Source organism: Semicossyphus pulcher, unplaced genomic scaffold (genome assembly GCF_022749685.1).
Source record: "Semicossyphus pulcher isolate SPU_LCO1_2020_fin unplaced genomic scaffold, fSemPul1.0.p SCAF_2, whole genome shotgun sequence".
NCBI classification, from domain to species: Eukaryota; Metazoa; Chordata; class Actinopteri; order Labriformes; family Labridae; genus Semicossyphus; species Semicossyphus pulcher.
The window spans coordinates 14,463,638-14,535,726 of record NW_027211693.1 but is presented as its reverse complement, the minus strand read 5'-3'; the positions used below and the strand labels follow the sequence as shown (position 1 = coordinate 14,535,726).

The following is a 72,089-nucleotide window of genomic DNA, read 5'->3' as shown; positions in this document are numbered from 1 at the left end:
TCAGAGCATTCATCATTGATAATAAAATCATGATTAATTTAAAAAGTTGTTACAAGGGTAAAGACTATCAACAGAAAACGAAAGCACTGTAGCTTCTAAAGGGTTCCTAACTGTGAAGGAAAACTACAACCAAGAGGCAGATTTCTCTGACGCTTCTGTTAGCTCATTAAAAGTTAATGCATCGCTACAGTGCTCTGCATTCGATGCATTTCCATCATGTACTCTCAACAGCATGATAAAAGAAGCCACGGGGTACAGTACTGTTGTCTCTCACTGTTTCTACCCTGCAAGTGTCACAGGCAGAGGAGAGGAAAATAGGACAGCCATTGAATGCTTCTTCAAACCCACTCTAACAGAAATGAGTCACACAGACGCTGATCAAAACTGCAGTCTCCAAAACTTCTTCACCGAGCTGAAATTAAATAAAAAATTATCTAAATACTTCCTACTCCACCGCCAATTAAGTATGTTATGCCTGAGTAGGTTAAAAGGAGAACAAAGACAGTATAGAGCCCCTTGTTTATGGCAGCTTCGTGTTCCTGCCTCATAAAGCTGCACACAGCTGCACATTCAAGTCAACACACTGAGTTGTATTTCGTGGTTATAACTCTTAGATAAGGCGGCTTGTGTGTCATAAAAGACGCTGCGATTAAAGCCCACTGCATCATAGCTGTAACATGACTCAAAGCACACACCACCTCCGATCTGCTCAGTGTACAAATCATTACAATTGATCTGTGGAGAATGGAGGGTGTGATGTGTGTGTGCGGAAGAAATATGATTGTGGGTATCTTGTATACAAGGAAACAAACATGCTGTTTATTCTCGGTTTCATGAATGTGTCGGTCTTCAATTTGAAAGCCAAAATCGATGTTTTTTCTGAAACATATTTGGGGTACATTTATATATCTAATGAAAAAATATGAGTGATAGATAGAAAGTCAGAACACTCACAATTCACTTCTCAACCAATCAGGATTGAAAGATTTCGCTTTTTTTGCTTGAACATTGTTGAACTACAGGATGTGTCTGACCACATGTCCTGCAATTAAACTGCAAAGTTAGATGTAAAAATACATGGTTTGTTCATTCCCTTAAGAGTGACCGTAGATGCTTTTTCTGATCATTCTACATCATCTGTCTTTTCCTTCCTCACCGTAACAAACCTTAGAGGGATATGTAATTGAGCAATGACTCTATATATTGATGGACGACCATGTACTCCATATACTCTCACTGTACAAAATTGAAGCCAAAATATCCTGTGACAGGCGCTGGCATCTTGCGCTGGTGACACCGATTTGAGCCAGAGCTGTGCAGCAGAGATCAGCACGGTAAGGATCCCGCACGTCGGCGCGTTTAACAGCAGAACAGCTTCTTGTGTTGGTCTGAAGCAGCCGTTCACAGATATGGAAACTTCAATGACTGTAGTGTTAGTGTTAGTTACGTTTCCTCTCGACGTTCCTCCTCCACTCTGCTAATCCGGAACAGATCGGCTGCAGGAGCCGTATTTGTCAACAGTGCTGTCAATGATCCTTTTTACAGCATTAAATAACTCATTAAAACTTGTCAGAAAAATGAACACTTGGACATAAATCAGCATGATAAGAGCTAACTATAATGACAGAAACCATGTTTGAGAAACATGTATTTGACATGTATTTTGATTTTATAGTTTGACTCATGTCCCATCTGTTAACATGGAGGAGGCGGGCTTTATGACCCATACTGCAGCCAGTCAGCAGGGGGCGCTCGAAATGTTTTGGCTTCACTTTTAGGGAGCTGTCATGTCGTCCATCTTTTTATACAGTCTGTGGGTTAGAGACATAAACCAGGTTTTGGTTTGGGTTAATTAACTCTGGAATAAGGTAAGGGGGATATCGTGACTGGGGTTAAAATGACTACTCTGTTTAGGTTGGGGGACTTTCTTCATCAACAGAACAATTGGAGTCATGCTTTGTAGAAAGAAAATAAACATGTACTTGATTGTTAGTTTGAAATGAGAGATGAACAGCTGTAAAGTCTGATGATTTGTTGACCAAACCAACAATCCTGACCTTCTCCCTTTGCAGACTTTAGTCACTTGATACCGAGTTTTACCTGACTTCCTCATTTGATCCTGTCATACTGATTAGAGCCACTAGAGGGCTTTGAACGTTATCAGAGGTCATTTTGGGGCACTAACTCAAACGCTGTTGTTCTTCTTGGAAGGACAGTCTCCTCTTTAAGAACTGCATAACACTCATATTTTAGGTTCTTTAGTATATTGTTAGTGCTCTTAAAAGACCTGTCAATCAAATCCAAAATGTTTTCCTGTAAGGATGTGGTTTGGTGCTGTACGTGGATGCACTTCACATGCAGATGTAAAGGGTTATATGGGGTCTAGATTCAAACCTGCCACATGTAGCTGGATAAATCCGGCTGTTATCAGCAGCAGAGACAGTCTCCTCCTGCAGCTGGAAATAAGGCAGTGAGAATGTAAAAAGGTGCAGGGGTAGCCTTTTCTTGTTTGAGAGACTGAACAGAGCAGCGAGCAGCAGCTGCTTGGGTTTGAAGCTCTTATCTGGAATTGAGCAAAGTGTTCGGCTCACAATTGTATGCAAGACCAAAGCAGCACTTGGAGGGGAATGCAACACAAAGCACTTGCAGGGTTGTTGGAGGAAACCACTCCACCAAACAGCAGGCTATGTACAAACACAGCAAACATAAAACAAATCAGCACTCGCTTAATGTATGCCATAGCATGCAGGATGGACGACACGGGAATGCAAAACACGGGAAGATGATCCAAACTCTCTTTGATCAGGCCTCCATGACATTAACGGGTGGCCTTTCACTCAGTGACCTACCCAACCCGTGTCTCTATACTCACGTCAGTCATAAAGTTTGACCTTTGCTTCCATTTTAGTCCGTTGGGCTATTTATGCTAGTGTTAAATATTACAGGCACCCAGTTAAGCATTGGTTAGGCTCTTTAGAGCTGTGTGCAGTTGCTGTGCAGTATCAGGAGGTGTCGTGTTCTCATGACAGGGGTCATAGACCTGCAGATGAAATAGAAGGAGCATGGAAACTAAACAAACTTTTATACTGTTGGATTGTCTTATGCTTAAAAACTTGGCAGAATTCCTATGAGATGGATTAATAAGTGAAACCATAGGTAGGTATGTTGGGCCAAATGGAACCAGGAGGCTGCCGATGACAATGAGCTTTGTTTTCACCTCAAATAAGTGAACTGGTGACTTATTCCAAAGAGTTATTAGCACAGAAGTTTGGGAAATATGGTCATTTGCTTTCTTGTATAAGAGAGGTGTACTCTCATGTCTGTAAACTAAAAATGGCACTGGAGGAGCCAGGAGATGGTTAGCTTTGTTTGGATAGAGCCAGTCCTGCTGTCTCGCTCTACTCCAGGCTTTCTGCTAAAGGCAGTAACACTCATTTTACACTTTGGTTTAAATTTAGATTTGAAAAAGGAATGTGTTAATTGGTGAGCCTTGCTGCTTTGCCACCTGTCTTTACGACATTCATCATTTGTCTTAATAGTCACATCCGACACACGGTAGGAAAGCAAATTGTGTGTATTAAATGAAGTGTATTTTCTAAATTCAACTTATTCTTTAATATGCAGGTATATGCTATCTATTTACAGATTCATAATCTGCAGGAAAGGGATTTTGGTATGAAAATGAATCTAGTTTCTAGTTTTCCAGCTGTGGCTCAGTGGTAGAGTCGGTCGTCTTCCAATCGGAGGGTTAGAGGTTCGATCCCCAGCTCCCTCAGTCCACATGTCGAAGTGTCCTTGGACAAGACACTGAACCCCTAATTGCTCCCGGTGGCATAGCCATCAGTGTGTGAATGTGATGACTGATTAATAGTTGGGCATTTTATGTAGCAGCCTCTTCCATCAGTGTGTGAATGTGTGTTTGAAAGTGTGAATGTGACATGTAGTGTAAAAGCAGCTTCGAGTGGTCACAAGACAAGAAAAGAGCTATACAAGTACAGTCCATTTACCATTTGTAGTGCCCTTTGTTGTCAGAGTACTATTGACATTATCATGTATCAGCAGGCTTTGGTTGCATGCAGGAAAAAAAGTCTGTGTGGAAAGCAACAGGGGCGGAACGCAATCTGCTGTAATGCCATCAAAGCTCCCATCGGCGGTCATCAGACATCATATCTAGTTGCTAGTCGACTAGTTGCTAGTCGAACTGTAACAATGTAGTAGGGGCAAGGTCAAGTATGGCACATCCAGGACCTGCCACAACCTGCCAGGGGGAACTGCCAGTAGCTACTACAACCTGCCGGAGCTGTAGTGGCACTTTTGGTGGCTGCCAGGACATGCCAGGGGAACTGCCAGTAGCTACTACAACCTGCCGGAGCTGTAGTGGCACTTTTGGTGGCTGCCAGGACATGCCAGGGGAACTGCCAGTAGCTACCGCGACCTGCCTTGACCTGCCAGAGCTGTAGTGGCAGTTTTGGTGGCTGGAGGACCTGCCAGGGGAACTGCCAGTCGCTACCGCCACCTGCCACCTGCCACCTGCCACTACGTGCCGCAGTATTTATGGTGGCTACCAGGACCTCCCAGGAAGTCTTGGCTGGAAGTCCTGTATTGCTAACCATTGGCTACACCGGAAGCCCTTAAAAGTTGGCTGTCGCTCCCAGAGGCTATATCATTGTCAGACAATAGCCGTTATATTGACCTCATAATGTGAAAAGGTTGGGTCTCGACATGTACGTTTTGTTGTTTTACTCAAGAGATTACACACAAACATGTCTACATTTAATGTGCTAAAGATCAACATAAAAATACTTAGAAATGTGTTATATTTGTTTGTGTCTGGTGCTGTTTTTCTTGCCCACCAACAAATCATAGTAATTGAATCCCCCAAAACTAAACCAAACCTAAACCCTCAATTTCATACAGGGGGAGGTTCCTTTTATTCACCTTTTTTCCAATCAAGAATTCAAGAAGTGAACTACGTGTTATGGAATCTTAAAAGACTCTTTGGCCACCACACTTGTGTCAAACGTACTCTGTCATTGTAGTCTTCCAATAATTTGGCTGACTGACTCTCTGTATTGCGTTGTCATTTCCTTCTTTGCTACCATGTCCGTCTGTCAAAGCCTATCAGCTTTCTGTTGTAACGGCTGTCTACTTTGGCTGGCTGTATAAATTGAATGGGTGCTGTAAGTATGCAGACTGAAGGTCATATCTGTCTGGATTCTTCCTTACACATCCTCAAAGACCTGAGGTTATCTCTGTGCTTCATACATGTAAACGAACATGCACTTTTCCTTTAAATAAAGTTTGTCTAAAGTCAAGTTGTGGAGCTGGAAACATGATTGTGCAAACAGCAAAGGCCAAGCGGATTAGGCTGAAATGGGTTTAGTCCCATATTTATGTATGAGGAGGTTAGATATGGCCGAGCACGTTCTCCATTGAAAGGTGGCTCCTTCTTGAATAGGTTTATCCTTGTACCTTTTAGAATTCCTTATCAGAAAGTGTCTTTCATACACATTTTGTCAGCTGATAATTTTCAACAGCCGCCTAACACCACCATGCTTGACTTTTATTCATAAAGGTAAATCCAAAAAACATTTTGAGGTTTGAGCACTGACAAAATGTGACAGCAGAACACCAAATATATGAAACAAAATTAAGGCCTCAATAAACAAATCAAACAAAAAGGAGAGCAACAGAGAAAAATGGCAACAAGATAAAAACAGAATTAAATTTATTTGAAAATCAATTGAAATGTAGTTCTTCGACTTTGCATCTGCATAATGTGGTTATATTCAGTATGCATGCATTTGTATTTTTGACAGGTGTTGTTTCTGCACTCTTCACTTTGTTGTTCATTGTGTTTTATTGTACCACACTTAATATGCTTTTCTGGATGGCTTTTCTGGGCGGCTGTGGCTCAGAGGTAGAGTCAGTCGTCTTTCAATGGGAAGGTTGATCCCCAGCTCCCTCAGTTGACATGTCGAAGTTTCCTTGGACAAGACACTGAAGCCCAAATTGCTCCTGGTGGCATGACCTTTAATTTATTGTGACCATGATGACAAAGGTCACCTGACTGTGAGGATGAAGTCCACCTGACAACTGCCACTTGACTTAGTTCTTTCCTACATGTCCAAAACTTGTAACTTGCAATGCCATCCCATGAAAGTGTTGAACAATGAAATATGCTGGGGTTTCGTAGAGATTTTTTTGGGTCTTTTATGGTTTTATTTGGAGAGAGGACAGTGGATAGTGTCGAAAACAGGGTAGGAGAAAATGAGGACGCTATGCGGCAAAAGGCCGAGGTTGGGAGTTGATCCCGATGCCACAGCATCGAGGTCTGAGCCTCTGTACATGGGTCGGGAGAATTAAATTGGTGCCCGAAATATGTACGCATACGTATTTCCATTTTTGGGGTTATTGTCAATCAACCAATTCTGCCATTAAGGTATGAGGAGGTGTAAAACTCTCTGTACGATGCAAATGTGAGTCTCTCTCAAGGCTGCATCAAGACTTCCATATTGTTTGCGAAAAGTGTAGATCCATTGAGGACAGTTGTTACCAAACTCCAATCAAATCCAGACAGCTGAGATACAACCAGAGAAGATGGCACCTTAACCCCGTCTCCATGTACGTTTCTCTGAACATATAAAGAATAATCACTTCTTTAGGCCATACACAGCATGGACCGCTGCACAAAGCTGTTTGTATTCTCCCACACCAACAGCCATGCAGGATGTTATTTACTCTGTAGCTGAGGATAAGGAAGAGGTTCGGCCACAAACAGGAGACGCCAGCCACAGGTCGATCCCTCGGGGGAGGGCTAGAGATTGGGATTTCGTGGCAGGCTGAGCAGCCATCTCTGGGACTAAGGGAGTGAAAAAAAACCTCTGAGGTACAACTAAGGCAGCTAAAAACCACTTTCACAGCAAATGTAAGAATGCTGGACATGATGCCAACATAGTGGATTGCTGATAGTCAGAGAATAACACAGACATGTTGGAAATCTTCCCTCTATGGGTATGTTTCCAGTGTAAATCATAGTCTAAGTAATCCTTTCTCCACAGTCTACAACTAAAGAAACAAGCAGATCATGTCATCTGAATCAGCACCACCTTTAGGTTCCTGTGTTAAAGGTCGAGCTTGCCATGTGTCCATGAATAAAATGCAAGCATGGCTCTTGGTTATATTAAGGGGGTGTTGGTCAAAAAACCCTTTGCGTGCAGTTGCACGGGTGAAGCGAAATAAGAGCAGAGTGATAACCACAGCTGGAATCTGACCTTTCATTTGCAGGCAACCCATTAATATAGAAAGCTGAGATCAGGGCAGGGTGAGAGGTTACACAGGCACCGACGTGATAAAAGAGTTGACATTTTCAGCACTCACTTCCGATATTTAGGTTGTTTATGAGCAGCTTGTTCTCATTTGCTGGGTTGTTTAGTTTCATGTTTCAAGTTAAAAAAATCTTGGAAGTAAATATAAGTTGGATTAGTGTATACAGCACTTTATTAAAATACAGTGAATGGCTGATTTGCTGTCTAGACATCAGGATAAGGATGGATTAATTATTTCTTGTGAAGCCTGATACACTATTTGGACTTGAACATTTGAATGTAAATGTAGCCTGTGTTTATGTGGCCCATTATCAGTTGTTATCACTACCATCAGAGCGCTTCAGACAGGCCAACTACCAGTAGGCCAGAAGGTGGAGAATCATGGTTTATTATCAACATGTCTGCAGCAACAGCCGTAGCAAAACGCGGAAAGTTACCAGACCTTATTTGTCCTGGTAACAAGAATAGACTCACGTAACGTTGTGAAAGTCACAGTTTAGTTAGGTCTAGATACAAAAACTACCTTTTTAGGTTTAGAAAATAAAAGTTAAAATTAAATTTATTCTCAGGTGGGAGACGAACTCCAGTCTGCTAGGTGACATTCTTGAGTGTGCGACTCATCCATTCAACTCAACCACCCCCTCACCTTTTGAATGGCGCTTTTTGCGCTGGCAGCACCCACAGCCTCAATTTTAGAGCGCTTCTCCCCAGCGTTTACTGTCGCTAGGCTATGAAAGTTGTCTGACGGCACTTGCGCTTCCCTTGGTTCCCTTGGAAACAAAGGAAAGAACTCGTGTCCTGGCCTTAGCAGTGGCAGCAGATCTGGAAATTGTACCCTCGAAAAAATGAAAGGATAAGCCTCTCCTCTGCCATTGTTGTTGACAGAGTATCGTAAGTCAGGCCCCTTCTTGGTTTTGATTGGTCGGAGAGGGGGAAGTGACATTGACGAGCGCAGCGGTGTTCCAAAATTTTAACTTTTAACTTAACTTAATTTTTAACGTAATTTTTAAATGAGTGCGCTGTGAGTACAGCGACAATAAACAGCTGACTCCGAGAGCGTTTTTGATGCTGAACTGCATTGGTTTAGAAAATAAGCGCTCTCAGCGCAAAAAAAACGCCACGAGTGGACAAAGGCCCTGATTCTCCGCCACCTGACTTCCCTCCTATGCTTCGCTACCTTAATAATTACTGCATTTAAAGCTTCTATGAGGATGCTTCAGCTGGTTATGTAACAGACTAATACCAATGACTCTATATGACCAACAAAAGCAAGAAGGACCATCAGGAAGAAGATTGACGGTTTCTATAAAGTTATTTTTAATGTCTGTCACTGCTGCTACTGCGTCGGTGTCTGACAAGTGAGTTACAGCAAAGTTTCACAGTGAGCGACACTTTTGACAGTTCAAGAAAGCAAAGATTTTTTGCCAGAAAACACTATTTAGGCATGTAGAGGACAAGATAAGCAAAGAGATAAGAGGGACGACTTTGTCCACAGGGGTCTTCAATTGGCACAAAATAAAAGTTAGTCAAAGTAGCTATTAAATAACTCCACTGACTCATTGGCCAGACCTCAACTAGCTTTGGCAAGCATTACTTTCTTTTATTGCTATCAGGTAGGTGATAGTTGTCTGTAGCAGTTAACTCTGTGGCCTCAAATGCGGGAAGCCTTCTCACGTTAGAGCCAGTAAAAACAGTTTATCTGCCAACAACAAGGATCCTCTGGTTTTTATTTTCTCTGATTCTCCACCTTCACTTCCACATCTTCTCACCCCATCTCCACTTTCCTCACTCCTTGCCACACTACCTAGTTGGCTTCTCAGGTTTCTGCTGCTGGCAGGAAATAAATAAAAATGCATGCCGGTAGTGAAGAAGCAGAAGGTTACATCAGTGTCAGAGTACACTTTTGGCATTTCAGCAATGAGAAACTAAGGGAGACAGCTGTTTCAATAAATATAACATTTCAAATGCCTTGACTTCTACTACAGCGATGAAAGTCGGCCTGCCAGCTAGAGGAGACAAACACGAAGCAGCATTTTGAATGGTATTAATAACAACTGCTCTCAATGAATTATAAGATTGAAAAGCCAGAGAGGCTTATGGTTTCAGCCCTGCATAAAAACAGAGAAACGCAATGCATCTTTAATACCCATGCTTCAGTGAAGGAGGAAGAAGGATATTGAGTAATTGCATGAGAGTAAAGGTTAATCTGCTGTGTTTGCCCACATAAAGAGAGCAGAGAAGAGTGACACCTCTGCCTGCTTAGGAAACACTCGATCTGCTGGTGGGAACCTACTCAGGAAGACGAATGATTGCAGACAGAAGCAGTTTGATGTTCAGACCCTGTGAGTGATGGGTCAGGTTGTACCACTGCCCTGTGATCTCTAATATACTGAGACTTTAATGGGTACTGAAAGTGCGGCTGCACTGATCTATAACCTGAGACTCTGCACGTCTGAAAGACACCCAGTAGGTGTCTGACTGATGCAGAGATCTATTCTCTGATGGGAGAGAAAGAAACCAGAGTCCAAATGCTTTGAGAAACTAGCAGAATCCTTAAATATCTTACTGTCAAAGTTCAGTAATTCGGTGTAAAGAATATTAGGGTGGTGAATTAGTGTTTGACCATTCACTTTTCGGAACTAACATGATGTCGATATTTTTTCCAACTTACATCAAGTGGGCTACTTTTAGATGCCCAATTTTACATGATTTTTTACATATAACATATAGGTAGGATTTGACTACTAGCGTGAGTATAAAAAAGACACTATATTCTGCCTGTTTACATGACTTCAATTACTCATACACAACTCAACTAACACAGTACTTAAGTAATCTTCACCATAAAGAACAAAAAAAATAGTCAGATAATGAAAAATAAACCGCCTTGAAACTACACTTATAGACAACACAACATTAGCCTCTAAAAGGTTGACATGGTTAGCATGTTACCATTGTCTAGTTCAACAAGCAGCGACGCGCAAAGAGCTACGATAGCATTTCTATAAAAGAATTACTTTCTATCTCACTAATTTAAGCTCTAATTTAGATTACAAAGTCCTAAGAAAAACATCTGGCTCTTTCGCTGCTCATGCTGCACTAGCTATGTTCAAGTCAAGCCAAGTCACAGGTTATGTCAAGTCAAGTCAAGTAGAGTCCTTAGTTAAGACAAGTAAAGTCCAAAGTCAAGTCACTTTTTTCCACCCAACATACAGCACTCTTACCTGTAGTATCTTTTCTTTATAAAGAGAAAAGACAAGGTATTAGTTGCCCGTCTAATAATGATATTATTGGCCAATTTATATAACCTGTTCAAAAAGTATGACAATGAATTGTATCTGTATTATCTTGGCACAGACGCAGCCATGATGATAGTCTGGTCTGGGACTGTATTAAGTAGTAACGAGTACGACTGATGAGGCTTCTCTTTGGGGGCTTTGATGTTGGGTGTTGCCATAGCGAGGAGTTTGACAGCCAGTCCTCCAAACATGACAGTCACATACGGGGGAGCTTTTTGAGTCATGATTCCCAGTTTGCGCTGCGTACGTACTTGATAGTTACAAACTTGACAACATTGAATTTTATCATTTTATATTTAACAGCTAACATTCAAACTTATGAACATACTCAAGTAATCTGAGTCATCATGCCTCAAGTCAAGTCTCAAGTCATTAACTTGCGAGTCCAAGTCGAGTCTCAAGTCATTTATTTTTTGTCAAGTCAAGTCGCAAGTCATCAAAACAGTGACTCGAGTCTCAAGTCCACATCTCTGGTAGCATGGACGCCAAATGACTCATGAGCTAGCAAGTAACGTATTGTGCAAAATACATAGTGCAAAAGTGACATATTGTAATATTAGGGAAAAAAAGCACTCTCTACGACTAAAAGTAAAATATATTCAGAAAGATTGTGAATAATTTACTACAGGAGGGAGAGCTCATATGGACGCTTCTTGTAGAAACAGTAAATAAGACTTCATTTGAAGGCACCAATAGAGGCACAAGTCACTGATTAAATGTATTTAGCTTCGACTTTTGGGGGTTCTTGTCTCTTCATTTTAACATGTTACACTTAAACTTCACTATATTGCACTTTACACATAGCACTTAGTGTTAGCCTACTCCAGACCTCCTCCTCCGATACTAACTCCTCCTTACTAAAAAGACATTTTTATTAGTGTTTCAGTTCGGCTTGGTCCATCACGCGAATCTATTCAACACTGCAATTAAACTCATCACTACAAGCATCATCCTGTCCATGCTATTTAAACCTAATTACGCATGAGGCATCAAAACAAACGCTACTGTTCCTTTAAATTTTTTCACGCCTTTTTAATTTTTTGGAGCGAGGGAGGAAAATACACGATTAAAAAAAAAACAGCAGGCGAAATCACGCTGTCACAGGAAAAAAAAACAGTCACTGAAACGCGATCCGTCACTCCCCTTCAAAACAAGCTCCAACCAACACTTTGAGTGACTGAGCGACCAGTGGAGTCCATGTGCCTGAAGCCGAGCGCCTGCTGTGTGGATGTGTGCAGCCCTCTGGACTTGGTGGGAGGGGGAGAAGTTTCCCCAAAGACAAGCTTGGATCACTGAGAGAGAGAGACGATGATGCCTTCCTCCTCCAGCCGAGTCTCACAAGCTGCTCACTGGATTTGCTGATTTCCCGAAATTATTTTTTTGCAAGTTATTCAGCGGGACTGAGGAGAGATTTTGAGTTAGAGGATGCTCCCACAGGTCATTTGGATTTTGTATGTCTTGTCTTTCTGCTTTTTCCAAGGAGGCTTTATCAGGTGAGGCGCACTTATATTAATTATTCTTTCTGTGTTGGTGCGACTTATTTTCTCTATAGAGCTTGACATTAACTTTTCGACCATTAGAAATGAATCATCTGTCATTTCATGTACTTTTTTACTTGATTTTTACGCAGCTCTCTTGATAATTAGCAATTGTTTTTATTTGTTATTGTCGAGGCGAAGAAAATGTTTTTTAACCTTCAAATAACTATCAATTTATCTGCTTTTGGTGCCATTTAATAAGACATAATTAAATCAGAAAATGCTCGTTACAAAGCGGCACATGCGAGCGCAACACGAGCGGACGTTGGAATGATTTTACCAAGAATAATCCAGCCTTTTACGCGCAGGGCAAGCTGAGATCTCGCGTCAAAAACTCTGAAATTCACAGTTTGATATCATGGTTGCAGTCTGTAAACTGGAAGCAGATGCAAATGTAGCAACAACTCGTAATGCAAACAACATACAATGGGGGGGAAAGTAATCAGATATCAGATCTTGTTGTCATTGTGCGCAGAGAAAACCTCTCCTGGTCGCAAACTACCTGTGGAATTCCTGCTTCTCTTGCAGCGCTGATAAAAGATGTAAAGCAGGCGTACTAGACATTTAGCTTGGGTGATATTTTCAGAAAAAGTGTTTGGCACATGTGCGAAGTGGATTCATTATTGTCAGATAAAGGGAGCAAGCTCCAGTCAGAGTGTGTTAGGTGTGTCTGGGGACAGAAAAAACACAAACACCTCCCTCTTCCCCTTTTTCTTTCTCTTACTCAGAGCTCCTTGTCTCCCTTCCTTCCTTCCTTCCTTCCTCCGCGCTCCCTCCTTCTTGGTGGCAAAACTTTTATTTGCAGTGAACACTTTCCTTATTTCATGCCCTGCCACCCTCAGGTGTGAGCGGAAGGGAATTAGGATCTGCATAATCCAGGAGCGGAACAGAACCGTGACTCCGTGAACCCAGGGGCGAGAAGAGCAGCTCTTAGCCTGGAGAGCAGTCAACTGACAGCACCTCCTCCAAGAAATTACATGCTCTTCTACCAGCCTATCTGCTTCTTGTAGGGAGGGAGTGCAAGGGAAGAGGAGGGGATCGAGAAGGGCAGGTATAAGAGACAGAATCTGGTAAAAGAGTGGGGGAGAGATGGAGGATGAAAATGGAAGTGGAGCAAACTGGGATGGAGAAAAATGCAAACAAGAAACTGAGAGGGTGATTCATTTAACTTGAGGCAGAAGGGAGATTAGTAAAGTGGAGGACAGGGCTGGGAGATGGAGAGAAATGGCTCGGATAGAAAAGAGGAGAGGAGATGGAAAGAGACAGAGAGAGAGGGGTGAGAGAAGGGGAGTGTTGTTAGAGATTTAAAAGGAGATTGTCATGTAGAATAGTGCACAAGCTGGATTGGTGAGATAGGTTTCAAATTCGACGCTCGACCACGAGAGGAAATGAGAAAGAGGAAGGAAAGGTGTAAATAGCAAAGTTAATATCACAGGCTGGGAGGGTGATGGCTGTGGGTTTGGGTGTGTGTGAAAGAAAGAGAGAACGTGTGTCACTTCAGGTGTGTTCAACTTGAATATAAGCTGGACAAGAAACAAAGAATCTGGTTTCTTTACCTTTTGTGACACCCAGCTTGGTTTCATGTGAAGTTTCTTGGCATTTTGTTAACGGACCTTTTAAGTAAAAAATATAAAACTAAAACTTTGGGCCATTTGCCCTTCAAAGTGGTCTTTTATAGCCACGGGGTTTGTTTTATGTCTTTCCTGACAGTGTGAGCAGCTTAATCGGTCGAAGTAGCTGTAATATTTTTTATTTCTTTTACATTTTCCCAGTTTACAGTTGCCTGCAGTAGCTTTTCTGTTGGGCTATATGCTCCTTTTCCTTTCCTTTTTTTCTTGGTTTACATTGTATTCCTTGTTGTTGTCAAGGGTAGGTGGCTACAAATTCTTATCATGGGGGAAATCCCTATTACCCATTACAATAAACACATAGGTGGTGTGTTTAAAAGGCAGGTAGACAAAATCCATGCATTACAAGGCTGCTTCAAGTCATTCTTTAGCTGAGTCTCAATTCAGGGGCTGCATCCTTTGAAGGACGCGGGCTACGTAGGATGAGTCATTAGTAGCCTGTGTAGACCTCTAAGGCCAAACTGGAATTAGATGGTCCGGTCTACGGAGGATTTCCAGTTTGTGTCACCAGCTGTTCCCACCTTTAACCTAGTGTCATCAAACTTCACTCCTGTTGCCTAGCAACAAGTAGTTAGCTGGTTATCGAGCTAATATACCTAACATCACATAACTTAACCTATTATATTTGTTAAGTTAATCTATTTCAAGGCCCCATTCATTATTTTAAACGTGTATTGCTAGCTATTCGACTGCATTAACACCAAAAACTTATACATTTTAAAGTCTATTTCTCAGCCGCTTGAGAGTCCGCCATCTCGTTTGAATTGTCGCGCAATGAATCTCAGGATACGTTGGGCCACAAAGACTCAATTCAGGGGCCGCATCCTTCAAAGGCTAAGGCCTACGGAGGATGCGTCATTCAAAGCCTGTGTCGACCGCAAAGGCCGAACTTAAACAAGACGATCAGGTCAACAGAGGATTTCCTGTTTGCACCACCAAGTGTTCCAGTCCTTGCATTACTCCTGCTGCCTAGCAACAGGTAGCTAGCTGGCTAATTAGCCAACATAACTAACGTCATGTAACTTAACCTATTATTTAAAGTTAATTTGTTTCAGGGTTCCTTTTGTCTCGCTTAGTTTTACGATTGAGTTGAAACCAAGTGTTTTCCTCGGCTGCGTAAGAGTCTGCCATCTTGTTTGAATTGGCGTGCAATGAATCTTTGGATATGTCGGGCCACAAAGGATGCACCCGATGGATCCGTTGTGGCCCAGGAAAAGGAGGAAGTGTTTGACGGCCGCATCTGTTGGAGCCTTTGAAATGGGACAGCCTTCAACGCGCCACTGTGACGCTATCGGCCTTGAAATACGTCCTTCATAGATGCAGCCCCTGATCTGGGACACAGCTTTTATGTCTGCGAGTAGTAGTCCATATTAGGTTAGTGTTTGCCTGCTGTTGACCAGTCTAACTTTCCATTTGCCACAGTTCCAGTTTGCTTCCTTAGCTGCTTAACTATGGGACTGTTTGTTGCCAATAAAGCTTTATACCGCTGTCACACCTGTGCTTTTCTGCTCTGAAAAGTGAAGAAAAAGCCGCATTAGAAACAACACACACACATGCATAGAAAGCTTTGTAGAGTGGCCTTGCCTGATCCAAATTAGCCATGCAAGAAGTTTGAGTAAAAGTCCCTCTGAAACTTACAGAAAAAAAAAACATTTGATGGCAGCTTCCAGTCAGTATGTTTTAGTTTGTAAGGTAATTCTACTGACAATATATAGTAAAGCAGTAGCTCAGTTATGGGATTAGAAAGACACACGACATTTCTGTAGTTAACTCTGATTTTCAAGCCCTCCCATCTGCTGTGGAGTGTCATTAACAGCAGAATTCCTGTTGTGCTGCATGTGTTCACAGCGGGGTCCCAAACAGCAGTTAGTCTGATTTTGTTTGTGATACACTGCTGCCTTAAGAACTGTACAGTAACTGTTGTGCACCGTATAAGGAGATGTTGCATCCGGCTCAAAATGACCTCATCATCATGTTTACATCACGACAGTGGACACACAAACTGTGCTAATGTACCCACGCCCTCTGCTCATCTGATGTGTGTGTGTGTGTTCGTCGGCAAATTGAGAGTGAAGCGTAGGGAATTGCATTGAAGAGAAGGGCAGAGAATCGCACCAAGGATCTCTGTTGCCCTTGCCTCTGGTCAGTGAGAGATCATGAGTCAGCTGTGGAAATATCAGAGAATAAGTCTTATCACTCGGTAGAGCTGGGTCCTGAAAGGCCTGGTTTTTGGGGGTCCACTAGATTGAGAGTTTGCGTATGTTCGTGAGAGATAGATTTGGAAGACGGCAAGTGCTTTCACTCTTAAAGTAAAGCCATTATCAACTTGAATTTGTTCATTAAAGTTATATCTTCTAGCAAGGAAAGTTATTTCCTACTTCACTGTAAAGAAACCTCACTTTATTGCAGAGAAATGTTCTGTTTCTCTTTTTGGTTTGGTTTCACTATGGGGAACTGTTTTAATGCACTGTCACTACACTGTTAAAGAATGTATTGAGGTTAGCATTACGGGTCCATTTGTTGTTTGGTGGCAGGTTTCTTGTATCCCCAATGGATGCCCAATTAAGATGATGTATATGCCACTGGGATACCATTGTAACTGCGTTTTTTGTAATACGAGACTCCGCTAAATAAATGATCCATTTTTAAACGGCAAATTTCAGAATTAAAGAACAAGCATTTCCAAACTCCAGTTTTTCACCAATCTCCAAAAATCTGTGTTCAAGGCTGAGAGCTCATTATTTTCAGTTTCAGATCCCTTCCTCTTGCAGCAGGACTCAACTTTTAATACGAACTTTGAAAGAAAGTTGGTAAGATTTTGAATAATAAGCCTTACTAGGGGTCCATATCGCCCAAAGCAGCTGCCTATAGCTGATATCAAGCATCACATCAGTGGTATCTCATAGCATAGCACTCAGGTTGCCTCCAGGTTAAGGGTTAAGCTTTTTCCAGCTACACCACTGTTAAGGAATTGCAAGTCAGAAGTTGTGATGTGCAGAGAGGGGTGAAAAGTTTGGTATTGGGTCTGGTCAGTGTGAAGGACAGTTGTCCTAAGAGACGTCATTTGGTATGAAACGTTATCCCCCAGTTTACTTTTTAGCTGAAGCAACTTCTCACTTTGAGCACTGAAGAGGAAATGGTTGTAGGGTTAGAGGGATATATGTAGCAGCAAAACTTTATTGGCTCAAGCTTAAAATAAAGCATGAAAGTGGAGGCTTACACGCTACATACACAGAGGTCTATATTCTGAAGCTCAAATCATCTTAATATGACACAATAAGGAGATCTTTCAAAGGGTGTTAAGTTCTGAGCTCTTTTACTGTGTGTTGAAATCACCCACCTAAAGGTTACAGCCTTCTGGACTTTCCTATTTGCTCAAATAATGGGCCAAGACAGTTTTCTTGACATTGAGTGGTAAAAATCATCTACTGTGGAGATATACAACTGCATTTCAAACATCAATCTAGCCATTAACATTATTTTACAAAGATAGTTTATATCAAGGGACGAGAGGACGGTGGGAAAATGGACCGTGCCTGTTAGCTGTGTCATACTATCCATATTTTTAATCCTCCTCAGAGTATAAACTGCTCTTTAATGAGAAGATTTGTTTGCAGTGAGTTGAAAGAGGGGAGTTGAAGCTACACATTCATCTTTATGTATGAACTGTCCATTTAGAGACAGAGCTAACTAAGAGTCTGCAAGCTAACTAGCTCAGGGAGCCTTTCCCCTTGAATTCGGATCGGAATGGTTGACAATTTTGAGAGCAAAGGGGTAAAGTGAAGGGCACAGTGGCCTACAGGGAAAATGAAAAAACCTTAGGCAGCAGCGGCATTGGCATCATTGTAGCCGGGTAGCATTTTGGCAGTTAGCGTCCCAGCTACAGCAAACTTCCACCTTGCCCTGAGAGTTGTCTAATGTTGAATTCATGTAGTGTAGAAGTAATTGGACACTGGTTTCCCAACGTGGTAAATTCTAACTCAAAAGGGACAGCAAAATTCACTACACGACTTGCAAAGTCGAGGTCATATTGCGCACGAAAGTTGGACAAGACACTTGGAAATATTAATGGGTAACATCCAGCAAAGTTCCTCTGATCAGTTTGAACCTTTGCTCTATGTTGTTACGCTAATACTTGAAACAGCTTTCAACAGGTAGTTAAAACACAACTATCTTTTATGTAGCATCCCTGTTGTTTCCACGTAACAACTGTTAGCTCATGAACACACTGAAGTCAGAAGAGTAACTCTAATTGTTTCCATTGTGCTTCATGCTACAGGCAATGTAAAGTGATTACGGGCTTTGTAAGGAGAAAGGTTAGAGGCAATATTTTAAAGACAAATACTTTGTAAAAGCCAGTATGTGCTTCAAATGTCCGACTCAAATGACTTGACGGGGTGTTTTCTGTCGCGAGCTTCTCTTAAAACTCTTGTTAAAACAGCAGAAAAACGCTGTTTTTGCTGGAAACACTTTGGAAAGAAAATAAATACAATTTAGCCAGTCCAAACTTCAAAAGCTCAGTTGTTGGGCGAGGACACAATCTTTCTGTGATAGCTTTTAATTAAATTCTGATGGTAGCCCCCGTCCCGGCTGGAATAGAAGTATCTGCAACAGCAAAGTAATATCTGCAGGCTAGTAAACAGTGGAGGGAAAGAGGAAAGCAAATATTGTGTGCTTTAATTTAAACGTTTCACATCCCACAAGGAGTTGAAAATGTGGTTTGTCCCTTATAAAGAAAATGAGCATGGGAAAAGCCGAGAATCAGAGAGGGCTGACAGACAAGCTTTGAATCTCCATGCAGGGTTTCATTTGTTAATTTGCTTTGTACACAGCGGAGTACTGTGAAAACCTTACCAACTGCACGTTACTGAGATGTAACCTTGACTTAGACTGTCACAGACAATTTTGGGGCTTTCTGATCCTTTCTGAAAAACACAGGAAATCCCCACACACTTGGCTGACACACAGACTAGAGCTGCGAGGAGTGCTGACGAAAAAAAAGGAAGCATGAAAGGAGGACAGATGGGATGTTTAAGTGAGTTAATGACTAAAAAATGAGCACCAAGCTGGAGACAAGAGTGGAACAGACGGTTTGCTCTCCACAGCCAGATCCGCCGTGAACAGTGGTGGTATACTTATCAATGAAATATGAAGACTGCAGATACAGAAAAATTAATCAGACGACAAACAAAAAGCTTATATTTCTGTGCTGATGAGCTTTGAATCCCGTTGAGGATCTGTGGAACATTTCATTTTAACTTCTCAAAAGAAAAACTTCAAAACAAGCCAAATTATTCTGCTCGGTCTCGGAGGAATGTGTGGATTTGTTGTATCTACAGCTCGTCCAATTTATTGCGTTGTAACCGTGTCTGCAGAGAGAAAAAGTCACCAAAAAACTACTGATTCAGCCCTAACAACAATTGGAGGAGAAATCTGGTCTGGGATCTAAGTTAGGAGACGGTTACAGATCCACTCTTAAGCCTCCAAATGGCTCACAGACTCATCTGGCCCGTCCCGGTAATTTCAAGCAGTTAATTTTTAGGGTTCAAAATCTGGGTGATTACGTCAAAACATTTCCAACGGGACCTGAACAGCCGACAGAAGAGAAAAGGGAGAGAAAGAAATGGAGCAGCTGTCTGTGTTTTCAAGCAACCGTAAACATTCTCGCCCTGAGGCTTACGTTAGCTAGAATGCTCCTGTTGACAGAAAACTAACAGGTACAAGCTTACCTCCAGCTCTCAAGAGAAGACAACCCATGTTAAGGCATCCCTGCAAACATTTTCTTATACAGACAAGCTTTCTGCTTTGGTTTGTTCTCACTGCAGAGCGTTACGACAGCAGGTTGTAGTCAGTCTGCTTCCCTGTGAGATCTGTGAGGTCGTACGAGGTCAAGTTAGGTTGTACGTACGGTAAATCTTAAGCATTACCTTTAGTGAGTGATGTTCCATTACATTGGTATCTTGTTATGTGTGCTTGTTTAGGATTAGAGAGAAGAACATCTTTGGCTCCATCACGCTCATAAAGCCTGGCCCTTAAGAGATATTGAAAATATGAGAGACCGCACACATGACGACAAATAATGACAGATTCAACAGAGTTGTTCCTATAGAGTGTGGAGAGCAACGATATGACCAAAACAGCACACCACACACCAACAGATTCCATTCACGAACAACCAGAGTCCCGACTCTCGAAACTGGAAATCCCGCAAAATCTCTCGTGATCAAAACGCAACTTTAGATTAAACAAACATGGCGGACAACGGGCAGGAAGAACTGGTGCTACGGATGAACTCGTGAGGACGGCATGAACATGTGCAGCCGACCGCTGGCTGTGGTTGTTGTGCTTCCCTCTTCAGTCAGCTTGCTTCCCAGTTGGCTATGGTTTTGTTCCATGTGACAATCCACAGAGTGTGTGCTCAAATGTCCTCGGGGTTCCCCCCACACTACAGGATATCGGAACGAGCAGATCAGGGCAAGTAAAATCACTCTTCACAAACCTCACACCACAGGAAAGTCGAGCAAGATAATATTTAGAATCATCATAAAATCAGGACTTTGCTTACTTTTGTCAGAAGGGGGGAAAAGGGCCCCAAATCAGCCTTACTATATTAGTAGTAGTACGTACCTGGCTTAAGAAAAACCTCAAATTTTTAAATCAATAAGGGTTTAAAACTTCTGTAGTCGGAGCATAGCCGAACGAACCTTCCTCCTGGTTATAAATATTAGTCATGACCAACTTTGAATGAAACAAGGTAGAGTTGAAGAGAACACTTTCTTGGCCACACAATGTTAAAGCCCTGACAACAAAGTAGCGTCTGACACAGATCTGCCCATTGCCTCAGTAGGCGTTAGATTTGTGTTTGGATATATGGTGGAGGTGACAGCTTACTGATGGTGTCTAGCATTAAGCCAGCGCCTTCAGTGTCAGGCTGACACCTCCGGCTGAGAGATGTGACTGATGGTTTTCTGCCCATTTCAATCACACTACGAATGACCTTTCTCCATTCCTGTTGCATGAAATGTGCAAAACAACCCCTTCCACCAGCTTAAGAAATAGTAATTTACCCTAATATTCTGATGCTGGAGGATAAACAGCAATTTTACCTGGATATATGCTAATACACTTTCTCTTTTCAAGGTTAAAAGCTCGAGTTTCAAAGCTATAATCATCAGCAGCTAAAAAAAATGTTGTTTTTCATCCTGGATTAGAAAAAGGGAGTCTCTCCCCGCCTTTTTTCATACCCTTACTAAACCATGTTTTTGTGACATGCCTTTGCTGCCAGCCCAAATCAAAACTTCCAATCCTCTGAATAATAAATGCATCATGAAGTGTAACTGATGAGCATCAGCTAGGGGTAAACTTTTAATCTGTGCAGCTGTGTGGCCAGCTAATTCGGAGCTGGAAGAGCATTAAAATGCAACATCGTCCATGGGTTCATCCAGGGAACCAGCAGAACCTCTCAGGCGTGCATTCACACAGGTTGAGATGAAATGTGTTTTTATGCTTCCTGCACATCACTCGGCTCACACACATGCCGGATAAAAAGCTGTGCCACAGGTAAAAGCAAGTAATGACTCGTGGCTACACATTTTTGCAGGCTGCAAACTGCAGTTCAAGTAGATTAAGTCCACGATTAAATGAAGAAACAGGGTAAGGAAAAGGAGGCAGTGTACATTTTTTATGGCAAAAGGCATCTAATTAAAGGTACAATATCTTAATATTAATTATGGATTAAGATATGAAGTGTTCAGGGTCACTCACCATCGGGACAATCACACAGAGATTTACAACCTGACTGCATGTACCCTCAGCTCTATAAGACGTTTCAGCTCGTCGTTTCGGTTTTATAGCCAGAAACTTTACAGCTGTTTTCAATGAAAACGCTCATTTAAATCAACTGTAAGCTACTTCTAACAATCACAATGCTACTTTTTTATATAGCAGACACTTTTGTCCAAAGCGACGTACATCTGAGACTCAAGTCCGCACTAAAACTGCAACCAAAACTATTGACTGGTGACCACAGTGGAGCCTTAAGGAGCACAAGCCAGATGTTTTTCTCAGAAGGTGGTGGAGACAAAAACAGAAATAGTGGAAGAGCGAATACTGTACTTGGACACGACTCAAAATGTTTCACCATAGCTGTGTCCCAATTCGGGAGCTGCATCCTTCGAAGGATGCATTTGAAGGTCGATTGCGTCACAGCGGCCCATTTCAAAGGCTCCTTCAGATGCAACCGACAAATGCGCAAGTCTTTTCCCAGGTGCGTCCTTTGTGGCCCAACGTATCCCAAGCCTCATTGTGCGCCAATTCAAACGAGATGGCGGCCGAGGAATACACTTTTAAATATAAAAGTTTTTGATTTCAACTCAATCGAATAGCTAGCGCTACAAATGTTAAAAATGACGAAAGGGGCCTTGAAATAAATGATCTTTTAAAAGATAGGTTAAGTTACGTGACATTATAATAGCCTGTTAGCCCGCTAGCTACCTGTTGCTAGTTTCTCATTTCACCATAGCAACACAGGCTACGAATGACTCATCCTCTGTAAACCGTGTCTTTCGAAGGATGCAGCCCCCGAAAAGAGATGCCACATAGTAACACAGGGTAAACACAGGGTTTAACTTTAAGCTGAATGTGCATGGACAAATATTTGCTAACCTATGAGGAAAGTCCCATAGTTTTTGCACAGGAAGCCTGTCTGTTGTACTGACAGTGGCCAGGCTCTATACTTAGACTTCCAGTTAAACACTTAAACACTTGCTTTATTCACAGGCTAGTCTGTCTAGAAGAAGAGCAAAGGCAGACAGAGCAGGAGGGGTCACTGCAGACGTACAGAGTTTAGTTTGCTTCGCTGGGGTTTTAAAACCACAGCTTTGCCGACAAAAATATCCACTTCCTTCTTTCAACGTCTTTCATTCCTTGCACGGATGAAACCAGGACGGCATACAATGCTAGTCTCATCACGATCAAGGTAACAAAATGTGTGACACAGTGGTAAGGTAATGCAATTATCTGGACCTCTCCACTCTTCTTCTCTGGCCCTGGCAGATTAAAATGGCCACTTATTGACTAGAGCAGCACTTTGGCTCAGAGGTTCACTGCTGTAGGTCATTATGTTCTCTGCAATTAGGAACATGAAGTGGGGGGACATTATGAAGCCCTCCATCATGTCATTATGTCTGCCCATACAGTCCATGCTGATTAGACTTCACTTTTGCGGGTTGAAGGAAAAGTGTGGCCTACGAAAACCAGACCTCATAATATATGGTTGAACAAAAAGAGACAGTGTGCAGTGGAGTTAAACTGAAGCTTGGCTTTATAATTGAATCAAAATCACATTAAATGAACCATTAGGAATGGCCATGCTGCAATCAATCAGTAATTACACAGGCGAGTAATTTATCAGCCATATACTGCAGGCTAAAGCTAACAGTAATAGAACATATTGTACTTATTAACCATTTACTCAAAGTGGAATTTACACCTTAACCAACCAATAGGCTTTAATTTTGGAAGCTAAATTGGTTCTAAACGGCCTGTATGCTATAGTACATGAGTGAATTGTTCTGATTAAGTATGTATAGAATACACAAATCACATGGGTGGACGTTTGGAAAAAATTGAGATCAAACATGAGCCAAGCTTTAAAGTTATAATCTCTGAGATCTCAGTTTCGTTCTCTTTGGCAGCAGCTATGGTGATAAACAGTAATTGCGGGAGCACACTTCCCAGATATCCAGACAGTGTCGCATGTGTGACGTCCACGGTTGGCTTCGGTTGTGACTCTTGATTTCCCTCGCTGACGGTCGCTTTCCTTTTTCGACTGTTTGCCTTCATCTGAGCATCCAATTTGTTTCTTTTTCTTTGGATTTTCACTTATTTTTGAAGTTGTATCTGTAGTCATCCATCTTTTCTTTGTTTGTTCAGCCATAGTAGATTACTGTTTACTCGCAACTCTTGCAGAGACCGGAAAAGCAGCCGCTTAGCTCCGCCTACCCTCTCTGGCAGACCAACCACTGATTTTTTTCCACGAACGTCACTACAGACAGCCAGTCAGTAATACTGCAAATGCAAAGGCTTTCATCAGTGGGCCATAGGCTCAATCACCATTGTGTTACCTCATTCGGCGAGTGACTTAACAGACATTTATTTACATGAAAATCTTGATTATCACTTTAACTCATCAACACCCTCTTCTTTTTTGGGTTTTCTTTATAAATTAAAAACTAAAAGGACTTTTTTATTTTTTAAATATTAGCCTTTTGCAATGAAACAGGCCTTGACATTTCCAAGGATTTCTCTCTAATTTCTGGACTGCTCTGGGGGTTCATGTAGTGTTTAGATGTTATTTATTCACATGAGAATTTGATTTGTTTTATTTCACAGTAGGTTATTCTTCTTCGAACATGCTCCCATACATTTTATTTATTCAGTTTTCCCATGATAACGAGTTATTTCCTTGAGATCTCGTTATCTCAAGATAACAACGCTGCACCACTTTAACGTCGGATGATCATAACTTGTCTCCCCACAGTTGCAAAGGCATAAAACAAACAGGCCTAACTTATCTCATTAGTGTGGGCAATGGCAGCATGGCATGTCCTGGTCTGTGATATCACAGTGACCAGCCTGTTGTTCTGTTTTCGCCAGAAAATTGTACCGTTATCACGAGAAAACGAGTCGAGATTTCAGAAAACTTAATAAATAAAATGTATGGATGCATGTCCACTTTGGGCTTCCGTACAATTTAACTAAATGCCAGATGAGTCTTTTCTTTCAATTCAAACATCTCATATTCATTTTCATGCTACTTGTTATAGTACCAGCAGTGCGTCAAAGTTCTTCATGTTGCTCGTAACCAACTTCGAGTTGAATAAAAAGATCTTTTCTCAGACCATTACCTTGTTTTGCAATTTGGCACTCGAAAATAAAGGCTCACTGAATAAAAAAGCCTCTGTTTAGTTCATGTAAACACTCAGACTCCACATAGTAACACCCAGGTCTCTCATAAAAGGACGCAGACGCTTGGCTGCAATAAAAATAAAAGCCTAAGCAACAAACAAATAGTCCCTCTTCCTCCATTTTACTCCAGCCGACACACATGAGCAGTGAAGCAGAATTTGTCGGGGCGGTAAAGGGTGCAGAGAGGGTTGTTGGGGGAGATTACATTTGTGTTCGTAAAATAACACAGTGGCCTCTCCTCTCCAGGAGCGTGAAAGGAGAGTGGTCCATGTTGGATACAATGCAGGAGGCCGTATTCCTCTACACACTGAATGAATTAGTGTCGGATGTTTGGACACAACTGTCACAATCTATGGAAACAACCTAATTGCATGCCCAAAACCTAATCACAGTTTCACACCAGCAAGTAAACAGGTGCATGGATGTGCATGGGTTGCTTTGTATATGTGGGAGAGTAGTTTTCTTTATCGACATTGTAGCAGCAAGAGATCCAGTATTGCTTTCCAATAATTCCTTTCCGCAGAAATATCACCTGACGTTGATGTTTCGATATAAGTGGGCTGCATGCCATAAGTGACCCGCAGGTGACTCTCTTTATACACAGTACATAAAGCTGCTTCAAGGGTAAAGCACCACAGATCATGTCCATCCACAAATCCCTTCCCCTCCGACCTTTGGATCACGGTCAGACTTTACTCCTCACATTAGTGAGATGACTAGCTGTCCTTGACAGGTGAAGAGCAGTCTTAATGACATTATAAGCTAAATAAAAGAGTTTTTCTTAAGAGATCGCAACATTTTAAGCTTTAAATCCATGCTAAGCCCATGGATATTTTAGGTTGCAATGTTACACAAGCTGTGTCTCTATTCAGGGGCTGCATCCTTCATAGCTTGAGTCATTTGTAGCCTGTGTAGACCGGGCCGAACTGAAAGGAGACGGTCTGCTCTACGGAGGATTTCCTGTTTGCGTCACCAGCTGTTGCCCGCCCTTATTCTTGTGTCACAAAGCACCGCTCCTGTTGCCTAGCAACAGGTAGCTGGCTAACCAGCTAACATTAGGCCATGTAACCTATTATTTTAAATAACAAGGCCCCTAACATTTTTAGCTAGTTGATTAAGTTCAAACCAAAAACTTTGACATTTAAAAGTGTATTCCTCGTCCGTTTAAGAGTCTGCCTTCCTGTCTGAATTGGTGCGCAGTGAATCTTGGGATACGTTGGGCCACAAAGGATGAACTTGATGGATCGTTCGTGGCCCGGATGCATTTGCGGGCCGCATCTGAAAGAGCCTTCAAAATGGGACGCAAATGGCCTTGAAATGCATCCTTTGAAGGATGCAGCCCCTGAGTTGGGACACAGCTACAGCATCATAGAGAGGAGGATTAGGATGCAGCTTTGACTACAACTGTACCAGGGGGTGTGCTGTCTTACACCTAACTGTCATTTAAGCAGAAAAAAACTGTCCTAGAACCAAGTTAGCCTCAGTGTGGACATATCGTTCAACATAGTTCTGTTAAAGCTTTTGAAAAAGCCTTGTGAGATTCTTTCTATACAAAGCACATTGCTGGCCTTTTATGCTTTTATTTAGAAAGACAGAGGACAGTGGATAGTGTCAGAAACAGGGGAAGAGAGTGGGGATGACAAGTGGCAAAGGGCCGAACCTGAGGCCGCCGCAACTAGGACTGTAGCATCTGTACATGGGACGTGCGATTTTACCGCAGAGCTAAACTGGGCGCCATTTGCAGGTTATGTGTTCTTGCTGCTGTGCTTTTCTCTTGCATATGCAGTTAATAGCCAGTAATGAACGCGTCCAACACGTGAGCGAATGTTTGGCACAAAAGCATACAGTCTACTTTGCACCCCTTTTAATTAGATGTGTGGAGAAAGGATACAAAGCGTATTAGCAGCATGTCAGGCTTTGCACAAAATGTCAAGTTCCAGTCTCTGTGATAAATATGGCTCAGGCTACTTTGAGAGTGTGTGAGTCTATTAGATCGTATCCTGAGCCTTTAATTAACTCTTCCCCCCATTCTTGATTCAATCAATGGCCTGACGGGCATTTGTCTCCTTCCCTGAAAGGACAGATAGACTTTAGGTGTGGAAATCATGATAGCAGGGCCAGGCTGATAATCATTATCTTTATCACTTTATTAATTAACTGATGCATTGAATTGTCATAGTTATAGTCATTTTTAAAAGGCCAAAAGCAGGCTTAAACTCTCACGCTTTACATGGAAATATAACCCCCAGGCATGCAGGTCCTTTCAGGCTCTGATGTAGCTGCAGGTGAACTCCAGGGAGTAAAAGTAGAGGCTTGATAAACTGATGTATCCATATAATAGTGCAGACTACTGTACATGTTACAAATGTTACAAGGAACTTATGCGTTGAGGTCACCGTAAAACTCAATAAAAGTCTTTGCTGGCTAAAAGGCTGAAACGGTCATTTCAAGGTAATCCAGCCAATATTTCTAAGCTTAATTACGTCAGTTTTTTTAAAGTCACATTGACATTGGGTATAATTTTCAGACGCCCCGGTCACGTAAAATGTGTCCTGACATTCAGCCACAACACGAACGTCTGGTTTTTACTCAAAGGATGTGATTTTATGGTGTTTTTCTAGCTGGTGACTCACACGGTTAGTCATGCATGGCCATACTTTGTTCAAGATTATCTCGGGCAACACAGAGCGTCCTAAGCATCCGTAACAGGGCTGCAGACACATCTCTTTATCATGTCGAACAGACACTGTGTGAGTCCAGACTGTATTCTCTCTCTCAATTTGGTGCTAGGCCACAGAGACTCCCAGCATTTGTCTGTGTGTCCCCACGTGACGCCCACATTGTGTCCTGATATAGTGTGTCAAATCCTGGGGTTGTCTTTGGAGGAGAAATGTTTGATTTTCAATAAATGGGTGGCCTTTTTTGTCAATTGTGTACGAGAATCTGCAAATGCATGCTCGGATTTGCCAATGTGTTGCAGAGTAATCTCTAATTGGGGTTAAGATTTGGATATACAGAATCAGAAAACAATTACAACTCGATGTTAACGGCCCTTTAAAAGCTGCCATTGCTTTTTGAGACACATTTGGACTTAATGATAGCAAGAAACAAGGCTGATGCACTACACATGTCTATATTTAAACCTGTCCTTGAAAGTAAGTCAGAGCTGTTACTTTGAAATGTCGGGGAACAAATTCGACTCCAAGTTTCAAACTGGTTTTGCATAATGTGCTGATGTAGGCTGTAGTACCAGCTTGTCGAACAAATTCATACATTAAACAGCAGTGCAACCTGTTCATGAAGATTATTTTTCTGAATGTTTGTCCCAGTGTAGCTCTGTTTGAAATAGTGCCTCAAAATTTAGGATGAAATCATGATGTTTAAATATCATAACACCACAGTTCTTTCCAACCAAGTAATCTGATTGGATAAGAGGCATTCCATGAGTGGCGATAGACAGTACATCACTGGGACTATTCACTCTGCGGATCACCCCGCCTCAGCCAGGTTTTCTAAATACTGTTATTAAAAGGAGCGATTCGCCCGGAAAAAGCCGCTGTCACTCAAAGCTGGTGTTCTCGATAGAAGCAATATCTGAAATTAGCGCCATAGCTGCGGAGAAAGTTGTACAAACAGCTTGTGGTTTCGCCCATTCAACATTCCTACAACGCCCAGCGTGCATTGTGCCCCTCCCTCTGAAAGGAACGGCCCAGCGAGAGATGCTGGAGTGAAACACTACAGTTTCACTGCATGCATTTGATCAGAGCGATGCAGAATCAGAAATATGACCAAAATATACCGGTGGATCGTCTAAAAATGTACGTATCTACAGACTACATTTCAAACCTGATGATTTTGAACGAGACATGACATCGGAGGTGGGCGTCCTAGATTGAGGAAGTATAGTTTAGCAAGCTCCCCGGCCTCCGCCACATGATGTGTTTTATGTAGTCAGGTGGAGGCTTTCCAGGGCCCATTGGAGAAGTGGATAGCGTCCTCCAAAGGCACAGCGTGAAACCATAATGCCCGACATAATGGCATTAGCTCCCCAAAATAGCATGATAGGACTGAGGTTGAAAATCAGCGATCTGGCCCTTTAATGATACAGGAGATAGCTATATTTAGATTGATCAAGCTGGTACCTTTGAATCACACAGCAGACTCTTATTTCACTGGTTGATGAAACATTAAAACAAACAGATAAATGTACTTGATAACAAACAGCTGATCTGTGGTCACCTGTAGACACTGAATGCAGGACAATGTTTGGGTTGCTTGGCAACAAAAGTCCAGTTTCAGTTAAGTTGTGGAACTAGTTGAGTTGGTGGAGCAAAAACAATCTGTTGTTGAGTATCACTTTTGTACTACTACTTGCCGCTGGTATAATTGTTGTCTAAAAGCAATATCACACTCAAGGTCGTGATGATGTACTGACTATCAGCACGGCTGTGATTATCTGGGATTATCTACGACTGAATCACAGCCGCGATGATGTTCAGTACATCACTCCCTCTCATGTCATATTGCTAAAACATCAGTGAAATGTTGGCTCAAATGTAAATTTGAAAGATCAAATACATCACTCATATATTATGACTAAAAATGTAGTTTATAAACCTGCCTTTGATTGAGAGTGCACACATCGCTTAATAAAACAATGTTGTACTATAAGGTTTCGTCTCATCGGCCCACCTTATCATATAACCGACAGCTTTCTATAGGACTGTATGCCTGACCTGAAGTATGCATGAGATTCACACATTCGTCTTTCATAAATACTAGATTAAACGTGGGAAACATGGTATATATGGTTTATGTGTGTAGGCCTACATATTATTGCACGTGGCCCAGAACAGCTACTTAGGGGATCTTGAGGTGAAAATGTTCTCTGAACTGCTGCTTTACAAGGTCAACAACTCCACATTTAAACATCTTACAGAGTATCGACAGCACCCAAAGGATTCAGCTGTGATTTCAGCTGAATAGCATCTGAGGATTAGGCCCTCCTTTTCTCTGATTCACTCTGTCAGCATCTTTTTCGGCTTCTATCATAAAAAAAAAAAAAAATTCTGACAACTACTTTTTATTTTACCACTGCAGTAAAAAATGTAGGGAGACACTATCCACTCATTAGGAATTTATTTCCCCTCGGATAGCAAGTAACTTCTGTTGGTTAAAGTGAGCTTATAGACACTTTTTTGCTGACTACTTGCTGGAAACATAAGGACACAAACAACCCATAAAATCATCTCATATCTAATATCATCATTTATTTATTTAAATCCTCAGGAAACACTTTGAGGGAGAACTTTCATTTGAGATTGTACCGAGGTACAGATGACATTACAGTAGGCGTAAAAAAAAATGTTGGGAAGTGTAGTAAACGCAGAATACATGACGGAAACAAGGCAGTGTTTAAATCAGTCTCGGACATGCTTGGACTCGATCATTTCAGACAGAGTTGCTTAACTGTAAATGTTCTGCACTTTTTTAAACATTAAACATAATGCAAATTTTAAGGAACCACCTGGGAAGACGTTTGGGACAAAATTGTTCAATTCCAAAGCACTGTTTGCCGTCTATTGGAGAACACGTTTGCTTGTGTTTGCTGTTGAATATTTAAAGAGCTACATTTGGGTTCTTTGGTGCTCAGGAGGTGGAAAGTTTCACGGACTAAAAAAAAGAATCTTCACCTGTTAACATCAAAGGGTTGTTGCCATGTGTTAGTTTAAAAGAATTAAATTTACATGAAACATTTGATGATTTGGCCAATAGTTTTATCTGCTTTTAGAGCTGATCAATGACTGCTGTATCTGTCTGCAGCCGGATAATTGCAAAAACAGCATGGCATTTTATGGTAGGAAACAAAACCGTGTATAGTAAATACCTCCTTGTGAGGATCATTCCTTCAATAATGTTCTTTGTTGTGTAGTTGATATTACTTTTATCATCTGCTCAGCAATTCTGATTGTACATTACTTGCCAAAAACGATGAAAGCAGCAAAAATTACAAATTAATTATGGGACTTGGTTACGCACAGTTGCAATAACATTTATCTTGATTAAAGTGGTATTCACATGGGTAATCGCCTTGCCTACAAAACTGTCGCAATGCAGTGCATCTTTGCGGAATATTCCCTTACTCATCTTTTATTGGCCAGAAATGCACCAGAACAACTACCTAACCCAAAATGTCCTCCTACAGTCCTCATCAAAGAGTCATACCTAACTTCTTTCTCTCTTCTCCTTTAGACATCATTAAATTTTGCATCACTAGCATGTTTAAAATGAGTAACTAGCATCTCACGAAGCGTTGTAAGGCCTCCTCCTGTGTGGGAGTGATTCAGAAAGTCCCCAGGAGACCCAGCTCCACGGTGGTTTTGTCATGAGGCTGTTGGTTCCAGCCAGCAGCCTGATTGTGCGAAACCGGTCAGTGGATATGCCCACAACTTCCTTCGTCTTCGTCCACATGTCAGAAATATGGGTCATATAGAGTGCAGTGCCTGTCTTTGTGTGTGCATTTTTCAGATTGACAGCAAAACCCCGGTAGCTTTCTATTGTTTGGTTTCAAGCACAGGTGGACCATAACTGGGGCGAAGCGCACACTGACTCACCTCTGGCCTTTGGCTCTCACATGTCGTTGTTAATGCAGTATCTGCTATGATGCCATGATCCCTGGGGCAAGATGAGAAAAGCACCAATCCTTACTTCTTCCATTAGCAGCAACATTAAGCAGTTAATAACCAAGAAACCAAAAGCTAACACCATATATAGAGGGGGAAAGCTGCGTTGCATAAGCCACTTAAAGTCTTTAGCAAACGGCTAATAGAAGGAAAAGATGATGATAGCAGTAAACGACCTACAGGTAACAGGAAAACAAGCATATGCGATCAGAGGATGTGATTTACACAGTGAATTACGGCAGCTGACACCTCTATCCATATTTATACGGCTGCATGTTGCAAATGGAGGACATTAATCATCACAGTCAAGCAGACTACAGCATCTAATTACATGTTTGGTGTACACACACTGTTGTCTGCCTCTGTATGAATCCAGCTGGAGTGATTTCCCAGTGGCCTTTAAAACTAAATCAGGATGGGAGGGGTAGGGGGGGATGCGGAGCCCAACATGTGGAGAGCTGGTGAAACCCTCGTTATGGATATACTGAAAATTCAACTGCACACACGCTGTAGTGCTTCGTTATAGCATGCAATTACCATCCCAGTCTGGTGGCATCAGGAAATCCAATCTTACCCCTCTAATCACTGCATTTCATTACCTTGACTACAGTACATGGAGAAGATGAGAGTGACAAACATCCTGCTTTGATCATAGTTTTGATACCTCCTGCATGTGAACACAGCCGTTAAGCTTACAGCACGGTTCATAATGATAGCATAAATTGGCAGGTTTGCATCAGGACCGATAGCTTTAATTGGAGTTCTGATACCGATTCCAGAACCAGAAATGTGTTTTTGACGCTGCCCAAAATGTCGGCTCGGGCATCAGCAAGTCTGTGCACCGATACAATACCATAATTTAACTTACCTGGAAATCTTTTCTTTGTCCCTCCAAAACAGGCAGCACTGTGCTGCAATCATGTATGTGTTGTGGCTGCCACTGGTAACGACTGTTTTAGAGCAGCAAAGAAGAACAGAGGATGCAAAGTTTGGCCATGTTTACACGTACACAAGTATTTTTCAAATCTTTTTCTCTTCCATTTTGGGTCACTGAAAACGGATCTTTTGTAAAACTCCGGATAGGGTAAAGACTTTTAGAAACTCCGTTGTAGGCGGGGTTAACGGCGTTCTTGGCTTGTGACTTCAGGCTCTGCGGCGTTATGTCCTTTGTGAGGCGTCACAAATGACTCAACAATCCTTGCAAAATGACGGACGTGACATAAACAGTGATGCTTCTAACCTTAACAGGACTTTTTACATGTTTACACATGTACAGTTACTCGTCCACTATATTGAGGAACAGAGGCGTCGGGACGAACTACAGAGGTCACTTCTTCACATTCCAGTGTGATATTATGGAATAACTCCACTTCGCTATCAGTCCACAGATGTGATTCCCCCTTCCTCAATGGCCATTGCAGCCCGCGAGATAGTCTTCCGGTAATAGATTTTTTCAGACTTTTGATTGGCCGCAATTTTCTTTTTCTCCTTGGCATGACTGGGTTATATCGCCGCCTGTTGGTTTGGCTTTCTCATGACAGTGTTTCTGTTATGTTTTCGCGTTTTTGTTTGGACAGGCTTTCTTTTATAACCGTGCTTGTGTGGACGGGTTTTCTCTTTTGGAAACCAAGGAGGAAAAACTACCTATAAAAATACCTGTGTATGTGTAGACATGGCCTCAGTCAGAGCTACACAGAGAAAAGTAGTGTCACATTAAAAAAAAAAGGATGTTTCTCAGATGTTTCTTCGGACACAGCAGGTCTGGAGAGCTGTGAGCCTAGCTGCTGCTAAATGTTAGCTAGGAGCTATAAGCCCAGTTTGTTTTTTGGTTAGTATTTCTCTATTGTTCATTGTGCCTGAGGTTTATGAGAGATATGCAAAGGTTGGCTGTATTTACATAAACATAGATCAGCTGCATTTTGTGTTTAATCCACGAAGGAAAGAAAGGAACTATTATTTTAGCACATTCCGTTGCCCAGAAACATTACAAAACCTAAAGCTTATGCTGTGAGGAGCTGTATCTACTGTATGAGGATAAAGCCCCAGTTCATCTCAAGCCCCTAAGCAGACACATCAAAGCAATCTTTTCCAGTCAGTATAGTTCCTTCTCACTATCAGAAATCTGGCTGGCTCCGTCTCAAAAGAGACTGACAGCAGGCAATCCGTGCAGATATCAGATCTTAGATGTCGAGAAGGTGGCTTGAATACAGAGAGGCTCAAAGAGACAGAGGGAGGATGGGCTGGTCTGAGGAAGCTCTATGATGGATTCATCTCCCTTGAGGGGAAAGGTCAGTTCCCCGGGTTTATCTCCGAGATTACCATTTAAACTGCCGTAGATAGAAACCTTGTCTTTCTTTGATTAAGCTTTGGGGAGAACTAACAGGAGGTAAATGCTTTACAATTAATTTGGCAGTTAGAAGCATATTTTCCCTTCAAAGTTTAATGCTAATTGTTAGTGGGAATGGGGGCTGTCTTGTAACGGTTATGGTTGAATCACAATTGACTCAAATGTCAATGATGTCTGTAGTTTTTAGCAAAGAATATACATTTAATACCATGTGTAGTGTCATATAAGTGCACATTTAACAGGGACAAAGGTTAACCAGAGCCTCTCTAAAGATAGCTATGGTTAGCAAGACTTTTCTTCTCTAGTAACTAAGCTAGTCAGCCATTATGAGCCAGGCTAAACTGAATTAGCCCAAAGAAACCAGCCTTCTCCCAACTTCACTTCAGAAGACTAGAACAGGGAAGGGACAATAATGTATTAAAATAATGTTCAGTCTCCTTGCTGGTTTTCCAGAGACATTCAGAGTCATTCATGCTACCGATTTAGCTGTTAGCGGTGTCATTAGCCGACTGCTAACTCCGTAAAATGTAGCCTATATTTTAAGGCTCATTATTAAGGTTATATCTCTGTATTTACAGTGTTTATAATGTTTCTGATTATATTTTATTTAGAAGTAGCCCTCGAAGTATGTATTTATAATTCAATTGATCATAAAAACTTGCAACTACTAGTCGACAAGGAAAATCTTTAGTAGCGGGCAGCCCTGTCTTTGTGGGTCTATGAGACATCTAAATTCAGTTCCTCATATTCCAAAGTTTTAAATGTAAGAATATTTTCAAAGATGAGCTCAAAACAGAACTTTGCTGGATAATGTGTGTAGGCTGAACAGTTCATTCTGTCGTGACACTTTGACAGCAGATGTAGCAATTAGGAGTTGGAGAGAATGTAGGACCGTTTTGAACACGCAGTTTTCAGCAGAAGATAAAAGAGTGAAGTCACAAATAGAAGGAAGTTACTGTATATTTCACACAAAATGTGAATTCTGAGTCAGTAGACTAGAATGTATCAGAGTGTTGAAGATTAGTTAAGGCTGCATGGGAAAAGCCTGGGGTGGTAGTTGGAGTTCAGTGTGGTAGAAACAGGCCATCATGAACAGAAATCTGTCAAGCTGCAGCTCATTGTGCCTCTGTCTGCACTATGGTACAAGCCTAGAAACATAATTTCTGCCGGGGTACTCCGGAGATGTCAAGCTTCACTCCCACAAGATTAAAGATTACATTACAAATTAACACACATGAGCGATGGCACCGAGTTGAGATTGACTCTTGGTTAGCTTGGATTAGTCCAGATCATTAAACCCTGGGGTTTGCTTTCAGGCAGCTAAATATACTTTAACAAGCAGCGGATTGTACCAGTAGAATGAACTCATGGCTGGAGTATTTAGTACAAAACAAATGATCAAAGATAATACTAGAAGTAGTTCAAAGTTAGGGATGGGAGTGAAAGCAAAGCCATAAACACCAAGATGGGAATAAGTCATCTGCTACTATTTAAAGTATGTTTAATCTGCCAACTTTGTTCTTCCATTCTCTCAGCATCTCTCTCAACATATATCAAGGTGTATGAAAATAATGATTGCTGGCTCAACACAATGTATAACCCATGTTTTGTGTACACACCTTTAATTTTCGAATGAGCTGTTGGGCATCGGCTGGAGAGTTCATCTCTATAATAATAAAGCATCAGCTCACGCTACATATTCATAATTTAGAATTGAATTCATAGCTTTGTGAACAAATAGGGCTAACGTTGCATGTATGCTAACTGCTAACCATAACATAGTAAGCAAAGCGTTTTCTAACTTACCACTGAAATGATGAATTTTCAGATAGCAGGACTCCCCCTCTAATGACATGATAGATAGGCCACGCCCCCACAGTCTTGAGAAAATAAGCAGTTTTTTTTATTAACTTTTATTGTCACTCTGATTTTTGTGGCTATTTCAAGCCAAATTTCCAGAAGTTGTAAACAATATCATTACTCACAACATAAGACAGACCAATGTATTGTTAGACTTGTGTTTGATTTATTGATAAAAGGAGTATTGACTGTCGCTCATTGTCTTTTTGATTTGTGGACCGTAACAGTCTTTTGTTCATCAACCTCCTCCTGCATAATGGTGCATATTTAATCTATACATGGAGGCCATCTGCAACAATGAACTGTCTAAAAAATTCAGGAGTAATTTCAAATCCATCTTATATTTTATGTACTGTAGATAGAATATGCATGCATGCCCTGTGGGTTTCCCCCATTACATCAGAAACCCAATGGAACCATGTCTAGTAATCTGCCTTGCAAAAGAGACCTCTGCACTGAATGCTTAATCTGCACTTAATCTTTCAGTTCATCATTTCAAGTTTTACATTCTCTGGGTTGTCCTAGCTGGACATCTAGATCTAGTATACTCTTAAATGGCATCCATGCTCAGTGATAAAGCTTAGCTTTGTCTACAACTACGCTTCCATACCTGGAGGTCTCACCGTAAAGGAGTGGCAGTGGTCATGTCATTGAAGATAAATGTGCAAGGGTAAATTGCAATGTGCTCCAAATCCCATTCACCATTGAGGCTATTGATCAAACAGGGACAGCGGTAGCCATGGGCCATCATATACAGCAGTGTGAAGACAGCAGCTACACAGGTCATTAAAGACAAAAAAAAATGACATGTCTTTGTATTACCATAAAGCGCGCTGTGACTGGATGTAGTTTAATAAAAGGCATGTATGGTTTGGTGGAAAGTTGTGTTGATTGTCTTGTCAGCGTTAGAGCTCCTCTATAAGAACAATACCTGCGACTAAAGTGGACATCAAAGGCAATTTGACAAGTAAGAAATTAGAGCAATGAGAAGATGACTTGCAGACAAAATGCTTCCCGTTTTAAAGTAACAACCAGTCTTGTGGTTTTCACTTACTGTTTATTAATGTACATCTAACAGCAACAATTAAAGATTTATGCCTGTCCATATTTGTAGGATAAACTCCGGCTTTGTGTTGTAAGAAAAAAAGAGGAAGCAGGGAATTTTGCAGCTGTAAGGAAATGTTGGGTCTCTCACTGACCTCGCCTTCCTACAGCCCCCTCCCCAGTCCATTTATGTCCTCATACATTTGAGCTTTATGTACGGTACACAGACTGACAGCTCTAGTTTTTTTCCCCTTTTACTGTAAGGGTATAGCAATGTGTTCCTTGTATCTAAATGATGCAGCACACTGGAAACGGGTACCATGTCTACAGTTATCCTGCCTTTCAGTCCTTGACTAAGCTGTCTGGTCAATGAAATTCAATATAAGTGGCCGAGGATGTTGTTGTTTCCAAATGTTAATGGAATGGTTAAAATTGGTGAACACGATCAATTTACCCACTTTTCAACTTGATATGAAACAAGGAACTGAACGCCTCAGACATTAGCTCCAACAGTCCAGCATCCTTAGGGATTGTATTTATACCGAATGGTTCTAAATACAAATCACGGTTTAAAATGCAGGGCCAACAGTCAATGTCAATGCAGGAAGTAGCGTTGTCCTTTATTTTATGATGTTATGACAGAAAAGGTGGTTTGTCTATGCCCTCTGTAAGGACACACACAAGTGTTTTATGATCTGACATCTATGGGTAGGACAACATAATTTGTTGGTGCCTAATAAAATGAATCCATTTCATAATCTGCTATAGTTAAGCCAGGTTAGGTTAAGGCAGTAAAACAGCTTCAGGTAAATGGGGTTTTTGTTTAAAGTACGCAGTTCAGTTGAGGGAAACCAATGTAAGTTTTGATGACTTTCAAGTGACATTATTTGTCCTTGTCGGGAGAGATTGTGGTCATAATTTTGTAGAAAGACAATGTTAAGTGTTAGTCCTTTCTGTCCTTTTCCATTAATGACGCATCACTTCCTTTTTTTGACCAAAGGCAAAATCATCCATTCAGAAGGCGGTGGTGTGAAAACCCACATAACACTTATAATGTTGGGAACATGTTGGCTATATCAGATACATAAGCTGTTAGCTTTCCTATAACATATGGTGTGTTAGGTTGGGTTTTGGCACAAAAACTCTATGGTTAAGGTTAGGAAAAAGAACAAGGGGTAGGGTCAAACATTTATTTTGGGTTGGGACTTATGGTGCGTTCCATTTACCTCGGAACTGGGAATCATGTCACACCCGAGTTGATCGCGTTCCAGTGTAGTCTATGGTTCCCGTACAACAAGTCAACTACGGAACAAATATGAGGTCCACAACATGTCCACAGATAGAAGTTGGACAGTACTGTGAGTACAGCTGATTTAATGAGACAAAAAATAGGACAGAAGTGATAATAAACAGTTAATACTACAGCTTTCATTTACTGTTGATGCACGGAGATATGAGGTCGGGGTTGGTGAGGTTCCTCCGACTTTCCGAGTCGGAAATCCGACCTCAGGGGGGAAATCGGAAATTCCGACTTCCGAGTACAAATGGAACGCACCATTAAACCCAGGTCTAATGGTTGAAGGTCATGTGTTTTTTGGCCTATCGACTGCCACTGAATCCAACCCCAGGTTGGAGTTAACGGTCTTTCCAGTGTGTCACTTAGAGCACTTTCTTTGAGTTTCTAATATTGAAGCAGAGCGGTTTGTACTGGAGGTAGTTAAAAGCCCTGCACATCTCATGGAGACGCTGAAGAGTACCTTGTGCTGTGTGAGATGCTGAGCATCACGACAAAGCGTCAGCACAATCTCAGCACAGTTTCTTAGAAAGTGATCGTCCTCGTTGGACTGTTATCTTGTTTAATCAAACCCTCTCCATAGCATATTTAAAATTTCTATAATCGTTCCCTAACTTTCATTACACAACCGTTACAGAATTGTAGAAAGTCAAAAATGTTGAGAATGAGGTTTTGTCTGGAGTTGGTGGATGCTTGTATCCACTCTTACTAAGACTCTTTACTTAATGATTATGGATTAACACCAGTAGTAAACAAAATCGTTCACTATGGTTGCAAACAAAGCTGGCTATTGCTGACGAAGCATCTTTCTGCACAGAGAAAAATTGGAAAACAAGGGAACCGTGGCCAACAGTGGCCCATGCATCCATGTTAGCAGAAAATTGACTACTTGCTGTTTCCCTGAACCATCGGTCATGTGTACGCATACTTTGATTAAAACAAATGGCTGAATTAAATTTCTGCTTAAGGACAGGTGGGGTGGAACAGTAATCAAATGCAGAGGAGCTCTTTAGATGAGTTACACATACACTGGCTTCCCATGGTTAATCTGCTGACAGCACGGTCCTGACAGGTTTGTCACAACAGTGTTCCCCTCTCAGAGTTGAAGAGTGTACTAGTTTGACTTTTTATGGATGATGAAGAACTGCCATAGAAAAGTGCTAAATCTGCAAGCGTGTGTGATTACTTTGTCTGTCTTTGGAAAGATTAAAAGCATGTTCTCTCCGTGCCTATTTAGTCTCCTGCTCAGAAAGACGACACAAACACACAGTCGTACAGTTGTTCTGTCTGGCAGACGAGATATTCCAAAGACAGGCTCTAAATCATTTCTGAGCAGCTGTTTGAATTCTACTTTTGTACAACCACCTCAGTTTTTCCAGTACTTAAAAGCGTGTGTACACAGCTTTGTATCAGCTCTGCTTTCAAAGCCAAATATAGTCCCTTACTAACAAGAGAGCGACAGCCAAAACTTGCTCTGTAATGGAAGGAAAGAAAGAGCCGTTGTGTATTCTCGACGGCAGTCTGGCACGGATGCTCGAATAAAAGGGAGGCAAAAGGTCAGGCTCATTAAATGTCAGCAAAGAGCATCTTAATAATTGAATCACTCAGACAAAAGCAGCACGTGATTTAACTCTGAGGAGTCACTTGCACCAGTAGTTTTATAGTCACTAGAAACAGATACAATTTTTAGGTTTTACAGTACACTAACCTCAAAAGACTTTAAATCCAAACACATTTGCAAAAGACACAGTTTGCCAATAAAGACATCGGTTTTTGGTAGCTGTCCAGCTTGTTTTTACTCGCTTCACTGCCTTTGAAACCTCTGTCAAGAGCAGCCGCCCTGGACCGAAAATTCAAGCAGAAGCGCTCGCACCAAAAACCTAAAGAGCGAATCTTTTGACACGCTTGTAAACAGACTGAGGCTGTTTCTTCCTTTAGCCTTTCTTCAGTATGAGAATATAAATCACTGATGACACTGTACACATAAGGGGTCCAATTAGAAATGCATGAAGGCTTTTTGAGAGGTGATTTAGGCCCTGAGGGAAAGCAAATCCACAGCTCAGGATGAAAAGTTCAGCATCAGACCTCACCTCAAAGAGTTTACTTGAATTATGATTTCTGTCTGCAAAGCGTTATGCAAGAAAAACAGGTCTTATTTATAGAGTGAAAAATAAGTTTGCCGTTGTTCCTAAAGTTCCTGTTGTTAGATAGTTTAACGCAGTCTACACCGATCAGCCATAACATTATGACCACCGACAGGTCGAGTGAATAACATTGATTATCTCGTATTATTTTAACATCATGTGGGTGGTTGGGTGCGTGTGCGTCGCTTAGCTGGGGAAGACGTGGCACCAGGATGCACTACTGGAAGAAGGCAAGCCAATGGAGGCAGTGTGATGCTTTGTGCAATGTTCTGCTGGGAAACCTCGGGTCCTGCCATTCATGTGGATGTTACTTTGACACGTACAACCTACCTAAACATTGTTGAGGACCAAGTACATCCCTCATGGAAACAGTATTCCCTAATGGCAGTGGCCTCTTTCAGCAGGGTAATGCGCCCGGCCTCACTGCAAATATGGTTCAGGAATGGTTTGAGGAACACGACAACAATGAGTTCAAGATGTTGACTTGGCCTCCAAATTCGCCAGATCTCAATCCAATCGAGCATCTGTGGGATGTGCTGGACAAACAAGTCCGATTCATGGAGGCCCCACCTCGCAACTTACAGGACTTAAAGGATCTGCTGTTAACATCTTGGTGCCAGATACCTCAGCACACCTTCATAAGGTCTAGTGGAGTCCATGCCTCGACGGGTCAGGGCTGTTTTGGCAGCAAGATGGGGACCTACACAATGTAGCTACCATGAAACATTACAATATTCTGAAACACAGAAACTTCTGGTAAGCGTAACACAAGAATTACCAGGTAGTAAATGCAAATTGTATCTGGACTGGATGAAATTGGGTGCGAGCTATCCTTAAAGACACTTTGAATTGGATGCAGTAGATCCAGAAAAGAGGAAAAGCTGCAGACGTAGAGAATATTTGGTCGTCTGTACACTCAGTAACACAGAACGAATGGCCCTAAATGGAAATATTGTTTGATACATTTCAAGCCCATATCTCTGTCATATGCTGCAAATGTACAGTATGAAGATTATTGCGTATGATCAGTATCAAGATGAGTCACAGAAATAACAGTTTATTTTCCGAGGGTTCTCATGCTGTTGTTTTATCTCTGTTTATTAGCATCGACACGCAGAAATGACTCACACATTAAGGCTGTGCTTTACTGCTGTGAGAGTGTGCGTGTTGCTGAATAGTTTTGACGTCATCTTCTTCGTCATGAATGTACAGTGTAGTGGTAAAAAAGTGCCATGTCTTGGTAAGACTGACTTCTTTGACGGACGTGAACTCCTTTATTGCCTTCTCACCAGAAATGGTAAATAATCCTCTCTCATCGGTCATGAGCCGGCTGTCAAAATGCCTCCACAAATCTCTGATCGAACATGCCATTGTGTTCAAAACAAGATCCATCAATATTCCTCGAAAACTACAAAGTAGATTGTCCCAATTGTTTGTCTCTGAAAGCCTGTGACCACCTGTCAAAGAAAATCATGCTTGAGACCAAACAGGATGCTTTATTGTTCTGCGTAGAGCTGTGAAACAAGCACAACACAGACAGTTGGTTATCAATGGCTTATTGTAAGAAGCTGAAAATTCATCTCCCCGTGTGCCTGTGAGTGTGTGTGTTTATGTGTGTGAGTGAGAGAGAGGGATGGAAGTGGTACCAACATACTGTAAAATCAGCATCACTACAGAGTGGACTCTAGCCAGAAGCACTGGAGTGGAGGAGTCAGGGGACCATGAGAGTTGAGCTTTATAATGTAAGAAAGACTGTATGTGCACGGCTCCACAGGGAAAATCAACAAAGGTGCTGGGTGCTTTTATTATTTGTTCAGCTGTACAGTGCCGGCAGCAGGCTCCAGGGATGGAAACTTTAAGATGGCATTGAAATGTGGTACCCAAACATATAAACTGTGTGTGCATGCACTGGATGTTGCAGCGGTATGATCGGTACTTCATTCATTATACCGCAGTAGATGCTGAAGTGTGTGTGGATGTTAATGCGATCATTTAGACTGTTGCCTTTGCAGCGGCAAGGTTCTGGCCTTAACTTTGTCCATTAAATCCTGATGATGGACCCCTCTTCTGGCATTGTTATGGCTGCAAGACCCTAATGTAAATGTACTTTGTGCTGACAGCCGACAGATACCCGGCGGACAAGTTAGAAGTGTCCCTGATCCAGTCTTCGGCCTTGCAAGGTGTTCAGTAGAACTGTTCGATTCTGTCTGCACTTTATGGAGGGTCTTACAGTATTATTATGGCTGACACAACGCAACATCGATTCATACAAATGGCTGTCTTCTTTCAAACTCAGACATCGAAGGACAGACGCTGTCAATTCACAACACTGAGGAATTGACATTTTCCATCTGACGACTGGGATGTATTGACAAATCATGAGCAAGGACACTGAAAATGTTGGCATGTCAAACAGGAAAGTAAACCCTCATATACTCTAAGTTTACAAGGAAATGGTGGCTTTGGCTTATACAGTTGGAGCAGAGTCACAGATTAAATCTCATGGTGCTAACATACCATTATATTTGTGCTTTATACTCGAAATGTAGCAGTCAATATGATCCATCATTTAAGCTTGATTTCTAAACAATCCCAACACAACATTACAAGTGGAAGATCTCTCCGGATCGGCTCAGCTTTTCTTTTGAAGTTCCAAAAATATCTTCCACAAATTCCTCGATCCTGCGGCCCCTGACAGTGCGGTTTATTCGACTCTAAATGCAGCTAAGAAGCCGTAAGATTGGTGGATCAGTGGCTGGCTACACACACTTCTGAGAGCACAGCACATCAGCAAAGCTGTGCCTCGGAGGGGACTGAACCCACCATCTGTACTCCGGAGTTTCAGATCATGACAGATCATGAACTGTTAACAATTGTATCAAAAGCATGGGGTGCAATCAGCTGTGCTGCAGCAGGGGTCGGTAGGAAATCAAATCTGTTGTGAACCAGGGTTTTCTAGCTTGAAGCGCTATTTTTCTTGTTTTCTTATGTTCCCTCTCCTCTGCTTTTCTCCATCTCTCTTTCTCTCTTTACTTTCACTCTTGCCTGTTGGTTATTCCTGTCAGTGGCTGTCTGAGCCTCACTGGAGCTTGTATCAACTCCTTCCTCTCCCCGGTGTGACATTCATAGCATTACAATTGAGCCATCAATCTGTCAAGCTTTACCCCTGCTAAGCCACGAGCGGTGGGAAGCACAGGAGAGGGACAAGTTTACCTCAGCGTCTGCTTTGCTTCTGTATAGTTATGGCCTAACAAGCACAATAAGTCTGAGACATGATGGGAAATGGATAAGCTTTTAGTTGCCAGCTGAGGCGAGCCGTTGCATCGTTTTCACCCTCATTTCCCCATCCACCGCTGGGTATTTTTTGCTGATGACTGACTTGGTGATCGCTGTTGGCTTCTCATTCTGTTGGAATCTCATTATTTCTTTTTCCCACCACCCCCACTGCTACATCTTATGCATACACACTCCTCTGCTGTTTCCCAAAACCCTCTCTTTTTTTTCTTTCCCTCTGTATTTGTTCCCCCTCCTCTCCCTGGGTAACGTCAGACTGAGCTCCTGTAAGGAGGAGATAAAGCCCCCCAGCAGGGCAGGACCACAGCTGTCGCCTTCCGACTTCCTGGACAAGCTCATGGGGAAAACGTCCGGATATGATGCCCGCATCAGACCCTACTTCAAAGGTATAGTATGTGTAAAAGCAGACCATCACAGCAGCCCTCAAGAAAATCCAGCTGTAAGCAGAAGCACGAGGGAAAAAACAAAGACCAGCACATGTGCTGTGAAAGCTAAACAGCTGACTATTCCCATGTGTATGTGCTGTATGATTATTTTTTCAGAGATGGTATGTGGTCTTTCATTAATGTTGCATAAAAGATATAGAGCACAATGATATCCTTGAAAAATGTCAGTCATATTGAATCTAACTAATGAGCATCATGTCTGTGTTTGGTTCTTACAGAGAACTTCATGCGCTAAGGCTTCAAAGTCACTATTTGATTCCATGTTTTTACGTGTTTCCTGTAAAAACTGAACGCTAGGGAGGGAATTGTCGGTCTGTTTGGTTGGGTTTTACAGCCAAAAGCACTGAAGTGTGTTACCAACCCAATGCTGCCGACCTTCATCAGATTTTAAACAGGAACAAAGAAACAAAACAAACCCTACGACTGGACGGTAGAAACACAAAGAATAAGCTAACTAAGCTAGCACTAAGCTAACGTTACTGCTAGCTTGTTGAATCACAGAGAATTATGCTGGTCAAGAGGCGATTCTGCTCTTTTCAAATCACACCAGCGAGATCTGACAGTCTCTGTCTGTCTGCCTGCCTGCCTTAGCGTGTGTGTGGGTCAGCTCACCTCGCTCACTCCGTATTTAGAAACACGTGACGAATAAGTGGATTAAGTACGTGCTATAAAAAAAACACATACATGGTGATACTACGTCTAGAAATCTTGAATTTTTCTTATGTGGGAGAAAAAACATGGAAGAATTGAAACTCCAGGGAAACAGAGGGAAGAGTGGCAGGAACAACAAAAGGGTGAGCAAGCATAGACTGCTAACATGTTAGCTAGCTCCTGTGACTAGTAGCATTCATAGGTGAAGGGAACTTTAAAGTAACTTAATTGCCTTCATGAACCATATGTCACAGCTGCTGCTGCTCCAATATCTGACTATGTTGATGAGCAGACAGAATCGATTAGCCAATCTGGAACTAACTTCCTGACATGCATGAACCTGCTCCTTCACCCCAAGCAGTAGATTATCCTTTGTGACCCTCTGGTTTGACTTTTTCTACATTAAACCTCGCCAAAATCTGCCGTAACATAAACATAAAACCATTAGCCATGTTGGAATAGCTATGAGTGGTGTTGCTATATGAGAGCTTCTTCGAGGATATTGTAAATGTTGAGAAAAATGTATTTAACAGAAGTCTAAAAGTATATAGCCACAGCACACAGACACTTTTCTCAGGCAGCAAAATGTATGCAGACACTGTGACCTTTCTTAGTCTTAGTTTTAACAGCCCCCAAAGTTGGCTGTCATTTCCCAAGCATTTCTTCTTAAAACTTTCTTGAAGTTGGTCTCAGTAAATGAGATTTTGTTTTGGCTGTAATTACTCTGGAAAGTGTAAGCTGGAAAATAGCACATACTTTCTCCTGGTCCTTTTAAAGAGCAAGCTCGTCAACAGCAGAACTGGAGCTGGCATCAGTTGGGCTAAAGCAGCATTTTAAGTCAAGAAACTGTGAGGGTGAAAATGAATGAAGAAACTGCTGAAATGTTAAAAAGGCCAGAGGAGATACTTTACCTCACAACAAATCTCAGCTCTTCAGAACAGATTTTAGGGTGTGATTCATTCTGTGTGCTATACATTTTAGTGTGTTGCTTTTCAACTGATGTTAAGCGTCTCTGAGCCCCATTAAAGGACTTCTTTCTCTTAAGTGTTACAAGTACAACATGTATCTTTTAATGTGGAGCACTGTGATGTCTTGAATTTCGTGTAAGGGGAAAGATGTGTCAAATCCATCTGGGTTTTTTTCTCCCCTCAGGCCCACCTGTGAATGTCACCTGCAATATTTTCATCAACAGCTTTGGGTCCATCACAGAAACAACAATGGTAAGAAAACCTGAGAGATTTAAATGTTTCAAGTATGTTAAAGAGGCAAATGTAGTTTTAAAAAAGTGCCTTATGATGCTTAAAAACCTCACTGAAGTTTGTGTTTCTAGACATGAGTTTGGGTAATGGTTTGTGTGGTCTTAATTGTTTCTCTGGAGGGTTTATTAAGCTAGAACTCTCGACACACACCAGCCCTTTTTCTTCCTTCCCAACTTCTTTGCCAAGCCGTTCCCTCATTTCTGTGTTTCCTGGAGCATAACAGTGCAACCTTCAGAGACCAATGGGTCACTGACACGCTGATAATGAACTGTCCACTCTGCAATTAAAATGAAAAATTGAGAAAGTGAATGAAAAAAGGTATGTGAGAGAGGACTAAGGGTTAGGGGGAGAAAATGGCTGTCCGAGTCCGTGTTACAGTGTCAGCACAACACAGGAGTGCTCTGTTTCAAAGGTGTATGGGGGAGGCCCAAATGGTCATACCTGCAGTCAGGTCAGCCCAAAGTACGCTTTTGAATTGAATGCATGGAAGAACCAGGGTTTTAATTCCTATAAATTAAGTGAACAAGCAAGAGAAAGAACAATCTACAATGCCTGAAGATGAATTCCGAATTAATTGTACAGATAAGAATTCCAATTTAATTACTCGTGTATGCTCGCTGCACGTGGAAGTGATTGTGTCTCGTCCTCGGCCCGGCCTTCACTGCAAACCCTCTGCTCACCAGCATCACACGGCTGCAACGGTCGATCGAACAGTACGCCATCTAAGTCAATCAGACACCTTCGTCAAATCTGATGAGGGGCATTGCAAAAAGGGTGATGCTTTTATTATTCACAGACACTGAAGTTACATTACAAAGATGGATTATCTTAAATAACTGCAGTGCCTACAACTGTCATTTTGTTTGGGAGATATGTATGCATTAAATACTACTATTATCCACACAAAACATTTTTAAGTACATTATTTGTCTGAGAAAATGCCATTTATACGTCTGCCAAGGAAATTATGTTTTATGTGTCTGTTCGTTGGCCCGGCGTTCATGGAAATTGGTGGAAGGATGGAGCAACAAAGCATTTTGGACTGGATAAGCAAGCAGTAATAGCGGCACCGACTCACGAAGAAGCCATAATATTACCAATTACCCAATCAAATTTGTGAAATATTGGCAATATATCCCCACTAATAGTTGGCCAAGGAACACTTTTGGCTCTGGGCTTGTGGCCTTGGCGAGGTGCCCTTATTTATAATCAACCATTTGGCTGTTTCAAATCCTCCAAGACCATTTGTTAACTGTGAACACGATACCCAACAGTATGACAATGCACAGCTAAATATACAACAGTGGATTGCATAATATGTATGGCATATGTTCTTTTTCAATTAGTTTATATCATTACTAAATAGCTAAAGAAAATATGTAGGTTTAGACTTTCAAGTGTTATTCCTTCATAAAGGCAGAATGTTACACATTTCATGATGGATGGATGGATGGATGGATGGTACAACAGCTCTACTTGCTCATATTCATTATTAGTGGGAATGGACTTCCCAGTAGTGACCAGTAGCAACTTCCACCAAATCACGACTGCAGAACAATCGAATTATAACCTCTCAATCTGTACTTTAACCTTCACTGGTGCCAAGTTTCCCATTAACAACCCTGAGTTCTTCCACAGGACTACAGGCTCAATGTATTTCTACGGCAGAAATGGAACGACCCCCGCCTGGCCTACAGAGAATACCCAGATGACTCCCTTGATCTGGACCCATCCATGTTGGACTCTATCTGGAAGCCTGATTTATTCTTTGCGAACGAGAAAGGAGCCAATTTCCACGAGGTCACCACTGATAACAAGCTGCTGCGGATTTTCCAAGATGGCAGCGTTCTCTACAGCATCAGGTAACTAAAGATTATATTTACAAGATCTAAAGATGCCAGGTCGGAGCCACAGAGGGATGGCATGGTCAGTTTCGGCACGACATCAGTGGGTTGATCAAGATGTAGCTGCAGTATAAGTTAATATAAATGTTGTTCGTGACTTTTGAAAGGTCAAAAAAGTAACTAGGTCGTTAAAACGAGCAGGTGGCAAGCAAATCAACCATGACTCTTGACCACAATTGCAGCAAATTGCTAAATTGCCAATGACAGAACCACCTACTGCACCTTTCCACCCACTTAGTGTGTCGACAGGTCACAGAAATACTAACTGGATGCAGGCATGGAAAAAATGGACGGAAATGTAATGTGGCAAGTGTGTTTGTATAATGTCACTCTACTGGATGGGAAGCGAGCAGATCGCTTATTAAACCTTCAGACAGAAGGAGACAACACCTTCCTAGACCCTCCTTACGTGTCACAGTATATATTTTACAACTTTAAACCTATTTCTTGTGGACTAAATGTGCCGAAAAAGGTATTTGAGCAACCAAGTAGTTGCACATGTAAGGGGCGACATTGTTTTGGTTCTAGAGCGACAATTTTGCCTTTGAAAACACACTTCCCCCCCTCGACAGAAGCTCTCTCTTGGGTGCTTTTCTGCAAAATATTTGGTTTAAAATCAAACTTTTAATCATTTTTCAAAGCAAGTTTTGAGACTTTTTAATAGGATTGAATTATTTTTCTATGTTTGATGACTGCAAAGTGGGAACAGCTTTGGGAAAAGTGAGTACAACATAAATCCTCTGGTCTCTGACTCACAGTTTTGCAAATACAGATAATCACCACCTCATTTCACTGATTCACTGCATCCTCTAGATTTGCTTGCTAACTATGTTGTGTAATTATAGAGTAAACATCTTTTTGTGCTCAAAAGACATGATGTAATTTGTGCAATGTTTGGGGAGTCAATCGCTTGGGTGTTTGTAGTTTGTTCTTCAGCCGGTGAAAAAGATATTGTGTCATCATAACACAGTAGCAAATGGGTGCCTGTGTGTATACTGCTGGCGTCTCCCGTCTCGCCTCTGGGCGATGCATTACAGCAGTTAATTACACAGCTTTCCTCCAGACAGTCCCAAATAGCTCCCCCTTCTCTCCCTCTCTCTCTCTGCTTTGAGTGTTCTTGAAGGCTTAATGCATCAACACCACAACAAATAAAAGTAGGGAGCCCTAACCCAATTAATTTGCAATTACTGTAGTGCGACAAGTCATGAAATGGCAGAGTAACTTAATCAATATGTTTTCCAATCTACTGTTTTAAAGGAAAATCTCTACATTTTTAATTTGTCCGATTTTGTTGCATTGAAGAGACAAGCAGCTTTTCACTGATGTATTTCACCATTCCTTTACTCTCTTAACCTGTTATTTCTCCTGGTGTTTTGGTATCTTCTCCCTTTCATGCCTTTTGACATCCCTTATTGCTCTCTTCTCTCTTCCAATCTTCTTTTCTATCTCAGGCTGACTCTTACCCTGTCCTGCCCTATGGACCTGAAGAATTTCCCCATGGACATTCAGACCTGTACCATGCAGCTTGAAAGCTGTGAGTCTTCTTCTCTTGTTCCTCCTTTTGTCTCACTTTCCTCTTTTTATGTCACCCCCTATTTTCTACTCTTTGCCTTGCATATAAAGCGTCTAACCTTGGTATATAACCTGTATCATAAATTGGGGGTGATATTCACATTATTAAAGTCCATTTATGTAGATTAGATCCTTTAACTTTTCTGATTGCATCTCAGGTATTGGTGGTTATTTATTAATGCATAATTAGCATGGTTTTTCATTATGCTTAACCTTTTCCCTGAACATTAACGGCCTAATAATAGCTTAGTCACTACAAGCAGGCACAGCAGGCCTGTCAAACACAGCTTTCTCTTCATGTTGTTCCTTTCAAGCGGTGTCCATTGAGCAGTGTGCTCTTACAGAAAGATAATCACAGCCTAATAACTGCATCACTGTGGTGCCAGTACATACATTTATAACATGTAGTGCAACCAACACGTAAAGAATGGTACGGTCAATTAGGATCCTTTTTTTGGGAGGCAACAACTATCCTTTAGAAAGTCAGGTGACAAACCTTGCGAAAGTGTTAGAACAAAAGTGTGGAAGCTAAGACTGTTAGCATGTTGTACTAACTAGCTCACTACTTACAGTAACAGCATTTTCAATGAAACGGACGTTTCACTTAACCTAATTTTGTGGAGTAACGATTAACAAGACTAGGTCAAAACCTAGTATGTGGCTGATCGCATCAGGTCAATGTGCGCTTTTTGCTGCAGACGCACAGTAGGTGAGGACAGCAGACAAGCAGTGGAGGAGCAGCCCCGCCTACTCCCCGAACAAAGTATCCAGAGCCATGTAGACAGAGAGTCGCATCTGTGGAGGTCCGCCATTGTGATGTCGCAAGTCTCTCTCTCTCTCTACGGCTGTGAAAGTACCGTCACTCAGTCAGCCAGTCAGTCACACACAGACCCGTGTGTAGGGCTGACAAAAAACGGTCATGGATGGTCATGGATGCTAGCCTACTTGGTCAGACTTAAGGCTAATGTTAGCTAGCTTAGGCTAGTCCTCGCCCTAAAATAGGCATTCCTCTCCTCACTTTTTGGAGTGAACTGTAATTCCTTTTCAAAATCTTGTCTTACGAGGCGCTCGTTTTAAAATGAGTAAGCGCTAAACATCAACTCCAGCCGAAAGGCAAGGGTTTCAATCAACTCATGAATGCTTATGTTAGCTTAATTAGCTAGCCAGCCAGCTACTACTGTCTAACAAAATTGAAACTAGAAAGGTAAAAAAAAAGCCTGTTTTTATCTACCAGTGTCCGAATTTTGAAAGGGAAAAACGCTCCATACTGATTGTAAACTGTAGGAGACAGAAAGCTGTGTAGTATCAAGAGTAAGGGGTAGTGAGGCTCAACAAAAAGTACATAGCTACTTGTCCACACTAACAGCTCATTTAATGCATTATAAAAGTTCCAGTAATGTACAAAAGACATTCGAAACCTTTTGAAATGTAATTACACTGATAAAAACGCAGCAGGAGAGTTATCCTCTCCACTGTTCTTCCTTTGCCTTTAGCAGAGATAGTATCTGCCCTCATGAAACCAATTTCCAGGATATAAATAATAAAACTTTAATTTTGTGTCCCTTTTATTATATATGTGACCCACCCCCTGTGCCTAGAGGTGACCTAATTTCTCGTCATAGGGACAAAGGGGTTTAAGTCTAGTAAAAGGGATGAAGGAGCACTCGTATCGTGAAGTCACTGCACCTTTTCAGAAGCATTTCTCACAAATAAACAAGTCAAGCTGAATGCTGGTATCTCTACCGTTGTCCTTAGGCCTATCTGATTCAATAAGAACAAGAGGCAGTGTTTGTATAGAACTAGTTACTCCCTCTTTGTACAGGAGGCAGCATGATTTATTTCTGTAAATTAACCCAGGGACAAACAGATAAAAAATCCAATAAATTTAGTGTACGGGGGAGGCATGCAGCATAAAAACAAAAATATAAAGACGTTTTACCCTTTAGGAGGGAAAGGGAGGGGAACAAATGTGTGCGTAAACAGTCCTGTGTGTGTTTTTGGGTAAGTGTATCACATCTCAGTGCCATTAGAGAAGACGTAATAATTTCTGATTAAAGGCCTAGTGAGGATACTTGGCCTTGTGTTGACAAGTGCTAGTACACCACCCAAGGGTGCGATCACCTTGGCTAGAGCTCGATGTTAAAGAGGACATCTTAAGTTTTAGTGCCACTGCCGGAGCTGTGGAAACACCGTCTGTTCAATGTGAGAAAGAGAGAGGGAGTCGAGTGGTGAAAAAAAAAAAAGAGTTATCTTTGAGGTTTAAAAGAGCCAAGGCCAATCTTCTTTTCTGGCCTTTCATGCCACGGGCTTATATAGATGTATAAAAATAGAAGCAACCATAAGATTCAGCCTTATTCTGACACATCAAAGCCCCATATATTCAGCTTATACCACTCCGCTCTGCCGTGAGCCATTAGTGTCCAGTAACCTCGAAACTCTAAGTGAAAGGCACGACAGCAAATCAGAAGCATAACCGGCCGCATTAAGATAGCGCCTTTTGTAAGGTGAACCTCTTTTTAACATTTCCAGTCATTACTCCACCCTGCTAGGAGATTCCAGCCTTGTGAAATTCATTTATTTTATTGCACCTTGAACACTATGTCAATTATAGTTTGACGCCTCTAAGCTGCAGAGGAAAAGAAGACGGCTATATTATCTTAGGGAAGCATTGGTATTCTCCTCGCTTGTCCCAGCGGGATGTGTGAATGACAGTGAATTCTCCTCGTGAACAAGAAAAGTGTGTTTCAGCTGTGTTGTTTTTTTTCAGCCGTGTGGTGCGGGATAGGGTATAACATCTTGAATAATTGATGTCTTGTAACCCAGGCCCTAAAGGGTCCCTGGAGACATCAGTATTATACAGATGTGGGAGGATTCCTGCTTTGTTGTTGCATGTGGCATGCATTTTTAATGCGCTTCTAATCAGGTGGATGTGTCAAGGAGTGCCAACCCCTAAAAAGGTGCACGCAAATCAACCGTGTTATCATGCAAAATAATTATTGATTGGAATAAATAAATATAGACTCCATTATGGTAACGTTCGTACATTATACTAATGCACATGGATAGTATTGTGCATACACTAATCAGCTCAGTATATCCACTTGCTCCCCATCGCCCCCCTTTTCTTCTGTAACCTTCAAACAATCCCTGCAACATGACTGTAGCTGTGGCGGCTGACCTTTACTGTGACAAACATGATGGCAGAGGGAAGCTGGTAGCTGGACAGATGGGCAAAAGCGACATCATATGAGCACAATCTTCCAAGTTTTCTTCTCTCTCTCGGTTTCTGAGTCTCATTAGCCGATGTTGTCATGCATAGAATTTATACCGTGGTAACAAGAGCCCAGTTAGGGTTGTAGAGGAGAAAAGAAATTAGGTTAAGAAGAAGAACGGGGGTGAGGCTCATTGCAAGAGGGATAGTAAGAACATTAAACCGCTAATGCAGTATTTAGAGGTATAGATTGAACAGAAATGTTATCAGTAATTTTGACAGCTACACGAATTGCTAATATGTTAATGATCCTGTGGTTGAAAAGTTCCCCCTTTAGTCAATATCCAATACGCAGCCTTGCTTGGATGTCAACTTGTAGCACCTTTTCTGACTAGCCTGTTTGACAAGTCAAAGTAATTTTTTAAATGTAAAATAGTAAAATGCATGCTAGGAAATAATGACATGCATCATCTTAACAATTCATGCAAAAACGCCTGACATTCTGTGCAAGATGCATGGAAAGAGGAGGGAGAATGAGATTATTCATGTTCTACTCTATATAATCTAAGATAACGTGACACAAGATGACACATTTCTTACTTATTGCTACCATTCTTCTCACTTTTTTTCCCTCCCCTCACCTCCTCTCTTCTCTTTTCACAGTTGGTTACACCATGAACGACCTGATCTTTGAGTGGCTGTCGGAGAACCCGGTTCAGGTGGCTGATGATCTCACCCTCCCCCAGTTTGTGCTAAAAGAGGAGAAGGATTTGGGCTACTGCACTAAGCACTACAACACAGGTACATCACTTCTTCTCCATAGGCATGTAAAAATTAGAAAAACAATACTGTCTGTAAGCAAAACTGTCATGCATCTGCAGGTAAATTCACCTGCATTGAGGTCAAGTTCCACCTGGAACGTCAAATGGGCTACTACTTGATCCAGATGTACATCCCCTCCCTCCTCATCGTCATCCTCTCCTGGGTGTCTTTCTGGATCAACATGGACGCAGCACCAGCCAGAGTGGGTCTGGGCATCACCACAGTGCTGACGATGACTACACAGAGCTCTGGCTCAAGAGCCTCACTGCCCAAGGTGAGTCTGGGGACTAAAGACTGACATGTATGCTGGTTTGTAGATAGTGAAAGTTGGATTCTTTGTAGCAGGTGTACTATCTGCAGAACAAATTGATCAACATGAGTCCAGGGATGCAGGGGATGGATGCATTTTAACATCAATTTAGTATTTACACAGTGGAAGTTTTAAAAACTGGGCTATATATATTTAATGTTACCATAAAGGGCAAATATCTGCAACGGCCCAAAAGATTCCCATCAGGGGAAACGGGCTGCAATTCATCAATCATGCAAGTTCAAAAACACCAACACCAAAGTCCAAAGCTTTGTTGCAAATGAAAAGAAAAATGAAATTAAATGCATTGTTTATGTTTTAGCAGCGTGTTTGCTGATTATGCAAAGTCAAAAACACAAACCAAAAAAACTAATGCAACAGAAAAACGCTGCATTTTCAGTCCTCTCAACAAAAGTGCTCCAGGCCTGTCAGGGGCACTAATGGAGCAAAGTAAATACAAGTTCTCTTACTTGAAATAATAATGATTACAGAGGCCAATATAGAAAATTAAGAACTTATCATAATAGCGTTACATAATGCTGTCAACCTACAAATAGAAAAATCTTATGAAAACAAACTTATCCCCTGAAAGGTGATACATGATAAAGAAAAACTCTTAGTATTTCCTGACACTAAAAAGCTCAACACAAATCCTTCTTAAATTAACTGATAGACAAAAGATGTTTTGTAACTGAGGAGTGCAAAACATGCTGGGTTTTTCGACCAAATATAGGTATAAGAGCCATTTGGAGGGGGGTTTTTAGAATGGGACGACCTGATGTAGCGTATTTAGCCGTGAAATGCTGACTTTGCATGAGGCACGTCCTGATTTAGGACACAGACTCTCTGGGGAGCAGCCAAACGAGTGCCAGGTGGGGCGAGGGCACTGCACTCTGGCATGTGAAAGACACACAGGGCAGGGCACGGTGTACCCGGAGAGAAGGTTAGAGAGACAGCCTGCACCATACTGTCACTACGGTAAATACATTTTTCATGGACACATGCCAGCCAATCAGAGTAAGTGTTTCAGTGCATAAGGTCTATAGGATTGCTGGTACCCACTACCAATTAATGCCTATGCTGGTTGCAGAGTTTGACTGCACATCCTGTGCATTTTGACCCTGAGAAAGTTTAGTTTATTTATCTGACTGAGGGACAACATTCACACCTGGAAACCTTCCCAGAACAACCAGTCTTATCTGTCAGCCACTGAGCAGAAAAAGACTCAACAGTGGTGGTAATGAGAGAGGGGGAGCACAGCTTTTTTTTCCCCCTCTCCCCATACAGATGTAACTAATAGTTTAAAAACGTTATGGCTCGTAACCCCTTTAAATGCAGAGATTCCGACTATAGAAGCCTCGTAACAGGTTCTGGATATATTGTGGATTTGAGTTATTCCTTCTGAAATTTCTTCTGACTTCTTAGTTTTATTTGAAGGCTTTTTGAAGCCTGAGAGATCAAGCGTTTTTTTTAAGCGATTTTTCATGCTTTTATATGCTACATGCAATTTCTTTGCTTTAAATGGGACATATTTTAGCTATGCGATCAATTTCCTATTATTCTAATGTGTTTTTGAATCACGTCTGTAAAGTTTGTTTCATTTTAAAAATATAGTCATATTTTAATTTAATTATTTTTCCTGAAACGAACAAGCTGTTTGGCCATTCAAAGGTTAGACCTTAGCCACGATTGGCTGACAGTATTTGGAGTAACCGCATAGCCCCTCCCCCACGTGGGACACATGGGGGAGCAGCCACACTGCAATATCACTGCAAAGTTGTAGAAAACATGGCTGCTCTAGGATCGGCTATTCGGCCTTATGTGTTCGAGCCAGAATCATCAGGAGGTGTCGGAATGGTAACCTTGACAACGACTTGACTACAAGCTAGAGCAAGAAGGCAGCATGAGGCGAATGACGGCGAATGACGATTGGTCGATTTCAGCGAAAGCAAGGTTAGACATGGAAACCTGCAGCTGATCTGAACGGCCCGTTTCAGAGGCTACCTTTTTAAATATGTTATTCTTCACTTTTGAAACTCGTGCAAAATATGCGAATATCCATTTTAAAGACATGGCCCAAAAAAATGATGTAATCCTCTGAAATATGACAAAGAAAGTTCATCTTTAAAGGATAACTATGGAAGAAAGGGATTATTAATTAGAATTTTGGTGTAATATTTTCATCAGGATTAATTGAAAAGGAAGTCAGCAGGTGTGAAATGATAAATTAATTCAGTGAAAAAACATTAATATGTGTGACAGCTGAAGTATGAGACTTTAACACAGAGGAGGTGTTGATTAAAACATGCCAGAGGTCTTTCAAGCAGCATCATTTCCTGTTTTTCCCCCCACTTTGTTGGATGTATCTGTAACAGTCGACAAACTGCTGCTCAATTGAGTGAACTTGCTCAGTGGGCGTCTCTGATTTGCTGTGACATATCTTCTCTCATGAGCGACCGGGGCAGAGCCGTGACCTGTCTCATGGCTATGTGTCAACTGCCCACATCCCTCTGACTCATTACAATCCTTCTCCGCCCCAAAGATGTGTGTCATTACGTGCCAGGGCTGAGGAATGTGTAGTTTGCAAACAACTCACCAATTGTACATTATCCTCAATGATTGGCCGTCGGTGACGCCGTGGCCTTGTCTTATATTTCCCCCCCAGGTGTCTTACGTGAAGGCCATCGACATTTGGATGGCGGTGTGCCTTCTCTTCGTGTTCGCCGCCCTGCTGGAGTACGCCGCGGTTAACTTTGTCTCGAGGCAACACAAGGAGTTCATCAGGCTGAGGAAAAAGCAGCGGCAGCAAAGAATAGTAAGTGTAAATCACACGCAGACACGCATACAAACTGGCACACATTGTAGTAGAATCTTAAAGCAGCACACACACGCTATTGTCAGCCTCTATAACAATGACTTATGCCTCTTGTTATTGTGGGACGCTGTAAATTCAGGAACTGACAGCATCAACACGCTACAGCTGCCTGTCATATAACATGAGGATGCTCGTTTCCATAGCTTGTATCCATAGTGACCTGTGAGGAGCCTCTGTGATCTTTTCTCTCTGTCACTGAATGTCACCCTATATCTGCAACCCTGTGGCACTGGGGTACACTAACCCTGCATTCAAACTGCAATATTAATGCTTGGCTGTATTCTGACCTGACGAGGGCAGCGGCAGACATGTTGACTATTTATCAGAGCAGTTTTTTAACATATAACTTCTCCATAACAAATCTGTTTTGATGAGTTAATATGTAAAGCTAAGCAAGCACTAATTAGACAACTACTTTCCTTTAGACAGGTCCCTCAAGTGTTATTCTGTACTGTACACTAATTAGGTAAAACCAATAAACACTTGGTTTGAAGCCTTAATTATTCTTTGTAACAGCAAATAGTCATGATTGTTGAATTTCAGGGGATAAAAGGAATAATATCATTTGAAGCATCATTAAGCAAGAATTTTGGACCCCTAAAGTTTCCCCGTTTTGTCACCAACTAAAAGCAAGTCAGAGATTTACTCGTCCTCTTCCCTTTCTTATCCTCCGCCATGAATTCTGTACTGAGAACACCAAGCTAAGATCAGTAACTGGAGAAGTTTGCCTGCAAGTCTTTCTGCCAGAAAACCCTGTAAAGCTGCGTAAGCGTTACACATTTCTCACAGGACACCGTACCCGTTCAACTAAAGTTACACGGGGAATGAACAGGTGTTCAGGGCGCGGAGAGGGAATGAAAGAGGCACCAATCTCCCATTAGAAGTCAGTACCATCAAGTTTTTAATCACTTAAACTCTCAGCTTTTATGCTTCATAAAGGATTGTCACAGTGGACTGTAACATAAGCAAACAACCTCAGAAGTGTCATTAGATTTTGATTACAACGTTGTGAAATCTTAAGTGGTGCATGACATCCCCTTTTTCCATTTTAAGTCAACCTCTCCACAACAAATCAGTGAGAAGAGACAAGACACGACTGCCCAGACAGAATCTGCCATGTAAAATAACCACAACTGTTAGACAAATTGTGCTTCACCCCTGCCAAAGACCCTAAAATTTAACATTTATGCAGCCTGTGAGAGAACAGTAAAACCTCTTCTCCCTTTTACCTCAACTCTCTCTCACTGCTCTTTGCTCCCTCTCGCAAACCAGGTGCCAAGAATCGCACCAGAAAGCAGCTCTTTTCTTAAATGTGCCGTCATGTCTGAATTAAGCCGCGTGAAACATTTACATAAAAGTTCCCCAAGTCTGAATAAGAAGCAAGAAGGAAAATGACTTAACACACCCAACAAGGTGTCCTGAAAGAGGGAAAATGTCAACCCCAAAGTTAATGTCTCTTTACTCAACAATATTATAAACGTATCAACACTATTGCAGCCCGACCCTCAGTGACATTTATGAGGTTATGTAGAGACTGTAGAGAATAGAGTTCCTATTTGTTTGGTGGCACCTGGATGTCACCTCAGGTGTAGAAGAAAAAGCAGAAGAAGAAGTGGTTCTAAACAATCCCAGGTTGTCAAATACCGACTCATTATACCATTGTTTATAGTCTGTTTCAAGGCACCCTGTAAAGTCTGTTTTAAGGTCCGCTTCTTCCTCTCTGCAGTATGACTCTCCAGTGATGTTTCTCATGAGTCCTATCAGCTGCAGCGTCCAATCAATAACTGATATCTAATAAGGGGGTTGGTCGGCCAGTAAAAGACTTCCATGGAGGCTGCTCTCGTGTATCCTCGCTCATCGCTCCTCTGAATGCAATAAGAGCTTTGAGACGGTTCTCAATATGGCGGCTCTGGAACTACTTCTGGTTGGAGCGAGGAAATATGAAATCAGAGACCTGAGATCTGGCCAGAGAAAAAGAAGAAGAAGCAGACAAAGAAGAAGAAGAAGAAGATACCCGAGGGGAAAATCAATGTTATCACACTGTTAGCATTACAAACGTGCTACACACACAGTTCTGAAATACACACATGCACAAGCAGGACTCTATGGACATGCATTCATGGACAGATGTCCGAGTGAGGGGGCTGCACGTGGACTTTGGTGCCTTGCTCAAGGGCACCTCGACAGTCCCCATGCTTGGTCTGTACTGGGACTTGAAACGGCCACCCTCCAGTTCCCAAGCCAAGTCCCTACAGACTGATGCTACCGTCTACCCCATATATATACACAGTATATCGACTAAAATCTATCCAGCCTATGAGAACGTAACCCTGATTATTCATGGTCATTTTCAGACTGTTAATCCCCTGAAGGCAAATTTGTGAAATAGGCTCTAAGCCCTAAAAAATCCACCCTATCCTCATTACAGAAAAACAACTGTTTTTTGAATAATTTGTCTTCTGAAAAACCCACAACTTTAACTATGACTATCGAGACATGCAGCGTCTAAGTTGACAAATAAAAAGGTTTACAGAGATTTTAGGGCCCTTTTGTGACACAGAGAGGTTCATCTCTAGAGAGGCAGACGGGACATCTTGAAAATCCCATTAAACAGCTCACCGGCTGGGCAGCTTCCCAGACTTAGAGGCAGAGGAGCCCAGCAGATTTACCGGGCAGTCTGCCCTCCTGCATCGATATAGGAGAGAGAAAATGATTGTCTGTAGAGGAAAGGACTTCCCCTGTCCACATCAGTTGCACAATTACTCCCACTGTGGAGTTTGAGGTCGCAAACTATCCATCTGAGAGGTATTGACGCATGACCTGATGTGTTGTACTGATCTGAGGTTGGGAATCTGATGGAGTGTACAAATCCCAGACCGTCCAATTCAATCAATGCACTTCTCCGACGCCGCTCTGATGTTTTCTAAGCCGAACCAGCCACAGCAAATATCCACTCGGCCTTCAAAGCCACAGAAATAAAAGAAATACAGCTTCCATTTATAGTTTAGACAGAAATAACTCAAACAGGCTCCTTGAGGATGCTTTATTTGTCTTCAAAGCCAGCTCCCTAAACCAACAGCCGCAGATAATGTCCTGTATTATCACACTCGCAGAGCCTCTTGAAAGCTGAAAACGTCTGCTCGAGTTTGTTGTGTGAATATGCACCTTGAATCACTTTATGTTTGGCATGGCACACATAGGTTTTCATTTAAATAACGCATGGAGGACTTTTATTCCCTGCAAATATGAAGGCCTAAACGTATTACGCAGACTATTCGAAGTGACTAACAAACTTTTGTGAAACAGCCGAGGATTAAAAAAAAAGGAGCAATAACTCTACTATTTTTTCTACCTTCCTTTCCAACGGAGGCGTATGCCACTCAGCCTGGGAGTGTTGATTCGTTGCGGAGAGAGAATGACAACCCTGATAACAGCTCAGCTATCAAGAATCTCAGTGAGCACTGCAGCGCCTGTGCTAGGGTAAAAAACAAATGAACCCCGTGCAACCCTGACCTTTAAACCCAATTTCTGTCTTGCAACTTTGACTTCAAACCTGAATATATCCTGGCATCTCTCCCACGACTAAACCTGCTTTGTGCTGGTCTCGTCCTGTCACTGTAACCCTCTCTCTGACCTTCTAACCCTGAATACTAACATTTCTAACTTGGCATTTTTGCCCTTTATTCTTCCCTGATGTGTTCCCTGTTTTAAATTCAACTGCACTTCCTGTGTGAGCTGGCTCCTTGTTTTTAAACTTTTAATCTCCTTTTTTCCAGGACACAAGCTAAGACTGTTCGTTAAAGACAGAGCAATAGTTTTGTTCTACTTTTCTTGAATCATTTAACTGTCATCATATCAGAAATATGCTTTTTAAACATGAGGGAAAATGAGAAGATTGACACCTTGTACCACAAATATAAAGCTAAAGCTAGCTGCTTGTATCCAGTTAGCCTAGCTTAGCTTAAAGACGGGTAACAGCTAACCTGGCTCGGTCAGAAGGTTAGAAAATCTGCTGCTCTGAAGGTCTAAAGGTCACAAATTAACAGGTTATATCTTGTTGGTTTCAACAGTACAAAGCACAGTGTAGAAATAACATTGAGGCAGAACCAGGCTAGCTGTTTGCCCTCGTTTTTAGCCTTTAAGCTAGCTGGCTGTTGGTCGTCACTGCTTTATATTTACAGTGATAAAAGTGGTATTTATTATCCAACCTTACTTGGAAACTATGAAGATAAGTAGGAAAAGTCCCAACATGTCAGTGGAGTTAGCATTATTTGTGTCTCTAATTGTCCCTGCTCACTTCCTGAAAACAACCCCCTATCCAGTCACTTTATTCTCTTATAATGAGAGCAGGCTCAACTGATCTTATGCCGACAAATCACAAAGTGTTGCTGCTGCTGAGAGCACAAACGATGAGCACCTATTATCTTTAGAGAAACGCACCATTAGCCTTTAGCACATGATGTACTGTGCTTAGGACGGAGTGGGAGGGATAATTAAGCTGTGCTAGAAGAGCTACAACTCTCTCGCCCCCTGTTGTATGCTGCAATTTGTCATGGGGGCAAAAACTAGTTAGTAAACATTAAGTTATTCACAACCAGGCCGTTGTTAGACTAAATGAAATACTGTGCAGGGCAAATTTTAACAGTGAGAGACAGGTGGAGAAAGGTGTGAAATACATAAGGAGTATTGGACTACTGACAGGAGCTCACAGTGTCCCACACTGCCAAGTCTGTCCAGCACCGAGATGTCAAGTCCGGCAGAGCACCATAGAGCTGCCAGGGTCGGAGAGAGAGACACAGAGCTTTCAGGGCACTTCACTTTGACTACTAATCATCCAATTTAGATCCCACATCTTCACTTTCCTCTGCTAAAGTGAATCTCTCAAAGTGTCAGTGCGGCTGTCAGACTTAAGCTGCGTGTCTATTAATATTCTCTTCAGAGGGCGGAGACGGTGTCTCATTCACTTTAAAAAAAAAAAAGGGGCCCCGCCATTCATCAAAGCAAAGTGCCAAGTGCAAGGCTTTTTTGGTGAGGTTGAGATCATGACTTTTTATTAATAGGCATTTTGAAAGGTCTGTCATTGGGCAACTTTGAAAAGAGCTGGAAGGAGAGATGGAGGTTAATTTATTGATTAACTTTAGAATTATAATTCCCTTCTTTCTTCTAATGATGATGCCCTCTGATTCCCCTCTTTGTGTCAGAGTAACTTTAAACAGCTTAATTGATTTGAGAAAGTTTATTTTTTAAGGCTGGCACCTGTTATAGGCCTGGTTCCTGCCTCTCGTGTATGATGATGTTTGAAGGTCATTTAACTAAAATTGGGATATTCTGAAGGTATTTCCACTGGACTTAAAGTTATAATCTCAAAGATTTTAATTTAAATAAATGTCTGTTAAGTCACTATCTATCCATGAATGAGGTAACATAGTGGTGATTGAGCCTATAGCCCACTGATGAAAGCCTTTGCATTTGCAGTATTACAGACTGACTTTCACAGAAAAAAATCACAAGCGGCGCCCAGTTAGTGACACGTTTTCCATCAGCCAGCAGAAGTTGGTCTGCCAGAGAGGGTAGGCGGAGCTAAGCGTCTGCTTTTCTTGTCTCTGCAAGTGTTGCGAGTAAACAGTAATCTACTATGGCTGAACAAACAAACAAAAGATCGATGACTATAGATACAACATCAACAATAAGTGAAAATCCAAAGAAAAAGAAACAAATTCGACGCTCAGATGAAGGCAAACAGTCTAAAAAGGAAAGTCAGCGAGGAAAATCAAGAGTTACAACCGGAGCCAACCGTGGACGTCTAGATATGTGGGAAGTGTGCTCCCGCAATTAGCGTTTATCGCCATTAGGTGCCGCCAAAGAGAACGAAATTGAAATCTTCGAGATTATAACTTTAAAGTCTCCGATTGCACAATAGAAAGAAGATGTTTTACCCATTTCTCAAACATCCCATATATTGCCTAATCCTAAAACAAGATGGTAGATTGATACAACTTGGAAAAAAATGTTAAGACTTTATTATCATCGTCATTCACCTGAAATAAGAACTGAAGTCACAATTTAAGTCGACATTGTATTTGTCTAGCATCAGACAGAATCCTTTCTTTAATCTACGTTGTTAGAGTCTTTGAGGATTTTAGAAATACCTTTAGAACTTTTATAAATGCTGTTGGATAAGCATCCAGGTTGTTCAAATAAAGCCAGGTAGTTTTCTAAGAAACAAACAGAAGAACTCTTTACTGTTTCAGTCACACACAGAGAAAGTAGTGCCCTTTTCCCACACGATCAGTGACAGCTCATTTAAAATTCCTCTGTCCTGGATTCAAAATAAAAAGAGAATCTCGTGGTTTTTCTGCTGGTTGCACTTTGCTGCCCTTTTGTGCCTCGATAACCCAAATGCATTCGGGAATCAGCCACTGAGAGGAAATGCTAATTCTAGTTGACAGCGAGAGGCCAATCTCTTTTCCCTCTGCTTGACTCCACAGGAGGAAGAGCTGGTGAGGGAGAGCCGCGGCTTTTACTTCCGGGGTTATGGACTCGGTCACTGCCTGCAGACCAAGGATGGCACCGCCGTGGAGGGGTCCACCGTGTTCACCCCTCCTCCCCCTCCTCCTCCTCCTCCTCCTCCACTGACCACGTACGACGGAGAGGTGCTCCACAAGCGTTTCGTGGACCGGGCCAAACGCATCGACACCATCTCCAGAGCCGTGTTTCCCCTGAGCTTCCTCATATTCAACATCTTCTACTGGATCACCTACAAAGTGCTGCGACACGAGGACATCCACGCAAATTTGTAAAAAACGCTCTCCAGTTGCTACGTTTTAGGGTTTTTTTCTTCTCAGAACCAAAACTGCCTGTCAGATCTGCATTACAGTAAGGAAATGTGTCAAGAGGCTTTATCTGCCTTTTAAAACAACTGCTAAAAACGTTGTGCTCAGGTGCGTCTTCAGGATCTCAGACGAAAAACGGCGATTAAGCCGAGAGACAAGGTTAAGCTGCCTGGATTCAGGCTGGTGTTGTTTGTTCGTTTCTGTCTTGGTTTGATTGGTGCGGATTACAGCGGAGACAAAACACTGCTGGTACTTTGTGGGTTCATGACCTTTGTTTGACAGTTCAGAGAAGTTGATGTTGATCCTGGCTGGATGAGATATACTGACTTGAATTTTGACACTAAGCATCTTTGAATGAATGTTTTTGAAAATAAAAAAAATGGGTTTTTTTACACCTTTAGATTATTAAAGGGATATAAATGGTTGCGGGGGGGAAGGAATGGGTCTTTGATATTTAATAATATTCAATAAGTGGTGATAACTCAATTTAGATTCTATATATATATATAATAGTGTATAAAGTGTATATAAACAAAGCTCTTCATTAAACCGCACAAAGCACAAATATGTATTTCCTTTTGTCTAAATTTAAATAAATTGTTATTCTGCCAGGAAACCACAAGTTATTTGTTCCTCTTTGAGCTGATGATTCGGTTGATTACTTCGAGATGCAGCACAGAAAGGCTTTTTCGAGGGTGCATAAGAATTCAGACGCAGAATAAGTGCATCTCAGACAATTACTTTCCTATTTCAGCCCTTTAATAGAACCAATAAGCTCTAAATCCCAAGAGGAGAGGGGAGAAGTTTGATATTAAACGGTGGATATTAAACTTAAAATGGTGAATGCTGCAAAATCAGTTCACATCGATGGTTTTGGGTCTTTGTGAAACTTTTTTCGTCCGGCTGTTAAACTCGACACTTGCGTAATGAGTCTGTAAAAGGAAGCAGGACAAAGTTGTTGAGAACGTTGCATAAGAGCTGCAACTTCCTCCCCGGTCTCGGGAGCGGCTTTGGAGGAAGGTGTGGTGATGCAGGGCTGCAGTGGAGGAGGAGGGCGGGGGGAGTCAGCGAGGGAGGACGAATGGGTTTTTTAATGGGAAATCAGAGGGTTGTTTTATCAACTAATGAGTTTGAAAAGGGCTTGGTGTTCCACCGCTAATGACAATGAAATTCAGAGAGGCAGCTGGAGCCCACTGTCCTTTAGTCGGCAATCCTAATCAACTCCTCTGTATTGTACGCTTCCCCAGGTAATGAAAAAGTGTGAGTGTGTGCGTGTTAAAGTGAATGTGTGTTTTCAAGCATGCCTATGTTTCCATTTTATCCTCTCTCGGTGGTTAAATTGATATAGATTTTTTTAAATGTATCCAGCGTTCCATATTATTGTTCTGTATCACCGCCCACTGAGCTGCAGGAGACGGTTCTGAAGCAGTAATTTATAAGGGTCGATGGCACACGCACACAACTTTACAGCATAAATAAAGACAAACAAGAGGAGCTGGCTGATACGCACAGAGCTGATGGTTGGACAAATAAGGACAGAGCGGCTTTACATATTCACTAAAGTCTTTCTGACAGCTGAAGAAGATTTAGGAAACAATGTGAGGCCGTGCAAATGTCAAGAAGACGAGCTGTTTGTCTCCCTTTATGTCTCCTTTTCAACAACTCAACATCTAAAAACCTTTGATGGGACAAATTGTTTGTCCTGGACGTTCTTTAAACTGCTGTTTGGAAAAGGAACCAAAATCAATGTGAATAAATCATACTTTAAATCAGTATGCTGATGTCTAAAAAGATGGCATTTGGATGTGACCGGAAATGCTTTCTAATCTTTATCATTCCAGAATCTTAAAAGTTAACTAATGACTTACGTTATATTTATTTTTAAATGTATTTAATAAATTATTTTTAATAAATCGGCTATAACCAACGACTCCAAGCTACTTTCGGGTAGTGAAGCATAAAAAAACAAAACATTATTTGACGTTAATCGTTCTTTAGCATGAGCCTTTTCTTTGCCTTATCACCTCTTTAGTTCAATCCCCAAAACACCTCCCATGAATCTGTTGACAACTTCATAAAAAACGTACTTGTTAGCAACAATTGGATTTGATTAAATAGAAAAGATAAACACCAGCCAATGCAAGTTTTTCTGAACCTGAAACTCGTTCCTTCTCATTGTGGCTTTCACGTGATTGAGTGAGCATTTGTGAAAACAGGTTAAACTGACAAACCCTTTATTAGAAAGTCACATGACAAAGATGTTTAAATGCAGCCAGCAATCATTTTTTCATCAAAGAAATCAGACATTTTGTTCTCTACGGTGTCAAAAAATTGTGACAAAAAAAACCTCATAACAATTACAGAAAGCTCAAGTTGACGTCTTTGGGCCCGATCAGACAAAACGTGTTTTGCAGGCTGTAGAGGCTCACAGAGCGGAAAAACACGAGGCGCTCTGCAACGCAAGAGCAGCGCGCAAAAAAGCTTCACTCTCATTGAAAACAACTATAAAAAAGCTGCCCCCAGCTGCTAAAACAGGTTCTGTCTGATTTAGATGTTTTGTTTGAACAACCAAAAGTCCAAAACAGAAATCATGTGCAAATATAGAAGATTAAAGAAGCCCAAAAATATTTACAGCTGAAAATCTGGATCAAGACGGCCTATTTTTTGTATGTTGTATTTTATAGCGCCTACATTTTTCAATGTAAAGCTCTGAACACTGCAAAGATAAATCTACAAGACCCAGAACAATAAGTAGTACAATCTGCTTAGCAACATGTCCTGTTTTACTGTTCTTTTGACTGTATATGAGTGATGGTATTGTTTCTATGACGACAAAAGAAGCCTTTCCAAATCCACAAACCCTGACCAAAACAGGCACACCAGATCCACACCTCCTACAGAAAACAGGATGTCCCTCTGTTGATGGATTCCCATTATATAGGATCCTCATTCACTGTGCCACCAAATTCTGGTGCTGACTTTCATTATGCTGTGATAAGGTACCAAAAACAACCGTAGCTACCAAACAGTCTTTGGATTGAATCCTCCAAAGGAAGGATGGACCCAAATGAGAACATGTATGCATTATTCCACAGGCTAATGGCGTATATATCTGCTTATTTGAAGGCCTCCTCTAAGGAATGCTTTCTTAATGAATCACATACATCTCTTTTAGTCATCAGATTGTGTATAAATGAACATATAAATGAGCAGGCGAGAAGAAATAATGCACATTTGTTCACGTCTATGGCTGCTGGTCATCACGGCCACGGCTTGCCCTTGCCGTCTCCCTCGGGGGTAATCAACATGCTCTCCCCCCTACTCGTTTCAGCTGAATGTCGATGGTGCCACAGCTAAAACTGATGTGTGAGCGTCGAGAAAGCAGCCTAAGACCTGAAATCAATACTGCTGTCCCTTTGAGCACCAGATTCTTACCCTTTCACACATGCTAAAAGAGAAACACATATGGACACTAAAATGATACTCATTCGGTTAGGAGCTTTAACACTTAAAGAGCGATTACGAGCTGTTTCAGGGTCATGTTCTTCTTGGCATCTTTTTAAGAGCCTTTTTTTACTATTTATGAACAAGAAATTAAAGTTAATACGATCCAGAACCATCAACAAAATGTACAACTGTAAAAACTGTAGCTCTCTGTACCAAACATCAGAGATATCCTTGCAACCCTCGGAGGCCGCAGCCTGTTAAGACGCCTGCTGGAATAAGAAACAGCAGCCTGGGGGAAAATATTGGTTTCTTATGACAGTGATGTATTAATGAGACAATGCTACACATGTCACCTTTAAATATATGGGTGTAAACACGGGGATGTGCTTGCTCCACGCAGCATAATGGATGCGGTGAATGTCACCCAGCATGTGTAAATACAGCTTTTTTTTCTGTGAGGTCGCTTGGGACCTCTCGACTGCGTGGGAGGTGTAAAGGTTTAATGCAAATGTCCTGTCTATCCAGAGCTTAATGATCGAATGCCACAATGCTGGACATGCATGCAATTTCCTTCATGTGTTGGTTTGGTTTTTAGTGCATCAAGGGTGCAACGAAATACAAACAACTCTCCTTCACCCTCAAGGCAAAGATTAAAAGAAATACACAAATGCCACATTCAGTATTCATCATAAGCTGTTCTAAAGGATTGTCTAGGTTAATCACTACAAAAGAAACTTGTCTTATAAATCTAATAAAGTCTATTCGCAGTTAATGCTTTGTTCCAGACAACCCGGAAGTCGAGTTTTTCCGACCTACGACCAGAAAAACTGCTCTGGAACGCCATTCAAAGTCCGTGTTCTTACTTGTGAACTCGGAGCAGATTCATCAACCCGGACTTCACGAGAATCAGATTTCTGATGTCACAATGGCCACACCCATGGAGAGGCACATCGTAAATACTAACTATCAACTGAAAAGCAGCGTTATTTCTATATGGCTGCATTGAAAAACAACTACTTTCATATAGTGACACATGTTCTGCATGAACATATTTATAAGAAATGTCGCCGATGTGATAAGGTAGCTGGTTAAATAACTTAATTATCTTCTCTCCACAAAAGTTATTCTGGAAAACGTTTCCAGAAGAAAGACTTGCCGAAGAAACATCAGTTCATCACAGTCGGCCATGTTTTGTGTTTACGTTTGGCATCATGCACCTGGAACCTGGAGTTCAGAAGTTGGAAATTTCTACTTGTAAGTTCCCAGTTGTCTGAACGCAGCATGAGGTCTTGCCACATGCAACAGGTGAATTCAAAAATGCATCGAAAGCAATCTTTAGCTGCGTGTGTCGGTCGTCTATAAATAATCAAAGAATTGTCTGAGTTTAGAGCTGCTCATATTGGTCCCATGTTTTAGAATCCATTGCTAATTTGCAACCAAAGTATGCATTTGTCCATGAAGTTGCAGCTTATAGCTCGGTCAGACTATTCATTTAGGAAGCATTTTTGTTATGCATGTTTAAATCGTCTTTACATCACAAAAACATTAAAACAAGAGAGATCTGGGATCTGTGGCTGTTGCAGTCTGTAAAAAGACTGTCCAACCATTGTAGTTGTCATCTAGAAATTAGATGGCTCAATCGATATATTAGTGCTGACAGAATGAATCCAAGTGTTGCAAAAAGGGGCCCCAAGATTGTTCCCTTCACAATTTCTCCATGTGAATAATCAAAACCAGTTCATGCAACCAGTTTCTGGAGCATGGTGGAGTTTAAGAATAAGGGTTTTTATACCGTACCATGCCCATCAATAGAGCTGCTTGAATGTGTGAAGGGAGAATTGAGGAGTCATCTGTCAGCAGAGAGAATCCTTTGATACACCCCAGAAAGAAAAAGATTCTTGTCCAGAACTGATGAATTAATGGACAGTCCCAAGATGCCGACCTGCACTCTGAGCAGAGCCATGACTTTGGTCCTCCACAAGCTAAAGCTAGCACGCTACTTGCACTCTTTCCTCTGTCTCATTAACTCGTTCTCCACCAGCAGTCAGGCAATGCACAATTGGGTTTTGGTCGATTGGCTTTGGTATTTTTCCTGTTGGTCACTTTTAAATTATAGCTTACTCTCAACAGTTTCTCCATTCAATCAAACTGCTTTGCACTTAGCGCCAATGAAGATGTAATGTCATGGTTCACTGAGCAGAGTGATGGCAAACACACAGTGCTCGTCGAACACAAGGTAATGCCACATTGCTGGAAATATGACCCCTCTATTTCTAAATACTAAATACTAAATACAAACTCCGACCGTAAGACACAGCACCGAGTTTCCCCCCGGGGACAAAGAAATAATTTCTCATTCTGATTCTTACAAATTGGACCACACAATACTCTGCCATTTAAACCATAGACTGTAAGATAGACGACATTCCAGCTCCCTTAAAGTGAAGCCAAAACATCTCTAGCGCCCCCTGCTGACTGACTGCAGTGTAGGTCATAAAGCCCGCCTCCTCCATGTTAACAGATGGGACATGAGTCAAACTATTGAATCAAAATACACATCAAATAAATGTTTCTCAAACATGGTTTCTGTTCATTTAAGTCCAAGTAATTTGACAAGTTTATTTTTTATTAGTTATTTGATGCTGTAAAAAGGATGATTGACAGCTCTGTTGACAAATACGGCTCCTGCAGGCGATCTGTTCCTGATTAGCAGAGTAGAGGAGGAACGGCGAGAGGAGACGTAACTAAAACAATCAATACAGTCATTGAAGTTTACATATCTGTGAACGTCTCCTTCAGACTAACACAAAGAAGCGGCTCTGCTGTTAAATACGTCGACGTATGGCCCCAAATAACATCACCATCGCAAGATGGCAGCGCCTATCACGGCGGCTATTTCAGCATCAATTTTATACAATGAGAGCAGATGGAGAGGCGTTTTAATCTATATATACAGTCATTGATTAAAACTGACATAAAAATCTCTATCTCTATCTGAGAGCTACTGTGAAACCTGATCAACTAAATTCTAACTTACATAGTCACCGTAACAGGCTGCTTTACAACTAAATAATGATGGCTAATGTAAATGAAACATTAAAGTCAAAACATGTTTCTCTTATTAGCCCCTCAATTTACTTTACAGCCGAGCGGCCCCTTCAGTACTTCAAGTCACATGACACATGAGCACTATTTGTTTTAAATACTTTTAAATGGAGAAGAACAGCAATTTCCCATTTGAAGGACCTCATCTCTGTAGGCCACTGATCTCAAGGTTGTCTGACAACCTCTATAATGGATTTAGCATTGAGGTCATGAACAAACATTGTTAGAACAACATGCATAAAGTGGACTCCTGAGCGCAGAGGGAAATCCGTAGACATGAAGTTGAGGTTATAGTAATGGTAGTTCTTTTTTTGCATCTACAGCAGCTGTAGAAAATGTTACACTGGATTTATTCTCTGAAATTTAACACATAAAAAACACCCCTAAAAGAAAACCTTTTAACGTCAGCCAGAGAGCCAACGTAAAGGCAGATGAAAGGAAACATGACGCTGAGAAGAGTTGACAAGTCGTTCTGTCCAGCCTCTTTGCATGAGTCAAGAAGGTTGATGCACCGCTCCTCAAACAAGGTCAAATATACTCCCAGGCCGTTTAATCTATAATCTTTTTATAACTTGACCCATATGTACAAGTTTTTTTTTTTCCCTGTTTGTCTCGTTTGAATAATGCAATCAGAAAACATGCATCTTCAAACAACGCAGCAGGGAAAAGCCTACATTTCAAGCAGCACGGGAGAACTCCTCCTCGTGTATACTTAGAAAATCCTATGTGGATTCATTTCCACTAATCCCTCGCTGTGCTTCTGCTTTTCTGTAATTCCAACATCTGAGCGAGGCCCTGCAGCTGGGACGACAGCAGCTCAGGGGGTTTACGTGGATAATGGTTATAGACGTATGTACATGTGAAGGAGTTCCCTTTGTGTGCAAACAGGAGTAACAAGGCATTAGTCTCTTCCCAATCCCTCTGTAGAGAGAGAATAGGTACCAGTCAGAATTATGTCAAACCCCTTTTCAAAAGTCCCTCGCTTTACAGGATGTTCAGAATTTCTTGGGGAGAGCTGAAGCTAAAAATTGAATTAAGTATGACAGCAATTTTTTTCATACAAGACGGCATAGCATTTGTAAGGGATCCTTTCTCGAGGAACATTATGGATGTTGAACGGAAGTACAAGGCAGAACATATGCATTGATGGGACAAAGGACAAAAGCATGAGCTTACACCTTCACATAGGCTTTAGAGGATAAAAGCAGTGATGACATTTTAAGAATTAAGAGCATAAAAAGTGTGGAGATATGTCCATATTGACTCAATGTACAAAAAGCTGTGCTGAAAAGTACATATTCAGAGCACAAACAAAATGTATGCTCTGAATGTATCTGGGTCACAGTTCTTTAAAGAAAAGATCAAAGGGATCAGCATTAAAGATCCTTCAAATATCAATATCACATTTTTGTTAATCTTCCAAATATCACCATCAGTTTTGTCTGCTGGCCTGTAGTATAAGCTGCAGCATTAAAATGCCTCTATCACATGCATACAGCAGGACATGAATCACTTCTCTTGATACTTTGATCTACAGTAACTGGCTGTTTATCTTGCACTTTTTCTTATAGAATTTTAAATGTATTTCTCTTTCTTGCAATGGGGTATGTTTTTTACACTGTCAGAATTAGAATCAGCTTTATTGGTATGTACACATACAAGGAATTTGGCTCTGGTTTAACTTTGCTCTATATGTACACTTAAAAATTAAATATCAGACTTATATGTACAAACCTACATTAAAATAAAATATTAAACTAATATGGACAAGCCTACAAAAGACAGTAGTGCAAATATGAGGAGTGCAACGATGCTGAAATATGATATATGATTTAAAAATATGTAATTCTGTAACAGATCAGTTAAAGATGACAGTTCTGTGTTTAAAAGGTCCTCTCTGGTGAATATGGCCACAGAAGGGGAGCAGTAAACCAAACAAATACGAGGCTTCATCCGCGGCACCATCTTGTTTTGTTGTATCTAAATAAAGCAGCCATACAAGGAAGAAAATATATAGTTTGAGGAATAGGTTTAAGCGCAACAGTTTAAGCTCACTGAAGTAAGGAGAAGAATGCAGCAAAACAATTTTAAACGAGAGTAAGTTACAATTTAAGTTAAAAAAAATTTACAGCCATCTATTCAGAATGTAAGTGTAAAAAAAAAGTAGTGGAAAAGTACTTTTACTTGGAACTTGAAGCTGAAAGCACAGACACATCTCTTCACTCCA

General features: G+C 41.5%; 1 protein-coding gene across 2 annotated transcripts; it reads left to right on the top strand.

Moving 5' to 3' along the window:
• Positions 1–11,937: 11,937 nt before the first annotated feature.
• Positions 11,938–63,914, top strand: glra4a (glycine receptor, alpha 4a). Of its 2 annotated transcripts, XM_069669596.1 has the most exons (10): positions 11,938–12,120; positions 43,683–43,813; positions 45,677–45,744; positions 47,422–47,645; positions 49,139–49,221; positions 53,134–53,271; positions 53,352–53,566; positions 56,268–56,417; positions 59,847–59,957; positions 62,966–63,914. In XM_069669596.1, the coding sequence occupies exons 1-10, from the start codon at positions 12,053–12,055 to the stop codon at positions 63,275–63,277; spliced, it is 1,500 nt and encodes a 499-aa protein (XP_069525697.1). In that variant the 5' UTR covers positions 11,938–12,052; the 3' UTR covers positions 63,278–63,914. The 2 variants fall into 2 exon arrangements, with proteins under 2 accessions (XP_069525697.1, XP_069525696.1); XM_069669595.1 differs by lacking the exon at positions 59,847–59,957.
• The last annotated feature ends 8,175 nt before the right edge of the window (positions 63,915–72,089 follow it).

Bases quoted from the DNA above. Each gene is read 5' to 3' on its own strand.
- glra4a (XM_069669596.1), top strand. From the start codon at position 12,053: ATGCTCCCACAGGTCATTTGGATTTTGTATGTCTTGTCTTTCTGCTTT. The intron at 53,567-56,267 runs GTGAGTCTGGGG...TTTCCCCCCCAG, and splicing joins CAAGAGCCTCACTGCCCAAG to GTGTCTTACGTGAAGGCCAT. The intron at 59,958-62,965 runs GTAAAAAACAAA...TTGACTCCACAG, and splicing joins ACTGCAGCGCCTGTGCTAGG to GAGGAAGAGCTGGTGAGGGA.